Source organism: Cheilinus undulatus, linkage group 20, assembly GCF_018320785.1.
Source record: "Cheilinus undulatus linkage group 20, ASM1832078v1, whole genome shotgun sequence".
Taxonomy (NCBI): Eukaryota; Metazoa; Chordata; class Actinopteri; order Labriformes; family Labridae; genus Cheilinus; species Cheilinus undulatus.
This window is the reverse complement of record NC_054884.1, coordinates 38375792-38447132: the sequence shown is the minus strand read 5'-3', so window position 1 is coordinate 38447132 and position 71341 is coordinate 38375792. Positions and strand designations below refer to the sequence as shown.

The 71341-nt window shown below is 38.6% G+C and overlaps 4 protein-coding genes across 11 annotated transcripts; 3 read left to right on the top strand and 1 right to left on the bottom strand.

The window, feature by feature from the left end:
- Positions 1 to 11276: 11276 nt before the first annotated feature.
- Positions 11277 to 37759, bottom strand: LOC121528638 (zinc finger protein 436-like). Of its 3 annotated transcripts, none has more exons than XM_041816157.1 (5): positions 37543 to 37759; positions 32927 to 33109; positions 29991 to 30173; positions 21311 to 21649; positions 11277 to 12830 (listed from the first exon to the last, which is right to left on the bottom strand). In XM_041816157.1, exons 1-5 carry the CDS (start codon positions 37754 to 37756, stop codon positions 11623 to 11625), a joined length of 2127 nt encoding a protein of 708 aa, XP_041672091.1. In that variant the 5' UTR covers positions 37757 to 37759; the 3' UTR covers positions 11277 to 11622. The 3 variants fall into 3 exon arrangements, with proteins under 3 accessions (XP_041672091.1, XP_041672092.1, XP_041672093.1); XM_041816159.1 differs by lacking the exon at positions 11277 to 12830 and adding an exon at positions 13762 to 13807; XM_041816158.1 differs by lacking the exon at positions 21311 to 21649.
- A 548-nt stretch (positions 37760 to 38307) lies between these two features.
- Positions 38308 to 42412, top strand: LOC121528650 (zinc finger protein OZF-like). Its single transcript, XM_041816184.1, has 3 exons — positions 38308 to 38520; positions 38875 to 39213; positions 40921 to 42412. The coding sequence occupies exons 1-3, from the start codon at positions 38352 to 38354 to the stop codon at positions 41961 to 41963; spliced, it is 1551 nt and encodes a 516-aa protein (XP_041672118.1). The 5' UTR covers positions 38308 to 38351; the 3' UTR covers positions 41964 to 42412.
- A 3267-nt stretch (positions 42413 to 45679) lies between these two features.
- Positions 45680 to 57235, top strand: LOC121528032 (zinc finger protein 135-like). Its single transcript, XM_041815137.1, has 5 exons — positions 45680 to 45870; positions 46331 to 46669; positions 49116 to 50088; positions 53607 to 54298; positions 56307 to 57235. The coding sequence occupies exons 1-5, from the start codon at positions 45714 to 45716 to the stop codon at positions 57104 to 57106; spliced, it is 2961 nt and encodes a 986-aa protein (XP_041671071.1). The 5' UTR covers positions 45680 to 45713; the 3' UTR covers positions 57107 to 57235.
- A 3431-nt stretch (positions 57236 to 60666) lies between these two features.
- LOC121528643 (gastrula zinc finger protein XlCGF8.2DB-like) lies at positions 60667 to 68985 on the top strand. 6 transcript variants are annotated; one of them, XM_041816169.1, is made up of 4 exons: positions 60667 to 61895; positions 63353 to 63541; positions 64505 to 64747; positions 67679 to 68985. In XM_041816169.1, exons 1-4 carry the CDS (start codon positions 61301 to 61303, stop codon positions 68479 to 68481), a joined length of 1830 nt encoding a protein of 609 aa, XP_041672103.1. In that variant the 5' UTR covers positions 60667 to 61300; the 3' UTR covers positions 68482 to 68985. The 6 variants fall into 6 exon arrangements, with proteins under 6 accessions (XP_041672103.1, XP_041672102.1, XP_041672101.1 ...); XM_041816168.1 differs by having other exon boundaries at positions 60667 to 61910; positions 64508 to 64747; XM_041816167.1 differs by having other exon boundaries at positions 60667 to 61910.
- Positions 68986 to 71341: the final 2356 nt, after the last annotated feature.

The following is a 71341-nucleotide window of genomic DNA, read 5'->3' as shown; positions in this document are numbered from 1 at the left end:
ATAAACTATACCACCCAGAAAATGTTACTTATAAATGTTACATCCCTGTAAAGGGCAGAGATGCAGGAGAAAGACAGTCACGTCGTTGCTGGCTCTCATTCACAGTTTAATGAATGAGGCGCAGTCAATCTACTCCGCCTAGCGGTCAAGTCCGGAAGTACACCAAAACAAACAAATTTCAAGATAAAACTAATCGATAGCAGATACGAACTTAAAATGAGTTTAACAAAATACAATAACGTTATTACATGACCATTTCTGATGCGTACTGTTATTTCAACCCACTTTCGTGTCGGTTTTAAGCCCTTTTAAACTTAAAATACCACTTTCAAATGCTTTTTACTTTGGAGTTAGACTTTTTAGCTTCTTGGTCGCTTTATATCCACTACATAAAGACGTTAAAAACGTCTCCACTATGTCTAAACAACGTCTAGATTTAATAGAAAAGTGAAAGGTTTAAAAATGTAATTTTCAGGTCATTGAAAAGACGTCTCTGTTAAGACGTGGCTGTAATATTGTCATATATTTAAACCACTATTACTGGGCTTAATTTGGACCAAATCAGATGGACAAAACATGGCTCAGTTTCCTAGACTATCTTTCGACTAAATTTAGGTTATGACGGGCAGAATGTAGAAATAAACGTCTAAATGATGTCAGTGTTTGGTGGGAAAAGGAAGATTTATTCTGTTGATTTTATGAGCTTTTAACATGTTTTATGTTTGACAGTGAATCAGAAAACCAGTCAAATATTAAACTCCATACTGATTCACTCTTTATTATGGATTCTATCAAATATATTCTCAATATTTCACTATAAATGCTTATTTCAAACATTTTTTTAAAATCCCTGCCTATCAGTATTGAGTCTTTTAAAACTCCTGATGTTTATACTCCCTTGAGAGTCTGTTGAGTCTGTTTATTGTCTGTAATAAACTCCATTTCTCCTCCATTATTTATCTCTGCTGGTGCTGTGAAGTTTCTCTGACATCCACTGTGTAGCAGCGTCCAATCAGAGAGTGATATCCTATAAGGGGGCGTGTCTTTGAGTAAAAAGAGTTCCGGGAAGCCTGCTCTCACGTGTCTTTGCTCATCGGTCTTCAAATCTCAGTCCTCGGTCTTATGGCTTCGGTCTTAAAAAACACTTAGGGGTCTTTGGGACGGTCCTTAAGATGGCGGATGAGAAACTACTTCCGGTTCGAGCAAAGACCGAGGACCAATAAACAAACGACATGAGCCGGATCCCAAGTCTCTTATGGATCGATCCTCGGTCCTACGTTTTTTTTCAACATTTGGTCCGTCATAACCTAAATTTAGTCAAAGAATAGTCGTAGAAAGTCGAGCCATGTTTTGTCTGTCTGATTTGGTCCATATTTAGCCTAATAATAGTCGTTTAGAATATGAACATATTACAGCCACGTCTTTATAGAGATGTCTTTTCAACGACCTGAAAATTACATCTTTTAACCTCACTTTTCAGTTAAATCTAGACGTTGTTTAGACATAGTGGAGACGTTTTTTAACATCTTTACAACTAGTATTTGCTGGGTGGTATAGTCTATTTAGTAGTTATTTCTGTTTATCAGATTCTGAAGAGAATTAAAGTCAGACAGCAGCAGTCTGTCTGTCAGGAAGAAACGCGTTTTAAATCATCGCAGGGTCAATAAAGTTTCTATCAGTCTGATCGTTAGTAAGCATCAGGTTTGATTATTATTAATTAGGATAATAAATAATTTTAGAATATAGCATTTGCTGGTAGAAAGAGTCCGCATGTTTTTTTTTAATATACTGCATGTTTCTCTTCATGTAGGTGTTTTCTGACCCCACACTGAGACCAAACACTGTAAATGTGGATTTTTGTTTAGAATAAATACAGTGCAAATTATGCAGACACAATCAGCTGTTTATGCCTCCTGACAGCTGATTGATGATCAGCTGATTGATGATCAGCCGGCACCGTCATCATAAACTGACGTCGCTTCACGTGACGCCGCAGAGGGAATGACGTCCCATGGACCTTTAATCGTCAGTCTTATGGCTTCAGTCTTCTGCGTTGATTCCTCCAGTCTCTCCATGAGTCTCTGGTGGGCGGGACTGAGATTCAAGGAAAAGTCTCACGCCAAAGACCCAAGCCATACAACAGTAGAAGTGAGACACACCTATGGGATCCACCTCATGTGGCAGCCATCATGCCACAGGTGCTTTGAATAAGCTCAGCCATCTTAGTGGGGTTGGAAAGGGGAGGAGCTGACCTTCTTTTGGAGAGGTTGCATTCAAAGCTTGCATCCTCTAAAACTCAGATCCTCTCTGCTACAAATGCATAGAAATAACCCACTTTTATGTTTTCTTTTTCAAGTCTCTTTTTTCCATCACATATCACATATGCAACATAACAAACCATCTCAGGTCAAGTCTGTCAGTATGGAAGGGGTTTATCCATCTGCGGTCAAACCAGTCACATGTGATTCTTGGACACTTTCTAGGTCTGAGATTATAATGTCCTGTACTGTTTGGAGCTAGTGCCAGGTACTGCATCAGTATCAGCAAGTACTGGGTCAGAGCTCACAGGCATGTCACTGTACCCGTCTGTGGCAGGGAGGTCATTGCTAACGTCACTCTGGGAGTTGAAAAAAACATCATCTAACGTCTCAGGATCGTTCTGCTCCTCAGTCACAGGAACAACGTGCATAGTGGGGGAGGAGGAGTCCCAAGTGTGGAAAGGTTGTAAGTGCACAACATGAAAAACACCGGCATCTGCACCAGTGTCCAGTCGAGCTAGTCTGTGGTTAGTGTCGCTTAGCTTCTGACTAACACGCAGAGGGGCAGTAAACAGGGGTGTAAGTTTAGCTGTAAAGTTAGACTGAGCATCTGACCTTGGATGAGACTTGACTCGAACAAGGTCACCTACAGCAAAGTTGGCTTGATGACGTCTCAGGTCATAATATTGTGTCTGTCTGTCATAACTGTGGTCAAGAGCTGCTCTGGCATGGTCATAATCTTCCTGAAAGGAGGCTTAAAGAGTCTTTGGATAAGGAACGCAGGGCTCATCCACACCAGAGGGAGGAGGTTGGGTTATGAGGTCGAGAGGGGTCTCCAGTTCTCGACCATACAGCATAACTGAAGGGCTGAGTCCTGCGCTCTCATGGGAAGCTGTGAAAAGGGCAAAGCAGATCTGTGGAAGGAAATTATCCCACGACATGTGCTTGTCACCCACATAAGCACGTATTGCAGGTTTTAAAGTGCTGTTCACCCACTCTGTGGCATTCGTCTGGGGGTAGTATGCTGTGGTCAGCCTGTGCATGGTTCCAAGGGTTGACATGACAGTGTTATGTGGGAATTAAGAAAGGGAAACCGCTGGCACAAGAGGAAGATGCAGAAACATCATGGACACAGACTGGTTTACTTGAGCAGCTGTGGTCGCTGACAGATGCACAGGCCAAAGACAAAGAATGCACACACTGACATCAATTTATGCTCTTGACATCTGATCTGTGGAGGCACCCATGTGATCACTTCAATCGTGTCCAAGTACATTTCCCGAAATACTATTTCTAAATACCTGCCCACTCTGAGCCAAATATAACTTTAGCTGTGTGTTACCTGATTCCAACAGAAAACATGATATATTGACACTAACAGATCCCCAGATTTTTTGTTCATGAATTATTTTGGTACTTTTATTTATTTATTTTAATATAGTCCTGTTTTATAGGTGTCACCCATCACCTCAACCTTAACCGTGTGACCTTGACTTTATCATGTGACTTCTAGTAATCGTGACCTGTTGAGAACCTTTTAAAGAAACAGACTGGAAGGCATTTTGTAACTGCCCTGATGAAGGCATGTATGGCTGGCACATATTGGCATGTTTTTATGGTTCTGTAGCCCTCATGAAATAAAGGATTTTTATCAACAATCCCTCTGAGTGCCTCAGATCTCCGCAAAACTTTAAGTTGGATCCTCACACTGAAGAGCACCAGAGAGACACACATTTTTTCAAGCATGTTTTAAACTTTATAAAAACTCATGCAGTACTCAATGTAACTGCTTTCTTTCACATTGGAGAGTAGGCTGGGTTTCCCTTCTGTCAAATTAATTACTTAGCAACACTTTGTACAGGAGTCTGGTTTTACTTGTTTTCAAATTAAACACTTAGAAACACTTCAGACTGTAGTCTGTTTTTTCTTACTCAGAAAACACTTTAGATAGGAGTCATTTTCCTCTCTGTCAGAGGGCTTTGAGGAAAACTATGGACAGGAGTCTGGTGTCCCTTTTATCAAATGGCACAAAAAAAACTTTGGAAAGGATTTTTTTAAACAAAGAACCACATTGGACAAGAGTCTGGTTTCCCTTTTTTAACATGACAATTGGAAACACTTTAGACAGGTGTTGGGCTTTTACTTAGAACTTTTTTAGACAGGTGTCTGGTTTCCCTTTTTTCAAATGACACTTGGAACACTGCACAGGAGACTAGTTTCTCTTTTTGGCATATAATACACCTACAAACAGTTTGGACAAGTGCCTGGTTTCTCTTTTTGTCATATTATACACTTAGAAACACTTTGGACAGGAGTCTTGTTTCTCTTTTTGTCATATTTTACTTCAAGAAAAACTTTCAACAGGACTCTGTCTTTAATATAGAACCACATTGGACAGGTCTCTGATTTCCCTTTATTTAAAAATGACTTTTTGAAAAATTTTGGACAGGAGTCTGGGGTTCCTTTTAATGACAGTTTTGACACGTAACACTACATTGGACAGGAGGCTGGTATCTCTTTGTGTCATATTATATACTTAGAAACACTTTGGACAGAAGTCTGGTTTGTCTTTTGATCCTGTTATACACTGAGAAAGTTTTTGAACAGGAGTTTCTCTATTTGTCATATTAAACTGCTAGAAACACTGGACAGGAGTCTGGTGTCTCTATTTGTAATGTTATACATGTAGACCATGTTGGAAAGGAGTCTGCTTTCTCTTTTTGTTATATCATACTCATAGAAACACTTTGTAAAGAAATTCGGGTTCTCTTTTTATCCTATTATACACTGACAAGCTTTTTGAACCTGAGTCTGGTTTCTCTATTTGTCATATTATACACCGAAACACTTTGGACAGGAGTCTGTTTTCCCTTTTTGTCATAATAAACACTTAGAAACTTTTTGGACAGGAGTCTGGTGTCTCTATTTGTAATGTTATACATGTAGACCATGCCGGAAAGGAGTCAGCTTTCCCTGTTGTCAGGACAGGAGACTGGTTTCTCTTGTTGTCATGTTATACATGTAGAACAAGTTAAAAAAAAAAAAAAAAGTCTGAATTATCTTGTTGTCATATGCTCATAGAAACACTTTGGACAGGGGTCTGGTTTCTCTTTATGTCATGTCATAGACGGAAAATTTTCTGATATGAGTTTGGTTTCTCTATTTTGTCATAGTATACACTTAGAAACACTGGACAAGAGTCAGGGTTCTATTTTTCAGGTTACATACATAAAACACTTTGACCAGAAGTCTGGTTTCTCTTTTTGTCACATTATGCACTGAGACATATTTTAGACAGGAATCTTGTTTCTCTGTGTGTCATAGCTCATATGTTAAAAACTATGGACAGGAGTCTGGTTCCTCTATTTTGTCATATTATACACTTAGAAACACTGGACAGGAGTCTGAACTCTCTTTTTCATGTTATACATGCAGAACACTTTGACCAGAAGTCTGGTGTCTCTTTTTTTATTATCATATTATACACTGGGAAATATTTTGGACAGGAGTCTGGTTTCTCTATTGGTCATATGATACACTAAAAAACTTTTTCGACAAGTGTTTGGTTTCTCTATTTGTCATATTATTCTGTTTGAAAAAACTTTTGACAGGATTCTGGTTTGTCTTTTTGCCATATTACAACCTAAAACCCATTGAACAGGGGTCTGGTTTCTCTTATTATCATGTTATACACTTAGGAACACTTTGGAAAGGAGTCTTGTTTCTCTTTTTGTCATGTTATACACGTCAAACAAGTTGGACAGTAGTCTGGTTTCTCTATTGGTCATATTATACACTTGGAAACTTTTTCGACAGGAGTCTGGTTTTGCCTATTTGTCATAGTATACACTTAGAACACTGGACAAGAGTCTGGTTTATATTTTTATGTTATACACTTAGAACCCTTTGACCAGAAGTCTGGTTTCTCTTTTCAGAATACACTGAGAAATATTTTGGACAGGAGTCTGGTGTCTCTGTTTGTCATGTTATATAAGTCAAAAACCTTGGTCAGGAGTCTGGTTTCTCTACTGGTCATACGATACACTTAAAAAAAATTTCAACATGTGCCTGGTTTCTCTGATTGTTATTTATGTCAAAATCTTTGAAAAGTAGTCTGGTTTCTGTCATGTTATGCATGTCAAACACTATGGACAGGTGTCTAGTTTCCCTTGTTGTCATAGCCTACACTTAGACACACTGTGGACACAAGTCTGGTCTCTCTGTCATGTAATACATGTTGAACACTGGACAGGAGTCTGGTTTCCCTTCTTATGATATTATACTCTTAGAAAAACTTTGGACAGGAGCCTGGTTTCACTGTTTGTCATATCATACACTTAGAAACTTGATTGACAGGATTCTATTTTTCTACTTGTCATGATAAACAATTAGATACACTGGACAGGAGTCTTGTTTCTCCTTTTGTCATATTATACAACTAGAAATGTGATTAACAGGAGTCTGGTTTCTCTTCTTGTCGCATTATACACGTTGAAAACTTTGGACAGGAGTCTGGTTTCTCTGTCATGTTATACACATAGAACCTTTTGGACAGGAGTCTAGGTTCTCAATGTGTCACATTATACACTTAGAAACTTTAAGGACAGGTCTCTGGTTTCCCTGGTTGTAATATGATACATTTAAAAACACTTCTATACTCTTAGAAACACTTTGGACAGGAGTCTTGTTTCTCTTTTGGTCCTAAATTACACTTAGAAACACTGTAGACACAAGTCTGGTCTCTCTTGTTGTCATATTTTACACTTAAAAACACTTTGGACAGAGGTTTGGTTTCTCAATTGGTCAAATAAATCTCTTACAAACTTTTTGACAGGTTTCTGGTTTCTCTCTTTGTCATATTATACCTTAAAACACTTTGGACAGGAGTCCGGGTTTTCTATTTGTCATATTACACACTTAAAATCTTTTGGACAGGAGTCTGGTTTCTCTTCTTGTCGCATTATACACGTTGAAAACTTTGGACAGGAGTCTGGTTTCTCTGTCATGTTATACACATAGAACCTTTTGGACAGGAGTCTAGGTTCTCAATGTGTCACATTATACACTTAGAAACTTTAAGGACAGGTCTCTGGTTTCCCTGGTTGTAATATGATACATTTAAAAACACTTCTATACTCTTAGAAACACTTTGGACAGGAGTCTTGTTTCTCTTTTGGTCCTAAATTACACTTAGAAACACTGTAGACACAAGTCTGGTCTCTCTTGTTGTCATATTTTACACTTAAAAACACTTTGGACAGAGGTTTGGTTTCTCAATTGGTCAAATAAATCTCTTACAAACTTTTTGACAGGTTTCTGGTTTCTCTCTTTGTCATATTATACCTTAAAACACTTTGGACAGGAGTCCGGGTTTTCTATTTGTCATATTACACACTTAAAATCTTTTGGACAGGAGTCTGGTTTCTTTTCCTGTCATGTCATAGACTTAGAACACTTTGGACAGGAGTCTTGTTTCTCCTTTTGTTATATTATACAACTAGAAACACGTTTGGACAGGTGTGTAGTTTCTCCTTTTGTCAGATATACAACTAGAAACACTTTTGACAGGTGTCTGGTTTCTCTTCTTGTCATGTTATACACATAAAACCTTTTGGACAGGAGTCTAGGTTCTCAATTTGTCACATACACTTAGAAACCTTTAGGACAGGTCTCTGGTTTCCCTAGTTGTAATATGATACACTTAAAACACTTTTATACTCTTAGAAACACTTTGGACAGGAGTCTGGTTTCTCTTCTTGTCATGTTAAAGACTAAGAACACTTTGGACAGGAGTTTGGCTTCTCTTTTTCATATTAAACCCATAGGAACAATCTGGACAGGTGTCTGGTTTATCTTTTTGTCATATTATACACTGTGAAACTTGATTGACAGGAGTCTATTTTTCCTACTTATAAAATACAGTTAGTAAAACCCTGGGCAGGAGTCTGGTTTCACTTTTTGTTGTAATATACTCTTAGAATCACTTTTGACAGGAATCTGGTTTCCCTTTTAAACATATTATACTCTTAGAAACACTTTGAACAGGAATCTGGTAGCCCCTTTTGTCATAACATACACTTTTGGCCAGTTGTCTGCTTTCTCTTCTTGTCATGTTATACACATTAAACACTTTGGACAGGAGTCTGGTTTCTCTGTCATGTTATACACATAGAACACTTTGGACAGGAGTCTGGTTTCCCTGTCATGTTATACTCATGGAACACTTTGGACAGGAGTCTGGGTTCTCAATTTGTGATACACTTAAACATTTTTAGGACAGGTCTCTGGTTTCTCTTTTTGTCAAATTTTATACTGATAGACACTGGATGCAAGTTTGGTTTGTCTTTTGTCATGTTATACACCTACCACACTTTAGTCAGGTGGATGGTTTCTCTTTTTATCATATTATTCTCATAGGAACACTTGACAGGAGTCTGGTGTCTGTTTTGTCATATCATGCACTTCGAAACACTTTGGACAGGAGTTCGGTTTCCCTACTTGTCATATCATACACATAGAAACTTGATTGACAGAATTCTGTTTTTCAACCTGTCATGATATACAGTTAGAAACACTGGACGGGAGTCTTGTTTCTCTTTTTTTCTTGTTATACAAGGAACCTGGTTTCTCTTTTTGTCAAACTCACAGGAACATTCTGAACAGGTCTGGTTTCCCTTTTTGTCATACTATACACTGTGAAACTTGATGGACAGGAGTCTGGTTTTCTACTTATAAAATAAAGTTAGTAAAACTCTGGACAGGAGTCTGGTTTCGCTTCTTATCATATACAGTTAGAAACACTAGACGCAAGTGTGGCTTGTCTTCTTCTCATGTAATATACTTAGAAACATTTGGACAGGAGTCTGGTTTCTCTTTTTGTCCTATTATACTCATAAGAATACTTTTGGCCAGGTGTCTGGTTTCCCTTTTTTCATATTGTACACTGAAAATCTTTTTGGACAAGAGTCTGGTTTCTCTATTGGTCACATTATAGTCTTTGAAACACTTTTGACAAGAGCCTGTTTTCTCTTTTGGTCATGTTATACAGATAGAACGTGTGTCATAATATACACTTTAAAACACTATGGACAGGAGTCTGGTTTTGCTTCTCATTTTATCATACACTTAGAAACACCGAACAGGAGTTTTGTCTCTCTTTTTGTCATATTAAACACTTAGACTTTGAACAGGAGTCTGTTTTTTACATAGAACCACATTAGACAGGTGTCTGGTTTCCCTTTATTTAAAAATGACACTGAAAAATTTTGGACAGGAGTCTGGTTTTTCTCACGTGCCTGTTTTGACACTTAACACCACACTGTACAGTTGTCTGATTTCGGACAGGAATCTTTTTTTCTCTTTTCTTCATATTATACACATAGAAACACTTCAGACAGCAGTCTGTTGTCTCTTGCCTAAATATACACTTACAGACACAGGACAGGCATCTATTTTTTTTTTTACATACAACCACATTTGAAAGGAGTCTGGTTTTATCTTTTTTCGAAAATAACACTTAGAAACACTTTAGACTGGAGTCTGGTTTTCCTTTTGTTAAATGCCATTTAGGGCACACTCACACTTGACTATCTGTACCGTGTCATATTAGTATCATGCTAAAGCCCATTGTACCCCCTCCCCTGTCCCCCCTTTGGCTCGCACTCACACTGCTTAACGCATCCAGGCCTGAGCATGGATATGTCACACACTTACATCAACACACAGAATATCCATTGTTGATGAATTTATGTGTTGTTGACTCTATATACATTAGTATCGTTTTTTAGGCTGTAAAATAGCAACAGATTTATAAAGTATCTGATCTGACAACGGGTTATTTCATCTGAGCTGGGATCAGTAGGCTACATCAACTATTCAGAGTCCAGTGAGGAGAAAGAGCGAGAAGTTCATAGCAGAGAGTTAGCCCTCTCTACAGCATATAATCTTGAGCCTGATCAGAGATCCTGTTGAATGAAACCCCAATGGACACCCCAGTGTCCATAAACTGTCTAAATCCCCCTGGCATTTCTTTATGCACCATGAACTGTGCCATCTCTCTGCATAAATTCTGATGCCTTTCAGTGCTGCACCAGCAAGCTCTCATGTCATGGGACAGCCTGTGTCCAGAGCAGAATAAAATGTTCAGTCAAAATACTTTTACTGCAACAAGAGCAATTTTAACCATCTGATGAGAGTTGGAAGTGGCCTAGTGTGAGTGTGCCTTGAAGTTTGGAAATGCCGTTTAAGTGGTATAAGGCTGTTGTGGGAATGGAAGTTATATGATGTTGAAAGTTTAAGTTTGTATCAATGGTAACTACAAAATTTCTGACTCACTTGCTGTACTTAAAAGAGCATGAAAATGAAACTGAAATGAATTCTTGCCTCTGTCTTTGTGGACCAACTATCAAGATTTCTGTTTTATCTGTGTTAAGCTGAAGAAAATTCTGTGACATCCAGTGGTTTACTTCATTGATGCATTTGACCAAATGATTTATGGGATTGAGATTACTAGGGGAGCGTGAGACACAGAGCTGTGAATCATCATCATATGAACGGTAGGAGACATTGTGTTTCTGAATGACTGAACCAAGTGGGAGCATGTAAAGTCTGACCAACAGTGGACTGAGAACTGACCCTTGTGGCACCCCACAGTCCAGACTGAAATTTACTGATGTGAAACTGAGAATGTTCTTTCCTTTAAATATGATTCAAATCAGTGAATGACAGATACTGAGAGCCCTATGTAGTTGTCCTTGACCAGTGCTGTTTCAGTACTGTGATTGGATCTGAAACCTGATAGATATGCATTATACAGATAGTTGTGGGTAAAGTAACTGTGTAGTTGATTGTAGACAACTTTTTCTATGATTTTACTAACACTGGGAAGGTTATAGATGGGCCTAATTTTCATAATTACTGATGGAAGCAGCAACAGCAACACATAAAACAGGGACATTTAGGACATTAATACTGTGAAATGATCCCATCTCAATAAATTACAATCGCACCATGCACCTTTCAGGAACCCCACTTGCACAAGTGTCCTTTCCATCTGCAGTATCTTATTTTGTCAAAAACTCATTTAAAGGTAATTCTTCCCTGTGTTTGTTTAGTTTCTGTATTTATTTTGTCCATGCTGCTCTTAGTTACTCATAACTTCTCAGATGGTACCCATAATATTTCTATGTAATGTAGACTGCTTGTAATTTATGGCAATATTCTATCCTTGTTCATATTTTTATTAATCTGATTCTGATTCTGTAACATTTTTACACATTTACCTCAAGGTATCCTGCTTCTTCTGTTATTTTATTGGCCTAAAAAGGTTACACGTTGTTGTGTAAATTCAAATGTGTCCAGAATATTACAAAACTGTTTTGTGTCCAGATGCACAGGATTGAGTAAGAATGTGATGATTCAACTGTGATTTCTGACCAAATCTTTTTCCACAGGTGCTGCAGGAGAAAGGCTTCTCACCTGTGTGTGTTCTCATGTGGACTGTCAAATTACCTCGTTGTATGAAAGATTTGTTGCACATTGTGCAGGAGTGTGGTTTTTCACCTGTATGGATTTTTAAGTGATTATTCAAATCACATTTCAATGAGAATGATGTCAGACAGGTACCACAGGTGTACGGCTTTGTACCTGTGTGTGTAAGAATGTGATGATTCAAATGTGACTTCTGACTGAATCTTTTTCCACAGGTGCTGCAGGGGAAAGGCTTTTCACCTGTGTGTGTTCTCATGTGGGCTGCCAAATTAGCTTTTTGTATGAAAGATTTGTTGCACATTGTGCAGGTGTGTGGTTTTTCACCTGTATGGACTTTTAAGTGATTATCCAAAGCACATTTCTGTCTGAATGTTGATCCACAGGTACCACAGGTGTACGGCTTCTCACCTGTGTGAGTAAGAATGTGCAGAGTCAAACACTGTTTATGAGTGAATGTTTTTTCACAGGTTCTGCAGGAGAATGGCTTCTCACCAGTGTGTGTTCTCATGTGGACTGTCAAAGAATATTTATGTCTGAAAGATTTGTTGCACACTGTGCAGGTATGTGATTTTTCACCTGTATGGATTCTTAATTGCTGTTCCAGAGTAAATCTCTGTGTAAATGATCTTTTGCAGGTACCACAGGTGTATGGCTTTTTCCCTGTGTGAGTACGAATGTGTTGTTTCAAATTTGGATTATATTTACACCCTTTTCCACATTCTTCACATGAATACAGCCTCTCACCTGTGTGTTTTCTGTCTCTCTCTTGTCTACGTTTTGATTTTACAGTTATCTCTGAGTCTTTCTGCTTGTTCTCTTTGGAATCTTGACTCGTAGCGACATGAGAGTTGTGAGAAAGGAGCTGGTGTTCATGTTGTCCAACTGCTTCTCTGTGCTCACTTTCCTCCTGAGTAGGGATCAACATCAACGTGTCAGTCTCCTCCTGTTTGATCCACTCTTCCTCCTGCTCCTCTTTCATCTGTGGAGGCTCTGACTCCTCCTGGTCCAGACTGGACTTCCTCTCCTGGTGACAGAGCTGCTGCTCATCCTCCTCCTCCTTACACATATGTTGCTGTGGGACGTCTGGAGATACAAAAACAAAACAAAGTGAAGGTAGAGGAAAAACACAGTGCCAGTATGTATCGTACAACTGATTGTTAGAGCCAAAGGGTCTTTAAATCTCCCATACTGTGTATAAAGTAGGTTTAGTTGTTGTCACATAGACTACACTGTTTGTGCTGGACTCTTCAGTGGGTTTGAGCATCTTTAACACTTTTATAGTCGTCCAACTGCTCAGAACCCTTTAACACACCTATCCATTCACACTAGGGCTGGACAATTAATTACAAATTAAAACACAACACAATATGACCTGCTGCACTTTTCAATGTGACAGTGCAATATTTCCTGAACCTGAACTGTGTCAAAATACCAATTTGATACAATTTTATTTTTGCAGCAGGGATTTTATGGTCGACACATTATGCACACATCCAAGTGTCTTTTTCAGAGTAGTTTACAAAATCCTACTTTTCCTGGTTATGTATGATTTTATTAATCAAAACCAGAATAATTTAAAAATTAGCATCCCATTTAGTTTAGCTATTCAGATCAAATTTGCTATATGAGATAAATTCGTCATTAGATATCCTTTTCAAATATTTCATCTCTAGTTTAATGAATCTAATACTGTGTTTGTTATGATATAGATTTATTGCTTGTTTGTTGAACAATACATACGATGAGGAACCTGAAATTAATCACACATCATATTAAAACGCAACATAAGGAAAAAAAAATCCCAATCAGATTATTTTCTCAGCTTGTTCAGCCCTAATTCACATCCATTTACTCCACATTCATGCACTGATAGCAGAGGCTGCTGATCCATCCAAATGCATCCATACACATCTACACTCCACCGTCACAGCAGTGGGGTCAAACTGGTGTTCAGTGGCTGCTGAGGCTCAAACCCACAACCTTCAGATTGTAAGATGCCTGACTGTACCTGCTGAGCCACATTCAGTCCATGGGCATTCCAAGTTTAGGATATTTCTCCACTGTGCAGATGATCAGTAAAAACACAAGCAGAAATGAGGTGAGAGGGCATTCAGGCTACATCAGTGTTTTCTTCAGTAGATTTATAAGTAATAAAAGCCTTAATAGGGCATTAATATGAGTGGTTTACAGTTATGTTCATTTTACACTATGGATAATTAAAATAGTTTGAAGAAAGTAACTAACTTTTTAAAGCAAACTCTGACATGTGAAGATTTTTTAATGACTAAGACCGAACTAAAATATTTTGGGGTTTTCATCGGCTAAAACTAAACTTAAACTACAGAGAAATAAAATTACTAAAAAGTGACTAAAACTAAAAAGACCTTTGTTTTACTGGCAGTAATCTGGTAACATCACAGTTCAATTCATTTCAACTTTATTTGTATAGCACAATTAATACAGATGTAAACCCAATATGCTTTACAGAAGATCAAAAACAAACAAATGAAAGCGATCAACAATTCAAACAAATTTACCCCTCCACCTACACACACTGCATAATATTGTAGTTCAATTTGGTTAATTATCGAGCCGGAGCATGTCTGCATTAATGTACCAGTCCGATATAAGGCAGACGGACAGACAGCGAGGACGGAGAGAGATGAGGAGGACGGTTACAGTTAGGAAGTGAACAATGCATCACACTTCATGGAATGTTACATGTACATTGTGAAAGTAAAGAAAAGTTTAGGAAACAGGTATGCTTTTAACCATTTGACTTAGATGTTACTTTCTAATTTAGTTGCTATCACTCTGTGGAAGGATTTTTTCATTTACACCTCTTAAGCCCTAGCGGGACCAAATTTGGTCCTTCTCGCCTTGATCCACACAAACCTGCTGTCCACTCTATTTTTGCACAAAAATAGTAATGTTACACATCAAATTAAACAGAAGAAGCTCATCTACAAGATCAAATAAACCATTTTTTCCTACCCCACATCCAACTGAAAAAGGACTCAAATCAATGACCACATATCAAAGTGGCTGTAGTGCTACGTAGCCAGACACTTCCACCCCTCAACCTTTTCAGCCCAGGACCCCCAAAATAAAGGTGCAAGAGACCAGGGACCCCCACTGTACCTGAAGGTAGTTGAACACAGCCATGCACAATTTAGAACAGTCATGTGGAGACAAGGTTGTCCAAAAAGGGGATAAAAGGGAGAGCTCTAACCTATAAAAAAAACCACTCTTACCAAATAAGCAAGTATATTTGTTATTCATTTGTGTGGTAGATAGCCTTCTTAAAAATGGGTTTGAATCCCTTTTGTTAGAAACAAAAAATGGCTGGAATAGGTTAATGGCAAAAAATTGTGGTAAAGGTGGTGAAATTAGATTTTAAAAGTAGCAGAAATTGGTAAGAAGTGGCAAAAATCTGATAAAATTGGCAAAGAATAAGCAAAACGTGGCAAAAATTGGTTAAAAGTGGCAAAAAAATGGGCATAGATAGTGGTAATGGGTATTAAAAAGTGGCTGAAATGACTTTAAATTGGCATAAATGGGTGAAAAATTTGGTAAAATGGGATGGAAAATTGATAAAAACCGGCAAACAGGGTTAACGAGAGAGAAATGGGCAGAAATTGGTAGAAATGGGTTAAACTGACAAAAAATGAGCATGTCAAACAGTGAAATGTGGTTGAAATGGGCATAAAATGTGGTTAAAAGTAGTTAACAGAGGCAATAATGGGTCAACAGAGGCAACAATAGGTGTATTTGGTTTAGAAGTGGCTAAAACAGGCAGGAAAAAAAGTGTTGGAAAGGGTTTAAAATTGGAACAAAATGGGTTTTAAGTGGCAAAAATGTTTTAAAATTGGTGGTGAAAAGTGATAAAAATGGGTAAAAAATCTAGCACAAAAGTGGCAACAGTGTAATTTATAATATATTCTTGGCTTTTAGCGCATCTTGCGACCCTCTCTCAGTGTCTCTCGAAACCCATGGGGGTCCTGACCCCAGCGTTGAGAACCACTGCCCTACAGGATGGTGCCTGGTACTGCAGACACAAACATGGTCTCATTTGAAAGCCCAGCCTCTACTAAAAATTCTAGTCATGTTTGTGCAGTTTCCATTTGTTTCAACAGTTTCTTTTAGTTTCCTGCACTTTATTTTGTGTTGTTTTTTGTACCACTGAAAATAAATCTGCTCCTGTTGGTGTCAAACTTTAGTTATTTGTAAGACTTCCTTTGAAAGGGAAATATATGGAGGTCTGGGTGATTTGAGGGGGAAAAAAAATCCCATGATGTAGTGACCACCTATAATGGCAAATGAGTAAATAAAAAAAAAGAGTTTGATACCTGAGATTTTTCAAATGGCAGAGATACTGCCAAATTGGGCCCAAATGTCACAAGGGGGGATTTTGCCTGGATATTTTTTTTTTACTAAACCCTCTCTTATTTTGTTCTAATAACCCTCTAGCACATAAAAGTTGAAAGAGGTGATCTCAAAATGTGGTGGAGATTTTTGGACTTCAACTACATTATTTCTATGGGATATGCTAAAATTAAAAAAAAAAAAAAAAAAAAAAAAAAAAAAAGGTAAAAATGATTTTTTTAATTTGCCAACTTGATTCTCTCTGATCCAGTAACATATATACACATATTTACACTTTTGAATAAATTTCACAAGTGTCCTCTTCAGTATTGTACCTTGATTATTCAGATAGAACTTTTAGTTAGAGAGTTATACTCATTTAAAGATGGGCTGTAAATTTCGAGCAGTAGCCTAATAAAAGAGGCTCGGGCATAACAGGTTAAAAACATCAGTCAGGACCCACTGTAATTATAGAAGTACTTATTATGAGTTTATATCAGGGTTATCCACAAACTGTGGCTTGAGGGCCAACTCGGTCCTTCAATAAACTTAGGCTAATAAATGAAAGGTTGTTTCTAGTTAATTAAAGAACATTTTATTCCTTTACATTAACAGGACACTCTCTCTGATGGTAAAATGAGTGTAAAGGTAAAAAACAGAATTCCAAGAAATCAAAGTGGAAAAAATGGAATTTGGCAAAAAATAAAACGGATTTCATAGATCCCTAATACTAGATCTTGTAATATAACATGTGAGACACACTGAAATAATTTTGTAGGAATGGAGAACAGGTAGAGAACCTGAAGTGCTTGATAACTCCCTCAAGCTCACTGATGTTCACAGGTTTAAGATTGCACATGTTGGTCTGGACATTTAGAGGAACACAGAAGGTCAGAATTGCTGTTTTGTAATTAAAGCGTGTTAAATTTGATAGTGGTCATTTTTTCTTTGAAGTATGTTGCAAATTCATTATACTTGTTTGAAGAGAGAAAGTCAGCAGGGGTTGATCTGGTGGGATTCATTAGTTTGTCCAATGTAGAGAACAGGCAGTGGGTATTATTTTTGGTTTCATTGATAATTTATTATGTTTTAATTTCTTTATTGTAAGTGGTAAGTGTATGTTTGTAGAGTTCATAAAGTGCATGGAGTTTGCTCTTTTGCCATTTTCTATCAGCCTTTCTGCAGGATCTTTTTAGCATCCTCACTCTTTCCCCGTTTCTCCAAGGAGTCTTTCTTTTGGGTACATTAATTTAGTTTTATGGGTGCAATATTGTTAATGACAGGACCCACTGTACAGTTGAAATTATCCATCATGTCATCATGCGGTGACACGATGGCAGATTATGACTTTTATATTGCTGAATGAACACGAGATGTATTTTCATCAATAACCAGAAATCTTTCGTTAACCAAAGATCTAACATCAAGGAGGACCAATTCCAAGCAGCAGGTGAGGGTGGTGGAGTCTGATTTGCTGCAGTTTCAATTAAGACCGGAGCGCTGAACCAGTGTGAGGACCTAATTGTAATTCGAATGATTAAGCATTTGATTGCCAATTTAAGAATCAAAACATGCGTAAAAAGTCCTGAATTTTGGCATGTGCATCAGGCCTTGGTGAAATATGTGATATTTTCTGGAACTCCACTAAAAATTTAGGGAATTGCCTTAACAGCACCCCCTAACAGTTTTCAAAGTTAAAGACCCCCCTCTGACTTTTTCCAATATCTTTGAAATTTCGTATGCTGATGCGGCTTGGGGAGATCAACAAAAAGCCTCTTGCCCCCCCCCATCTCCAACAGAAAAATAGCCATTTTAAAGGAATGAGCAAAATTAGGTAATTTTTGGCCACTGTAAGTGGTCCTTTGAAGATTAACTCCTCCGAGAGTGTTCATCCACCCAAGCTGAATTCTGGTATACTGCTTGAAGAGACTAACCTTGCAAAGCAGATGGATACGCCCTTTTCCGTGTTGCTCACTGGCGAATCCATCTTGCAAAGCTTTCCTCTGAACTGTTTGGGCCCAGTTAGAAAGTGACAGGACCAATCAGCGTCAAGGGGCAGTACTTTAAGGAGCAGCGGAGTCGTGACGTAAGCAAGCAGCAACAAGAGGCTGGCGCATTTATGGCGGAAGAGATTAGCGTGGATGCTGCTAAAGTGTCAGTTTTAAAAGAACTTGACAAAATTTCTTCATTAAAGAAACACAAAAAACAGCAGTGAGTTTTTTTCTTTTCAAAAACAACAAAAGGCGTGTACTGACATGTCTACAGTTGGCATAGTTTGCGTTATTCCTCAGTAGCTGTGCAGGCGCACCGCAGTTGTGGCTACGCCACGTGTTTTGTTGCTCTGATTGGCCCATAGAGATGTGACAGACAGAACGTTCATTCAATCACACTCCAATTGTTTTTTAAATCCTCTGCCCTTTCCCAAACGCTTAGTATTGAAGGTTTTCCAGCATCATTCCAGCATCTTCTTTACCTGGCATGTCAGGTTAAGAAGAGACATAAATGATAAAAAAAAAATGTATTTGAACTTTCTCATTAGTCTAAAGGCGTGGCCATGGTGAGCTCTCAAATTTGCATATTTTTTAAGAAACAGGAAGTTGTGAATACATAGTCCAATCTGACTCAAACTTACTGTGTATAATGAGGGACTGGCCTTGTTCACATTCACATTGTAATGTTTTGTACACATAAAAGCGCCTCTTTGTGATGACAGTAAATGTAATGTTTTATGTTAGGGCTTATTGGTGAACATACATCTCATGTGTTAAATTCAGCAATCTACAAGTCATAATCTGCCCATAATGTCATCATGCAGTGACATGATTGACAATTTCAACTGTACAGAGGGTCACATCATTGACACTGCTGATGCTGCGCCAATCTGCCAGTCAATCTCAAGCTCCCTTTTACCCTCACTTGTGAACTAGACTCCAAGACACTTAAACTCCTTCACTTGGGGCCACCAGACTAAACTATGACTAAAGCTATTTGTCGACAGCATTTTTTTCCATGACAAAAACTAGACTAAGATTAAAAAAAAGGTCTGTGTTGACTAAAACTGACAAAAACTAAGTTTAGTTTCATCAAGATGACTAAAACTACGACTAAAATGTAATTTAGTTTTCGTCGGACATTCACAATGTGTGATATTTCTCCACTGTGGGTAAATCTGTCAAAAAAAAAAAAAAAACGCATCTGTATCTATTCTGCCTCTCAGCCGTAGAAAGCAGGGACCCCAGGTTTGGTAGAGTGCATAAAACACACTACCATGATTTGGTACCAGATTTAGGAAAGAAAATAAATGCTTGGACTAGAAGTAAAGACTAAAATGTGAGGACTTTTTATGGACTAAAACTAGACTAACATGTTTTGAGTTTTCATTGGCTAAACCTAGACTAAAACTAAAAAGGACAGAAATTACTAAAATTTGATGAAAACTAAAATGTATTTCATTTACAGACTAAAACTAAAATTAAAAATAGCTGCAAAAATTAACACTGTTGCCAACAGCCTGTCTACACTTTCCTGTCACTGATTATGATTTGAATCATGGCAGGCAGGATGGGTAGATGTCCAGGAGAGGACACAGTGGGAGTGTTACTATCCTCATTTTCTCTTGATGGCACAGCAGGGCAGTGAGGAATTCGGCTGAAGATGCTTGAGATTGTAAGAGCAGAAGGTTGCCAACGGGGGGGGGGTTTCTATGTGCACAGATGTTGGTAATGACAGTAAAAAGCTGTTTGTGATGTCCCTGTGCTTGGTGTGATTTATGACGCTGACAGGAGAAAGAGTTTCAAGCCTATTCTTTAACCTGACATTTAACCAGCAGATCTCAGATATCAAACTGTGCAGGTTCTCAGAAGTGTCAGTTCTACTCACATGAACCATCAAGTCAGCACCAATTCTGAGAGACCTGACACATGTTTATGTATTGTTGTCTGTATGGATCTTTAAGTGGTAGTTCAAAGACTTATTATGTTTGAATGATCTTCCACAGGTACCACAGGTGTACGACTTTATACCTGTGTGAGAACGAATATGCTGATTCAGATCTGATTTCACACAGAATCTTTTTCCACAGGTGCTGCAGGAGAAAGGCTTCTCACCTGTGTGTCTTCTCATGTGTTGTTTCAAGTTACCTGTATGTCTGAAAGATTTGTTGCAAACTGTGCAGGTATGTGGTTTTTCACCTGTATGGATTTTTAAGTGCTGGTCCAAATCACATTTCTGTCGGTATGATGTCCTACAGGTACCACAGGTGTACGGCTTTGCACCTGTGTGAATAAGCATGTGCCGATTCAAAATGCATGTCTGACTGAATCTTTTATCACAGGTGCTGCAGGAGTAAGGCTTCTCACCTGTGTGTCTTCTCATGTGGACTTTCAAATTACTTGTATGTCTGAAAGATTTGTTGCAAATTGTGCAGGTATGTGATTTTTCACCTGTATGGATTTTTAAATGATTGTTCAAATCATATTTCAGTTTAAATGATAACCCACAGGTACCACAAGTGTACAGCTTTGTACCCGTGTGAGCAAGAATGTGCTGATTCAAACTATGTTTCTGAGAGAATCGTTTTTCACAGGTGCTGCAGGAGAAAGGCTTCTCACCTGTGTGTGTTCTCATGTGTACTTTAAAATTACCTGTATATCTGAAAGATTTGTTGCAAATTGTGCAGGTATGTGGTTTTTCACCTGTATGGATTTTTAAGTGCTGGTCCAAATCACATTTCTGTCGGTATGATGTCCTACAGGTACCACAGGTGTACGGCTTTGCACCTGTGTGAATAAGCATGTGCCGATTCAAAATGCATGTCTGACTGAATCTTTTATCACAGGTGCTGCAGGAGAAAGGCTTCTCACCTGTGTGGCTTCTCATGTGGACTTTCAAATTACTTGTATGTCTGAAAGATTTGTTGCAAATTGTGCAGGTATGTGGTTTTTCACCTGTATGGATTTTTAAATGTTTGTTCAAATCATATTTCAGTTTAAATAATGACCCACAGGTACCACAAGCATACAGCTTTGCACCTGTGTGAGCAAGAATGTGCTGATTCAAACTATGTTTCTGAGAGAATCGTTTTCCACAGGTGCTGCAGGAGTATGGCTTCTCACCTGTGTATGTCATTATGTGTTGTTTCAAACTCTGTTTACACTCAAACTCTTTTCCACATTCTTCATATAAATACAGCCTCTCACCTGTGTGTTTTCTGTCTATCTCTTGTCTTGGATTGTATTTTCCAGTTATCTCTGAGTCTTTCTGCTTGTTCTCTTTGGGATCTTGATTCTTAGCAACATGAGAGTTGTGAGAAAGGAGCCGGTGTTCATGTTGTCCATCTGCTTCTCTGTGCTCACTTTCCTCCTTAGTAGGAGTCATTATCAACATGTCAGTCTCCTCCTGTTTGATCCACTCTTTCTCCTGCTCCTCTTTCATCTGTGGAGGCTCTGGCTCCTCCTGGTCCAGACTGGACTTCCTCTCCTGGTGACAGAACTGCTGCTCATCCTCCTCCTCCTTACACACATGTTGCTGTGGGATGTCTGGAGATAGAAAAACAAAAAAAGTCAGGGGAAGGAAACATGTCTTTATTGCTAATATACAACTGTTTTTTCAGCCAAAATGTTTTATACCTATTCAATACCACATGATAACTACAAAAGCACCCAGAGGGCGCAGTCCTCTGCCATTAGCCCTATCTCCCTATAGTGAAGACTGTGAGAGGACATGAAGACATTAGCTAATGAGACACGTTTGGTTTTTTGAACCAGGTCGTAAACCAGTTTATTTCTTGAGTAAAAACGGCTTTTTAACATGAGTTCAAAGAGGACTTCCGGTGTTCCTGCAACCAGCCTCAAGTGGACACTCTCTGTATTGTAATTTTGTGCACTGCACAGTAGCTTAATTTCTCAGGACTGGAGGTTCTGAACTCCACGTACAACGGTGTTGGCTTCCTCGTGCTTCCATGCCTGGAATAATTCTGGCACAAAGCTGGATGATGTCCACCTGTATGTTTTCTTGTTTTTTTCCAGTAAACCTTTGAGTTTCAGACACCACCGCATCTTGTATCAATTAAATATATATATATATATATATTACAGACTCTAGGTCCAGAGAATAGCTATATAAAAACAATACAAAACAACACATAAAAAGGACAGAACAATACATACATGTTTCTATATAGGCATGATTAAAGTTAATAAATCAGATTCAGTATAAAAAAAAAGCATAAAAAAACAAGATTACACTAAAAACAGGCATCTGTACCAGTGTTTCCATAGTGGTGACATGTATTTAACAGCACTATATTTGATGTCAGTCAAGGCCAAAATGATTTTGTTCCCAGTGGAATCAAGTTGCCACGTAAATTTATACACAAGATTTCTTAATACAGCATGTAAAGTATTAACTCCTGCACTTACAAACATCTCACTTGCACTACACCATTTTGGTCTTTTCAGTAATAATTGTAGTGCATCATTATAGGCTACTTGTAGCCTCTGCATACTTGAGTTCTTATAGTTCGTCCACAAGTGTGCAGTATACAGAAGTGTACAATAAGCTTCAAACAAGGAAAACTTAACAGTATCTGAACAAAAACCAAACCTGCGAGCAAGAATTCTGACTTGTGCATAAATCTTGCAGCATTGTCTGTAGATATCATCATCATCCATCATTAATATTTACATCAGCCATTTTTGTTTATTATTCTTCTTCTTCCGCACCGGCTATCTCCTCTATCATACTTTGTCATATCGACACCGTTGGAACTTAAAAAAAAAAAAAAAAGCCAGTTTCTTCGTCATTCAACTGCTGTGACTTTTCTCATTTCTAACTTTGATCCTTTTTAATATATTTAACTTTGTTTAACAATGTTAAACAGATGGCAAAATTTCACAAATTTGCACTTTCTACAACTCCTCATAACTTTGGCATTCCTTGGGCTATTTTCACTATTCTACTATAGATCTCTTCAGCTTCTTGTGCTCTTTTCAGCTATTTCTAATACTTTTTTTCAATACTATTTATAATTTTTGAACTATTTTTCTTTTTCTAAAATTTAAAAAAAAAAAAAAAAAATTATTTCAGATGGGCCAGCCCTTTAAATCCTCTAAAACTTTTTCAACTTCTAAGGTGTATAACTTCAGGTACTTCCACATACAGACTTCATTTTTGCTTTAAAATGGAGACAAAGTGTTCAGCTATTTAGGAATGATTGTGATTATATTTTCAGCTATTTTAAGGTTACTTCCAGCTATTTTAGGCTATTTTCTGCCTTTGTAGGTTCAGTTATTTTTAAACTTTTTAGCTACTGAATGCCATTTTCAGCTACTTTTATACCATTTAATGCTATTTTCAGCTATTTTTAGCAGTTCTTCTGCAATTCAGCTATCAGCATCCCCATGCAATTTCAGCTGAAAATGCAATTTTGATCTAGTTTTATCTGTGATAAAATGTCCAAGATATCTAACTTGATTGTTCATGCTCCCTTGTTCTTTCTTTGTTCAGGTATTCGTTGGCTTTTTTCAGTTTGTTGATTTTTTTCCTACAGTCTCTGACTTCTTCTGCATCAACCTTATTAGCTTTGGTTAAGCTAACAATCATTTGGAATATCCTGTTATGGGACTAATAAAGGAATATCTTATCTTAGTGTTGCTATTTAGCTTGTTGTTGAAGCTATTCCCGTTGTCCTTCGATTTTTTTTCTCCATACCTTTAATTGCATTCAGAATGACTGCATTAGAAACATCCCCTAACTCCTTAGCTTTACTTTTCTAGACCAGTGGTTCTTGACCTTTTCAGCCTGTGACCCCAAAAATAAAGGTGCCAGAGACCATTGACGCCCACTGTACCTGGAGGTGGTTGAATAGACATGCACATTCAAGAATAGTCATGTGCAGACAAGGCCACCCATAAGTAGGGATAAAGGGAAGAACTTTCTGGGGCCCAGCCAAACTGGAGCCAGCAAAATCATGGTCCATTGCTTGTCAAAGAAACAAATCTCTTTTTAATTCATTTGTGTAGTAAGTAGCCCTCTAAAAATGTAACTTCTTTTGTTAAAACGGAATTAAAATATGTAAAAAAAAAAAAAAAAAAAACAACAGCTAAAATGGGTTAATAATGGCAAAAAAAAAAAAAAAATGCTAAGAAAAGTGGTGAAATTGGATTTCGAAAGTAGCAGAAATGGGTAAGAATGGCCAATAAATTTAACAAAAGGGGTAAATATAACCAAAAACATTTTAAAAATGTGTTAAAGTTGCAAAAACATTCATATTAAGTGGTAAAAGGGGATTCAAAAGTGGCTGAAATTGCCTTAAAAGAGCAAAAGTAAGGGTGGAAATTTGGTGAAATTGGATGAAAAATTGATATAAACTGTCAAAAACATGTTTGCTGAGGCAGAAATTGGAAGAAATTGGTTAAACTGGCAAAAATGGACATATCAATTTGTGAAATGCAGCTTAAAAAGTGCTAAAGAGGGATTAATAATGGCAAAAAAAAGTGCAACAGAGCCAACAATAGGCAGAGTGTCAAGATTTATTTAGAAGTGGCAAAAACAAGCAGAAAAAGTGATGGAAATGGTTTAAAATTGACAAAAAATTGGCAAAAAAATGTTAATAATTAGCAAAAATGGTTTAAAATGGCAACAGTGTAATTTTAAAATGTTCTTAGTTTTTTAAGGCATCTGGAGACCCCATCTCGGTGTCTCACGACCCCCATAGGAGTCCCGACCCCAACGTTGAGAACCTCTGTTCTAGCCAACTGGTATCTTGGTAAGTGCGATAGGAGCACCATCTTTTGTGCTAAGAGCATACGCGTGGTCCCCTGTCCACTCGACGTCTGGGTTGTTCCATTTGTCGCCGTTGTTACTTGCTTTAAAGGTGCAGTGTGTAAAACTGAATATCAAAATCTAGAAGTGGGTTCTAGATTGTATTTCTCTGCTGGAAACTGTGGCAACCAGTTGAATTTAATGTGTATCTGTAATGTGAATACAATACAATACAAAAACTTTATTTATCCTTTTTACCTCTATGTTACCATGGAAACATGTAAAAATCCAAGATGGCGGCCTCCATGGAGGGGACCCTTCCTATGTATGAATTAAAGGTTTATTCTGAGTTGTTTTTTCAAAATAGCTATTTTTGAATTTAGATGACTAAACACTTATTTAGATAAGATAGACCGTGTTATAAATGGTTTGCTTTATTTTACCAAGTTTGTTCAGCTAAATGCTACTAGGCTAAATATTACACACTGCACCTTTAAGACGTTCTCTGAATGAAAAATGTTTAACTCAACGTCTTATTCTATTCTTGGTAATTTGGAGTATTTTAGTGTCAAAAGTTTAACTTTTTCGGGACAAAGTTGACGCAGCACCTGAGAAATGTGGCTGATCAGCACGCCATCTCGCCTGTGCTCCACTAGGAACTGGAGGAGGCGTCTGAAAACATTTTTGTGTTATGCGGTCGAGTCCACTATAAAGTCCACTATATGCTGCTCACTGTATAGTGGTTAGGGGGTAGGGAATTGGTGTGGTTTAAGACACAGCCACTGTATATTTTGATTTCAGGTGTTCCACGTCCTGTACCGTAATGTCTTTCTACACGTGCACCACAAAAAGTTGTGGAGGCTGGTTTGACCAGTTTTGAAAAACTGAGGGTTTGTTCTATTTCATTTTAATTGGTTTTAATATATCACATATGAGACCCATGTTTCGTCTTAATACCAGCATCTCTGAGCACAAATACAAAGCTAAAATCGTATTTCCTCACCTATTCTGTGTAAGAGGATGTGAGGTTTCCAAACGATATCCAGCATTCTGCGCTGACGGTCGATCTCTGCCTCGTTCTCGACGGCAGCTCTTGTAGCATCGTCACATATTTCCGCAGCTACAGCAGTTAGCTGCTCGTTGACGATATCGCTAAACCTATCCAAAGAAAACATTCTTGTTCTTCTGCTGCAAAGTTCGTCGGTGTTATGCACAAAAGAATGGCGCTTGCCTTTCTTCTTCTTTCTCTTTTGAATTTCCGACAGATTAGACGCAACCAAGGCGTGCTGCTGCCCTCTACAGTCGAGATGGGAACTTCGGATCTTTTAGGAAGCCGTAACATATTAAGAGTCGGCTCTTTCGGCTCCCAAACGGCTCTTCATTTAAGTACCAGTTCGGCTTCATTTCACCAGCCAGTTTTAGCAATATTATAACATATAATCAGTGGTGGAAAGTAACTAAATACATTTAATCAAATTACTGTAATTGAGTAGCTTTTTTGTGTGCCTGTACTTTTTATTATGAGTTTTTAAAATCACTTCCTTTACTTTTACTTTAGTAGTTTTGTACTTAATTACATTTTTAAAAGCATCGAGCAATAAGTAACACAAATAAAACCAAAAGTCAGAACAAGGAGGTCCAAGCCAAGGCTATAATAGGTTTGGATTTTTCATTCTTATTTTTATTTCGTTTTTACTTTCTGTGTTTGATTTCAGTTTAGTTTTTATTAGTTTTGACTGCTGGTTTGTTAGTTTAGTTTTTATTTTGCAAAAATGCTTCATTTAAGTTTAGTTTTTATTAGTTTTAGTGTTAGTTTTATACGAATAGATGTCAAGGCTGAATGAGATTCATACATTTTAAAAAACATATTAGAACACTTCACTTATCATTTTATTTATTGATGATGTTTGAATACAACTCCAGACATAAAGCTGCCACTGTATGAAGTCTTAGTCTCAGATCAAGCAATTTTACACCCCCCAGACTCTGGTGTTGGTGCCACTCAGTATGAGTTTATTGTGTCAAAGCCTAAAACTAAGGATATTTTGTCTCCATTTTTTATTTTATTTCATATTGTTTTTTAAGCACACTATACAGTTTTAGTTAGTTTTTTTTTGTAAAGCTTAGTTTTTACTTAGTTTCAGTTAACTAAAATGATTTTTGAATTTTACTTTTAGTAATTTAGTTAGTTTTAGTAAACTATAATAACCTCGGTCGAAGTTTTCTGCCAACAATATGAAAACGACCAGTCATTTGGCTTTCACAACACATGACGGTCAGTACATGCACATAGCAAGAGTGATTCCACATTTCTTCCCAAAACAGCTTTTGCATTGTACTTTAGGTTAGGTCACACCTTATAATGAATAACCTGGTTGGAGGTCCATATTTTCTTCTTATTGCACATTAAGGACAGGTCATATTTCACTGTGAAAGCTCCTTGGGTATCAAAAGTATCTACTCAGTACTTTGAGTACATCTTAAATGTCTTTTTACTTTTACTTGAGTAGATTTATAGAGCAGTACTTTCACTTCGACTCAAGTTAATTTTAACCAGAGTAACTGTACTTTTACTTGAGTACAATAGTCTGGTACTTTTTCCACCTCTGCATATGATTGATATTTGGGCTAGTTCAAAAGCTTGTGTTGTAGCGTTTTTATTCAAACAGCTGTTAAATACTGTATACCTCTAAGTTTGCTGTCATATTATTGAAATGAAGAACTGTATTGTTATTAAACTGCAGAGAATGAGCTGTACATAAGGCCGTACAAAGAAGCACAGAGTAGCAAGTCACAAAAACATTTCAATCTTCAGTAATGCAAAAGTACTCTAAATCCCAGATCAGACCAAAGATTCACAACGAGACAAGCTGAAACTGACAACACCATCAGCTGGTCTGACTGGAGCTGTTCTGTCTGGTTGTGTCATGAATTTTTGGTCTGAACTGGGCTTCTAGTGTTACTTTCCTCTGTAAACGCAGGAAAGTTTTTGATGGTAGTAATCTGGTAACATAATTCATTTCAACTTTATTTGCATAGCACAATTCATATAGATGTAAACTCAATGTGTTTAACAGAAGATGAAAAAAACAGATAGAAGCAATCAACAATTCAAGCAAATTTAAGTAGGGAGAGGACTAATGTTCACAGGTTTAAAGTCATATATGTTGGTCTGGACATTTTTGTTTATTGAGGAACACAGAAGGTCAGAATTGCTGTTTTGTAATTGAAGAGTGTTAGATTTGATGGTGGTCATTTTTTCGTTGAAGTGGTGCAAATTCATTACACTTGTTTTATAGAGAGAAAGTCAGCAGGGGTTGATCTGCAGGGATTCATTAGTTTATCCACTGTAGAGAACAGGCAGTGGGTATTTTTGTTTTCATTTCCATAGATTATGTCATTAACTGGAAATGTTTCATTAGCCAAGGATCTAACATTAAGGAGGGCCAATTCCAAGCAGCAGTTGGGGGTGCTGGAGTCAGATTAGCTAGAGTTTTAATTTACTGCTCAACATGAACACCATGATTGCTCACAGCCTGTTTAAATTTCACAATCCTCCTGTCACTGATTCTGACAAGTGGTGGTAATGACAGCAGAGAGCTGTTTGTGATGTCCCTGTGCCTGCTGGAATTTATGACGCTGACAGCAGAAAGAGTTTCATGGCTGTTCTTTAACCTGGCATTTTATTCTCCACAGGTACCAGAGGAGTAATCTCTCCGGTGTGTTTCCTCATGTGGACTTTCAAAGAACCTTTTTGTGTGAATAATCTCCCACAGGTGTACGCTTTTCTAGGTGTGTGGGTACGAATGTGACGATTCAAATTTGATTTCTGACAGAATCTTTTTCCACAGGTGCTGCAGCAGAAAGGCTTCTCACCTGTGTGTGTTCTCATGTGGACTGTCAATAAATGTTTATCTCTGAAAGATTTGTTACACATTGTGCAGGCATGTGGTTTTTCACCTGTGTGGGTTATTAAGTGACTATTCAAATCAAATGTATGTGTGAATGATCTTCCACAGGTAACACAGGTGTATGGCTTTGTACTTGTGTGAGAAAAAATGTGCTGATTCAAAGATGATTTATGACTGAATCTTTTTCCACAGGTGCTGCAGGAGTAAGGCCTCTCACCTGTGTGTGTTCTCATGTGGACTGTCAAAATACTTTTTAGTCTGAAAGATTTGTTGCACATTGTGCAGGTATGTGGTTTTTCACCTGTATGGATTTTCAAGTGATTATTCAAATCACATTTCAGTGAGAATGATGTCAGACAGGTACCACAGGTGAACAGCTTTGTACCTGTGTGTCTAAGAATGTGAAGATTAAAATTTGATTTCGTACTGAATCTTTTTCCACAGGTGCTGCAGAAGAAAGGCTTCTCACCTGTGTGTGTTCTCATATGGACTGTCAAATCACTTTTTTTTCTGAAAGATTTGTTGCAGATATGTGCTTTTTCACCTGTATGGATTTTTAAGTGCTGGTCCAAATGAGATTTTTGTGTGAATAATGTCCCACAGGTACAACAGGCATACGGCTTTATACCTGTGTGAGTACGAATGTGCCGATTTAAACTATGTTTCTGAGAGAATCTTTTTCCACACTTGCTGCAGGAGTAGGGCTTCTCACCTGCAAGTGTTTTCATGTGGAGTGTCAAATCACCTTTTTGTCTGAAAGATTTGTTGCACATTGTGCAGGCATGTGGTTTTTCACCTGTATGGATTTTTATGTGCCTGTCCAGAGACTTTTTATTTGCTAATGGTCTTCCACAGGTACCACAGGTGTACCGCTTTGTACCTGTATGAGTAAGAATGTGAATATTCAGATCTGATTTCCAATTGAATTTTTTTTCACAGGTGGTGCAGGAGTATGGCTTCTCACCTGTGTGTATTCTCATGTGTTGTTTCAAATTAGGTTTATTTTTAAATCCTTTTCCACATTCTTCACATGAATACAGTCTCTCACCTGTGTGTTTTCTGTCTCTCTCTTGTCTTGGTTTTGATTTTACATTTATCTTTGTGTCTTTTTGCTTGTTCTCTTTGGGATCTTGATTCTCAGCAACATGAGAGTTGTGAGAAAGGAGCTGGAGTTCATGTTGTCCATCTGCTTCTCTGTGCTCACCTTCCTCCTTAGTAGGAGTCATTATCAACGTGTCAGTCTCCTCCTGTTTGAGCTGCTCTTCCTCCTGCTCCTCTTTCATCTGTGGAGGCTCTGGCTCCTCCTGGTCCAGACTGGACTTCCTCTCCTGGTCACAGAGCTGCTGCTCATCCTCCTCCTCCTTACACACATGTTGCTGTGGGACATCTGGAGATACAAAAACAGAACAAAGTGAAAGTAACAACCCTGGGCAACATACCATTCACACTAGGGCAGTGGTACTCAACCCTTTTCTACCGAAAAACCACATTGTCTAAAATATACTTAGAGAGAGCCACAATCCAAACCGGGAATGTAAGGTAAATAATAGATTAGTTAATGTGTAGTTGAAATGAAATAAAACAATGAACTGGTGGATAATTGTGAGGTTAAATGGGTTATGGGTTACTGATATGAACATACAGTGCTTAACAAATTTAGTAGACTACCTGTCATAAAAATGAGAAAACATAAATATTTTGGAATCTTTCAAAAACCTGTTTAAAACTAAAAATGTTATTTTTATTTATTTGGCATATAACAAACTGAAACAACTAAATAGTCCTTTTTCACACATATTAACCAAAAAAACTTCATATTTAGTATGAGTCTTGTTTTTATGTACTTTTTAACAGTCTCTTTTGTTATTGAGTTCCAAATAGTTTCTAGCTGTTCCCACAGACTTGCTTTAGATGAGACTTTTGTGCCATCAATCTTTGAATCTACTAAATCCCAAATTAGTTCAATAGGATTCAAATCCGGTCTTTGACTTGGCCAGTCCATCAGTTCCAGTACTCCAGATTCCTTTTTCTTGCTCAAATAGTCTCTGCACAGCTTTGAAGTATGCTTGGGGTCATTGTCTTGTTGGTATATGAACCCACGACCAATCAGATTCAGTCCAGAAGGGATTCCATGATGCACTAAGATGTTGTGGTAGACATTCTTGTTCATGATACCGTCCATTTTCACTCATTTGCTTACACCGTATCCACAAATGGAACCCCATACCATAATGGAATCTCCACCATGTTTCACTGTGGGGGAATGCATCTGGTATCAAAACGTTCTCCAGCTTTTCTGCGGACATAAACACGACAATGCTGACCGAAGAGTTCAAACTTGGACTGGTCCGTCCAGAGTGCCTTCTTCCAGTCATCAACAATCCAGTGTTTGTGCTCCCTGGCAAATCGGAGGCGTTTCTGGATGTTTGCAAGCCTCAATAATGGCTACTTAGCAGCTATTCTTCCCTTTAAGCCTTGTGCCATCAGTGGTCTGCTTATGGTCATTCTGGAGACTTTCTCAGACTCTGATCTAGAAGCATTCATCTCTGCCTGAAGATCAGCAGTGGTCTTCCTTCTGTCTCTAGTACTCCAAATCTTGAGGTGTTGGACATCTGCTTCAGTTAACTTTGGTTTCCTGCCTCTTCCTCGGCACATTTGGTAAGTACCAGTCTCAGCAATTGACTCCAAAGCATACTCGACCACACTGTAAGAACACTTTATATCTTTCCCTATTTGTCTCAGAGACCATCCAGCATCATGAAGTGCTTTAATGCAGACTCTTTTATTTTCAGTGAGCTCTCCACATTTAACCATTTTGAACAGGAATGAGGAATTTCAAACTGAATTCACCCTTTTATACCCAAATTTGAGCTGGCTTACTGGGCAAGTTCTGACAGAGAAGTCAGAAATTAATCAAGCATAACATTCAGCCACTAAAACTAATTTTTCTGTTCAGGGATGCAAGTAAATAACTATAATTTCACATATTAATCAATACATAATAACATGCTTAACTATTTTTTTCATTTTTGTTGTAAATCACTAAATTTGAAAATTCATGGATAACAACAACAATTAATATATTTAAGCATTAAAATTATCATTTCGGTTCAAGAGCTTCTACATATTGGTGTATTAACCACTGCAGACACATAAAAAATGATTTTGTTAATTACCAATGCTGTTAATTTAGGGCAGCTGTGGCATCAACCTTACTTTAGGTGGTGGTCTAATAAATTTGTTAAGCACTGTCTATTCATTTTATTTATCATTGACACCAGGCTAAAACCTTGTATATCAATTTTTCATGATTTCAATTTGGTTTTTTTTAAGATAGTGCTATTGGTTCCCCTTTACATCTGTCAGTGGGTTTTAACCGATTTTAAAGTAATAAGATATGTCAAGAGATACATTTTTTTCATTCCCTGACAAGTGGTCATTTTGGAGATACCAGTCTTTGGCCCAACACCAGCATTATATGAGTTCCGCCTGGCCTAAAAAAAATTAAGAGATGCTTTTCAAAGAGCTGGTGATTGATGGTTGGCTATTTGGGTATTTATATCTCACATTGGGGCATTTACTGGAGTTCTGTGGCTTTACTAACATACAAGAGATGCTTTCTAGTTTTTTTCCACTCATTATCGATTCTTTAGTTAAAGGGGGAGGGGCCTCATATTGGTCTTTGCTCTGGGCCTCCAAATGACTAAAACCAGCCCTGCCTCACACCTGCAGCTCTTTAGACACATCGTTTCACCCTGCCTTATTTTGGAGCTGTGGTTTTATATTTCTGCTCTTTTGACAATTTTTCTTACAGGTAAGTGGTTTGTCACCTATATGCATCTTTAAGTGCCTATCCAAATTATATTTCTGTGTAAATTATTGTACACAGGTCCTACAGATGTGCAGCTTTGTACCTTTGGTGAGTAAGAATGTAACTTCTGACCGAATCTTCTTCCACAGATGCTGCAAGAGTACGGCTCACCTGTGTGTTTTCTGTCTCTCTCTTGTCTTGGATTTGATTTTACAGTTATCTCTGAGTCTTTCTGCTTGTTCTCTTTGGGATCTTGAGCTTCTCAGCAACATGAGAGTTGTGAGAAAGGAGCTGGTATACATGTTGTCCATCTGCTTCTCTGTGCTCACCTTCCTCCTGAGTAGGAGTCATTATCAACGTGTCAGTCTCCTCCCGTTTGAGCTGCTCTCCCTCCTGCTCCTCTTTCATCTGTGGAGGCTCTGGCTCCTCCTGGTCCAGACTGGACTTCCTCTCCTGGTCACAGAGCTGCTGCTCATCCTCCTCCTCCTTACACACATGTTGCTGTGGGACGTCTGGAGATACAAAAACAAAACAAAGTCAGGGGGAGGAAACATGTCATTAGTGCCAGTATACAACTGTTTGTTCAGCCAAAATGTTTTATACCTATTCAATACCACATGATATCAATGACAAATTCTTTGTTATTCTAAAGAATGATCATGAAAATAGGCAAAGGTTTGCACGTGAGTACACACGTTGATGACTGTTCTATTAAGAAGCACTACAACCATCGGCGGAGTTAAGGGGTGGCTACATGGGCTTTAGCCCTGGATGTTTTCATAAAAGCCCAAAACCTTTTTGGTCTCAGTGCAACTTGCTCCTCTCTTAAGTTATTAATTGTTTGTGAATTGGGGATGAAGTTAGGGGTGGAAAAGTAATCGGAAATTATATTAAATCGCAATACGGCCTGCTGCAATTTTCAAATCACAGAAGGTGCAATATTTTATTTATTCTGAAATTTCTGTCAGAATATCAGTTTAAACTTTTTTTTGCAGCAGAGATGTTATGCATTCCATAATCATGCAATCATTTAAGTGCCATTTTTAAAAATAGTTTAAAAAAAAAAGTCCTGCTTTCTCTCTCTTTTTTTTTGTTTTACTTTTTCTTAGTAAATATGAGAATGGCATAAAAATGTTCACTACCTTCATTACAACAATTTTATATCCAAAAATAAATTGAAATACGAGACAAACAATCACAATTAGATATTTTTTCAAAAATTTTCAGCCCTTGTTTAGTCCTAATATGTGTTGGTTGTAATATAGAAGGATGTATTGCTTGTGTTTGTTGGAAAGTATATAAATTGAAGAACTTAAGGAATAATCACATTTCAAATCGCAATTGCAATATTGGGTAAAAAAAAATCACAGTTAGATTATTTTCCCAAATCGTTCAGCCCTAGATGAAGTGAGCATTCTTGTCACCAGTAAGCAATCTTCGGCGGTGAAGAGGTAAAGCAGCAAGCAAGAAGGGGAGTGGATGGTCAGAATATACATAGGTACGATTTTGAAAGTATTATTTAACAGACAGCCAACATTCAGCATGTTAATTCAGCCTGGGCCCACAGCTGGTTATTGTTGTGTGTATAGCTACGTTCACACCACAGTTAAAAGTGACTTGAAACTGATTTTTTTGCCTACATGTGACTCGTATCTGATTTTTTTTTTCTGACACTGCGAATTGCATTGAATCTGACCTTTTCGAATCAGATTCAGGCCACTTTCATATGTGGTTCTGAATCAGATACATATCAGATGTTCTGGAAGTTGACTGCAGAGTGAAAAGGTAAACAAAAACATCAGATCTGAGAAAAGATCAGAATAAATCATTAAGGACTGCAGTATAAACGTAGCCTATGTTTGAGTCTGCTCAGTGATGATGCTGACCCTGGGCCAGTCTGTCACACATGCACTAAGAATAGCAGTGATGTTAAATACAAACAGAGTCTCACTTGTTTTAGGGGAAAAAAATCTCTCAAAAACAGGAAAAGATAGCCTGGCTCATCTGTCATTTGGAACAAACTTTTGTACTTATACTTTAACACTGGGTTATGGCTGTGTTTAAAACATTTTAGTCACAAATGAATCATGTAGAATAAAAGATGATCTAAGAAGGAGATCAAACTTCGACTCATGATTTAGCCTGAGTAGATGCTTTGTTTCTGTTGTGTTTCTGCTGAAGTGACAGCTGACTGTAGACTAGAGTATTGTATGAGCTCTTCAACTCTTTCAGATAGAAAGCGCTACCTTATCCACTCTTTAAAATTTCAGCAATTATGAACATCTCTCAGGATTTTGTTTCTAATTTCTCTGGGATCTTGTACAGATAAAATATTTGTGGCTTTTAGACTCTAGAAGATGGTTTGTTTTTATCTTAGGGTGATTTAATCTGATCTTATTGACTCTAATCATATGGAAACAGTTAACTGGAGACTTTCCCTAAACTCACATCTAATTGAGCTGCTTTATTTGTAGTCAAAACTAGTGCAAAACACACCACAATATAGGAAATAAAGTTTTTAACGCTTAAAGATTTCTGGGGTAGGACCCACATGAAATCCTTTTGCTTTATTCACTACCTATCCATTTTCTTTAATTCTCTCGTCTCTGTTAATTTTATTAGTCTACTCTGGTTCTGTCTTTCTTTCTGCCCATTACTTGAAAAGCTCTATAAACCGTGTCTCACTTGTATAATTATGATGATGAATATAATAATCCCATTGTGGCAACATGTTAACTTTATCACTTGAATTGGTTGTGATTTATAAACCTTTAATCACAATCATTTTAATATTTCAAAATAGCAAAACAAATGCAAATGTTTGAAATACTGACTTATCAGTTTACTGTTTGAATAAAAATGGAAATGAGAAGTAATTACATTGTTATCATCAGTGGAATGTTCTAGTTTTCATGTGTAATATTCCTCTGTTCATGTCTATTTCCTTCATTTTATCACATGAATTATAAGTTTGACAATAAATTTTGTTGTTTAAATTGGGGTTAGTAAAATTACAGTCAAATTGATCGCCTGTTTTGATAAGTGGTCAACAGGTGCGTTACTTTTTGTTTACACAAAGAATTGTGGGTCATCTTTTCATCTCTCCTTTGGTAAAGGATGGTCCAGTGTTTCCTAGGCTAAAGGACATAATAAAGGAAGTAATGAAGCTCCTTTCCTTATCTGTTAGAGAATTTGAACAGCATTAATCATGGCCGACTCTAAGGGTGCTTTCACATTAGGCCCAGTTGTTCCGAACTGCGCCGCAGCGTGATTCTGGGTTGTTTCACTCAGTTAGGAACCTTCTTAAGCAAAATGGACGATTCAAACGGACCCTCGCACTAAGCCTCTTTTGTTGGCAACACCTAGCTCTGCCCCTGAGTGCAACCTTGTATTAGGTCAAGATTTTGGTATGTGAACCTGGGTTTTTCATTTGATCGCTTATCCTGGATCACCATAACCTGACACACAACACATCCATCTGGAAAACCTTCAATACTAAACGTTTGGGAAAGGGCAGAGGCTTTGAAAAGAAAACCTTGAGTGTGATTGGGTGAACATTCTGTCTGTCACATCTCTATGGGCCAATCAGAGCAACAAAACGTGACGTAGCCACAACCGAGGTGTGTGTGCGCAGCTTCCGAGGAATAACACCACCATGGCGACTATAGCCATGTCAGTACACGACTTCGGTCATTTTTGAAAAGAAAACAACTCACTGCTGTTCTTTGTTCTTCTTTTAACGACAAAATGTAGTCAAGTTCTGATAAAACTGGCACTTTAGCAGCATCCACACTAAGCTCTACCGTCATAATTGCACCAGCCTCTTGCTGCTGCTTGCTTACGTAACGACCATAGACTGTAGAAAAAACTGGACAAACCCCGTGTGACGTCAGCAGTCTGCTTACAATAGGCGGAGTCAAACGGCTTCTGAAGCCCATACGTGGATGCTTCCATATTGAAATTGTGGTCTCAGCCAAACTTTAGATCAACCTAATAGCCCGCCCACTAAGCGTGACTGCCTGTCAGCCTGCTAGCTAGCATTTCGGTTGACAGAAACAGAGCCTCTGCCTGCCGAGGTGTCTGTCAATCAAATGAGACGAGCCAATCACCATGAAGTGAGGTTTATCCTAAATATAATCCAAAAGATAGTGGTACAAAAAAAATTACCCCCGTACAGTGGGAGCACAATAAGACACTAGCTAATGAGACACGTTTGGTGTTTTGAGCCAGGCTGTAAACCAGTTTATTTTGTGTGTCAAAACCGGCTGTTTAACATGTGTGCAGACGTAACTTCCGGTGTTCCTGCAGCCAGCCTCAAGTGGACGCTCGCGGTATAGCAATTTTTTGCACTTCCACATTGGCTTCATTTTTCAGGACCGGAGGGTGCCTCTTGGTCACAACTCCACTGCGCCTGAAAGTACTGCCCCTCGTCGCCGATTGGTCCGATCACTTCCTAACCGGGCCCAAAGGGTTCAGATGGGAGCTATGCAAGATGGATTTGTTGGTGAGAAACAAGGAAACAGGCGGATCCATCTGCTTTGCAAGGTTAGGATCATCAAACAAACTTGAAATTTGATTTATTATTCTATGAGGTACAATAGGCCTCCTGCCATCATTGACTTACATTCATCATCAGCTGCGACTCCCCCTCTTCCATATGGCGGTAGTGTGACAGCAGTCTATTCTGATTTCAGTTGTGTCAAGTCCGGTACCGTAATGTCTTTCTACACGCGCACCACAAAAAGTTGTGGAGGCTGGTTTCGCCAGTTTTGAAAAAAAAAACTGGTTCCATTCCCTTTCAAAAGACTGTATAAGTTAACCGTAGCCCATTACGACTCAATCTAGAAATATATCTTGTTTGTTTATATAACATATGAGACCAGTATGTTGTCTTAATACCAGCATCTCTGAGGACAAATTCAAAGCTAAAATCGTATTCCCTCACCTATTCTGTGTAAGAGGATGTGAGGTTTCCAAACGATATCCAGCATTCTGCGCTGACGGTCGATCTCTGCCTCGTCCTCGACGGCAGCTCTTGTAGCATCGTCACATATTTTCTCAGCTGCAGCACTAAACTGTTCGTTGACATCTCTAAACCGATCCAAAGAAAACATTCCTGTTCTTTCTACAGCAGTACAATTCCTCGGGGTGTTCTCCATCGACTGCACTAACAATGGCGCTTGTCCCTGCTTCTTCCTCGTCTTTTGAATTTCCGGCAGACTAGACGCATCCAGGGCGCACTGCTGCCCTCCACGGTAGTGATGGGAATTACTGATCGTTCAATTCTACGAATCATTTGAAGAGCCGGCTCTTTCGGCTTCCAGAAGACTCTTCATTCAAGGACCAGTATGTCTTCATTTGACCTGAAGTAGATGTGATTTTAAAAACTCCTCAAAAAAGTACAGGTACACGAAAAGCTACTCCATTACATTAATTTGATTGAATTTAGTTACTTTCCACCACTGATCATATGTTATGTTATTGCTAAAATTGGCAGGTCAAATGAAGACAAACTGGTACTTGAAAGAAGAGTCGCTTGGGAGCCGAAAGAGTCGCCTCTTTTTACTGAAATTCAAATCATCTGGACCACTGAAAGAGCCGGAGGTCCGATCGCGACTATAGAGGGCAGCAGTGCGCCTTGGTTGTGTCTAATCTGCCGGAAATTCAGAAGAGAGGAAGAAGCAGGGAACGCTCCAATATTTTTGCAACCTGTAGAGAACACCGTAGAACATTACGTTTGAGTAAAGATCAAGAATGTTTTCTTTGGAAAAGTTTAGAGACGTCAACGAGCGGCCAACTGCTGCAGCTGAGGAAATATGTGACGATGCTACAAGAGCTGCCGTCGAGGACGAGGCAGAGATCGACCGTCAGCGCAGGATGCTGGATATCTACTGGAACCCTCACATCCTCTTACAAATAATAGGTGAGGAAAAACGAGTTTAGCTTTGTATTTGTGCTCAGAGATGCTGGTATTAAGACGACATATGGGCTCATATATTAAATAATAATTACGAATGTAAAACCCAGGTTCTCATACCAAAATCTTGCCCTAATATAAGGTTGCAGTGATTCTCGATTGAACTAACATCAACATGTGTACTCACGTGTAAACGTTTTCCTATGTTCATGATCAGTTTTTAAGATAACAAAGGATGTGTCATTGATATCATGTGGTATTGAATAGGTAAAAAAAAATTTTTGACTGAAAAAACAGTTGCATACTGGCACTAATGACATGTTTCCTCCCCCTGACTTTGTTTTGTTTGTGTATCTCCAGACGTCCCACAGCAACATGTGTGTAAGGAGGAGGAGGATGAACAGCAGCTCTGTGACCAGGAGAGGAAGTCCAGTCTGGACCAGGAGGAGCCAGAGCCTCCACAGATGAAAGAGGAGCAGGAGGGAGAGTGGATCAAACAGGAGGAGACTGACACCTTGATGTTGACTCTTAAGGAAGAGGAAAGTGAAAACAGAGAAGCAGATGGACAACATGAACACCAGCTCCTTTCTCACAACTCTCATGTTGCTGGGAAACAAGATCCCAAAGAGAACAAGCAGAAAGACTCAGAGATAACTGGAAAATCAAAATCAAGACAAGAGAGAGACAGAAAACACACAGGTGAGAGACTGTATGCATGTGAAGAATGTGGAAAAGAGTTTAAATATAATCAGAATAGGAAACAACACATGACGACACACAGAAGTGAGCTATCACTCCTGTAACACCTATGGGAAAGGATTCATATAAAGACTTAATCAGGTGAGAAGCATTACCCTGAAAATTTACCAGATAGTTTCCACTCCATCTCTGCTCCAGCAGGCAAAGTAGCAGATAGGTTTTAGTTTTAGTCAATGAGAGTGGTTTTAGCACTTGAGTAGTTTCTACTCTCATGGTCAGGTGTGTTTCAGTAACTACTGTGAAACTCCACGATCTGTCAGGTTAAGCATTGCTGCTCCGTGCACTGCAAACGTGGTCAGTGGGTGTACTGCCATTTAAATATTCCTGCGTTACACAGTGGGAAAAGTAAGACGTGAAGCCCAGTTCAGACTAAAGATTCATGACACAACCAGACAGAACAGCTCCAGTCAGACCAGCTGATGGTGTTGTCAGTTTCAGCTTGTCTGGTTGTAAATCTTTGGTCTGATTTTGCATTAATGAAGATTGAAATGTCTTTGTGACTTGCTGCACTGTGCATCTTCATGCAGCTTTATGTACAGCTCATTCTCTGCAGTTTAATAACAATATTGTTCTTCATTTCAATAATATGACAGCAAACTTAGAAGAGAGGTATATAGTATTAAACACAGCTATCTTTCAGTTCAGTTATCAGTATTGTATATGAACATAACTGTAAACCACTCATATTAATGCTGTATTAAAGCTTTTATTACTTTAAAATCTACTGAAGAAAACACTGGTGTAGCCTGAATTCCCTCTCACCTAATTTCTGCATTTGTTTTTACTGATCATCTGAACAGTGGAGAAATATCCTAAACTTGTAATGCCTATGGACTATGGTTCAGCAGGTACAGTCAGACATCTTGCAATCTGAAAGTTGTGGGTTTGAGCCTCAGCAGCCACTGAACCCCAGTTTGACCCCACTGCTGTGACAATGGAGTGTAGATGTGTATGGATGCATTTGGATGGATCAGCAGCCTCTGCTATCAGTGTATGAATGTGGAGTGAATGGGTGTGAATTAGGGCTGAACAAACTGAGAAAATAATCTGATTGGGATTTTTTTCTGTCATATTGTGATTTGATTTGCAATTATTTCAGGTTCATCATCGTATGTATTGTTCAAGTAATAAAACAATAAATCTGTATTATAACCAACACAATATTAGATACATTAAACCAGAGATAATATATTTTAAAAAGAGATCTAATAGTGATTTCTCTCATATAGCAAGTTTGATCTAAATTGTTACACTGAATGGGATGCTAATTTTTATATTATTCTGTATCAAACTGGTATTTTGACACAGTTCAGGTTCAGGAAATATTGCACTGTCTGCACTTTGAAAATTGCAGCAGGCCATATTGTGATTTTATCTAATTTGCTATTACTTGCCTAGCCCTGTTGTGAATGGGTAGGTGTGTTAAATTGTTTTGAGCAATCAGACGACTATAAAATTGTTATACAAGCTCAAGCCCATTTAAGAGTTCAGCATAAAAAGTGTAGTCTATGTGACAACATTCACACTTACTTTTATACACTGTATGGGAGATTTCAAGACCCTTAGGCTCTAATAATCAGTTGTACGATACATACTGGCACTGTGTTTTTCCTCTACCTTCACTTTGTTTTGTTTTTGTATCTCCAGATGTCCCACAGCAACATGTGTGTAAGGAGGAGGAGGATGAGCAGCAGCTCTGTGACCAGGAGAGGAAGTCCAGTCTGGACCAGGAGGATCCAGAGCCTCCACAGATGAAAGAGGAGCAGGAGGGAGAGCAGCTCAAACAGGAGGAGACTGACACATCATCTTTGAATTTACACATTCTTACTCACACAAGTACGAAGCCGTACACCTGTGATACCTGTGGAAGATCATTCACATATAAATTTAATTTAGATAGGCACTTAAAAATCCATACAGGTGAAAAACCACATACCTGCACAATGTGCAACAAATGTTTCAGACATAAAAATTCATTGATAATCCACATGAGAAGACACACGGGGGAGAAGCCTTTCTTCTGCAGCACCTGTGGAAAAAGATTCAGTCAGAAATCAGTTCTGAATTATCACATTCTTACCCACACAAGTACAAAGCCGTTCAACTGTGGTACCTGTGGGACATCGTTCAAATATAAATATACTCTGAACAAGCACGTAAGGATCCATACAGGGGAAAAACCACATACCTGCACAATGTGCAACAAATCTTTCAGACATAAAGGTTATTTGACAGTCCACATGAGAAGACACACAGGTGAGAAGCCTCACTCCTGCAGCACATGTGGAAAAAGATTCTGTCAGAAATCAGAAATGAAGCATCACGTCCGTTCTCACACAGGTACAAAGCCGTACACCTGTGGTACCTGCTGGACATCATTCACACAGAAATGTCATCTGGACCTTCACTTAAAAATCCATACAGGTGAAAAACCACATACCTGTACAACATGCAACAAATCTTTCAGTCGTAAAAGTGATTTGATACCCCACATGAGAACACACACAGGTGAGAAGCCTTTCTGCTGCAGCACCTGTGGAAGAAGATTCTGTCAGAAATCAGCTTTGAATCGGCACATTCAAACTCACACAGGTACAAAGCCGTACACCTGTGGTACCTGTGGAACATCATTTACCAGGAAAAGTTATTTGGACAAGCACTTTAAGATCCATTCAGACAATAATGGTTAAACTTCCTAAACATGTGGCAGGTCTCTCAGAATTGGTGCTGACTTGATGATTCATGAGAGAAGAACTGACACTGCTGAGAAGCTGTACCTTTGATATCTGAGATCTGCTAGAAAAGAGACTTTGACTCCTCTACTTTGTCATGACTAATGTTAGGTGATGTTACTGTTAAAGTTACTTGTTATGTTACCATATTACTGCCATTAAAAACATTCCTGTGTTACATAATGAGAAAAGTAACACGTGAAGTCCAGCTCAGACCAAAGATTCATGACACAACCAGACAGAACAGTGGTATGAGGCAGACCTTATTTTTGATTATTCTTCAAGTTGTAATTAGTTATGTAATTTAGGAAGTTCTTGTGTAATGCTACAGATTTAGAAGTTCCCTCAAACTTCAAAGTATTCCATTTTGAATTGTATCAAGCATCATGTAACATCTTTTATTGCCTAGTTTTAACTCTCTGTACACTGCCACGTATTAAACCTTTGTCACACTATATAAGCTCATGTCATCCTGTAATAAATCGAAGAGAATTGTTGAAACATGCACTTGTTTGCCGAATCATTCTTCTCTTCCCTCTGATAGTTATCTAGTTAGTTTTCAGTTAAAGCACTGGTGTCAGAAGAGGGATCAGAGCGGTGGTGTCAGACCATGGGCAGAACAATGAACTCGAAGCTCCACCTTGCACGCAGATAGTCAATACTTCTAGCAGCACAGATTGTAAGGCAGTAGCTATGAAGAAGAGGTGCGAGTCAAGACTTCCTTTCCAGTCATCGTGGCCCAAGTCACAGCTCCTGGAGTCCCTGGAGACCGAACCACAGCCTTTCTTTTCTTTCCTGGTGAGTGCCAGTTTTTTTTTTTTTTTTTTTTTTTTTGAGAAACTAAAATGGGTTCAGGCAGGTCTAAACATAAAACTAAAACTGATTTAGTTCCTACAATCTGTAGTCTTATGGGGAAAAGTATCCAGGCAGCAATAAAAGGGTTCATGTGTGGGAGACTAAACCAGGATTCCCAGAAGTAGTTGGTAGTCGAAGTGCACAGCAGCTACAAAAACTCTGGAAAAATATGGACGATCTGTGCACAGGCATATGGCCTAAAAACAAAATGAAACCAAGAAAAACATAAAAACAATCGTGCAAGACTTCATCTGACTAAAACAGTAGCAGCAGGAAGCTTATCTTAGGTTAACTAAAACTAAAAAGAGTGGCTTAAAAACAGAGTCACTGCAGATTCAAAAAGTAGAAGGACCAAAACAAACTCAAAGTGATGAGCAAGAAACTCAGCCAAAACAGGACCACAAACTTTATCCTGACCTACCTAGTACTAAAACTGAAGAAACACAAGTAGGTGCAGCAGGCATTTTGTTTTTAAACCACACATGATCAGATTCGGGGTATACAGCTCTACCACCAAACAGACTGGTAGAAACTATGGTAGTGCAGTCACCAATAGGACAATTTCCAGTGTACCAACTAGCAGGGGGAGATGATACCCTACAAGTTTTTAGGCCGTGGGGCAGGTCAATGCCAGACCCTAGCAACGGAATACATGCATTTGAAAGAAATTGGTCTTCCCTGTGCAAATAGTGGAGGCCAGCAGGTGAGGAATGCAGGAAGTTGTTGGCTATGAAGACTAAGGAGGAAGGCTATACCATTCTTTCTTTATGTACTGTCTGTGCATCTTCATGCAGCTCTATGTACAGCCCATTCTCTGCAGTTTAATAACAATAATAATCTTAACAGTTCTTCATTTCAATAATATGACTGCAAACGTAGATCAGAGGTATACAGTATTAAACAGCTGTTTGAATGAAAACACTACAACACAAGCCTTTGAACTTTTATTTCATGTTGATGTTTTTCTTGTCCTTTTTGTTCAGAATTGAACATGAACAGATTTTTCCACACAGTAAATGTTGTGTCTGAAATCTCACTAGTTAAATCAGCTGGCTGCTCATGCACATTGACACAGGTGTATGTTTACCATTGACTGGTACACAGCTATGTGCTGACAAGTTGGAGAGAAACAGAAACTGTCCACATGCATTTAGGATTTGTATTTTTAATGACAGTGAAAATGAAAAGAACAAGTATTTTTACACTAATGTATTACTTTTATTTAGAATAGTTGGATTACTTGAATATCAGAACAAGCATCTTAACTACTTGTTGTAACAAAGTATTGTGAGTTCTCTAATGGCTTCACTTGAGGTGAGTTATTCTGCTGTCTGTTCTTTATAAAGTCTTTGAGGGCGCTTCGACCAAGTGGTCTAGTTCAGATCAGTTCAGTACTGTACTACTGATTTAATAATAACCTGATTTTCAAGAGAGGCACATAGTTAAAGATGTGTGTTTTTATTACATTACATTTCATTTCATTTCATTACATGTTAAAAATGTTGTACCACTCAAGGATTTGTCATTCTGTTTTTTCATATCATAGATTCCCATTCTGTATTGTTGTGGTTTTATCACATTAAAACAGTCAAACAATAAACAGACATGGATTCATTATTATACTATTTTTAGTAATAAGCAAATGAAGTGAAAGTTTGTCTTCATAGATTTATTACTAACACTTCCTTGCCTGCAGGGGTGTCCAAACTTTTTCCACTGAGGGCCACATACAGAAATGTATAAGAATGGTGGGGCAACTTTCATATTCCTCACCTTGAGGATATTTAAGTAGGTAAGACCAATCCAGTGTGAGTTTATACAAGCTTAGCGATTAAATACACCTCAATGGCTTGTTAATGGCTGACAAGGCAAATAGACAGTTATTTTCAGGATTTGGGGGAGCCAATCAGATTTCAGGGGGCCATGGATACCACTGGCTACGGCCTGAAATGCTATTGGTGCTGCCATTTGCTGCAGTAATCTATCAGGACATTATTAATCAACATATCCTCCTGTCAAAATGTTTGTCTACAGAATCAACAAGGTAGCATGGCCTAGTTCTAAAACTAAAAAGTACAGTACAGTTGAGCACAAGCTTCATCATCTCATGTGGGCCATATTTCATTTTATCTCTAGAATTTGCTGCAGGCCAATCAAAAATGGACTGTGAGCTGCAGTTGGCCCCGGGGCTGGAAACAACCCGGAAACAAAAGCTGTTTAAGGATTTCTCCATCGGACTGGACTGACTGTGAGAATCTGAGGCACCTGAGTAGCGACAGAGACCTGTGGAGTAGAGACTGGTGGTTCATGAACAATAAGTGTCACATCGAGTTTGAGAGCCATTTCATATCATTATTTCTATAACCAATTCTATTATTATATAGACTGTGTGTGTTGGTGTTATTTGATTAAACAGTAAGGATGGCATTTTATCCTCTATCACAAGCACACCATTTGCTAAGGACTCGTGTTTTCTGGTGTATCATGAATGTTTTATTTCAGGTGTCATACAAACCAGCCAATGAGAAGATTTCATCTAACCAGCAAGGCGTTTTGGGGAGACAGTACATTTAGAAAAATGTGTCCATGGTATTTTGAGCCATTTTTAAAATTGAACATAGATGGAGTAAAATACCTGCCCATAAGTCAGTCTTATGTTATGATATTGCTAAAATTGGTATGAAGCCAACTGATCTGCGCCAAATGATCTGGACCATTCACTAAATCCGTAATTCCCATCACTACCGTGGAGGGCAGCAGTGCGCCTTGGTGGCGTCTAGTCTGCCTGAAATTCAAAAGACGAGGAAGAAGCAGGGACAGTGGCATTCTTATAACAGTCGATGGAGAACACCGATGAACTTTACAGCTGAAGAAAGAACAGGAATGTTTTCTTTGGAGAGGTTTAGAGATGTCAGCGAGCAGTTTACTGCTGCAGCTGAGGAAATATGTGACGATGCTACAAGAGCTGCCGTCGAGGACGAGGCAGAGATCGACCGTCAGCGCAGAATAGGTGAGGAAATACGATTTAGCTTTGTAGTTGTGCTCAGAGATGTTTTTATAAACTACGTATGGGGATTTTATGTTTAATAAACAAACAATAACTCATATTTGTAGACTGAGTCGTAATGGGCTGAGGTTAGCTTATGGCCTATATTCAACTGAAAGGGAATGGAACCAGTTTTTCCAAACTGTGGCAAAGCCAGCCTCCATAACTTTTTGTGGTGCACGTGTAGAAACATATTACGGTAACGGACGTGAAACAACTGAAATCAAAATAGAAAATATCATAGGCATCAATACTTTTATGCCGCCTGCGCTGCTGGCTTTCATTGGGGAGTTTGCGCCGCGCGACCGCCATATCCAAGAGGGGGAGTCACAGCTGATGTCAGTGATGGTAGGAGGTCTACTGTACCTCACAGAGGAATGAATCAAGTTTCAAGCCGTTTGACTTTTTGTTTTTGTATTTCCAGACATCCCACAGCAACATGTGTGTAAGGAGGAGGAGGATGAGCAGCAGCTCTGTCACCAGGAGAGGAAGTCCAGTCTGGACCAGGAGGAGCCAGAGCCTCCACAGATAAAGGAGGAGCAGGAGGGAGAGTGGATCAAACGGGAGGAGACTGACATGTTGATGCTGACTCCTAAGGAGGAGGAAAGTGAGCACAGAGAAGCAGATGGACAACTTGAACACCAGCTCCTTTCTCACAACTCTCATGTTGCTGAGAGTCAAGATTCCAAAGAGAACAAGCAGAAAGACTCAGAGATAACTGGAAAATCAAAAGCAAGACAAGAGAGAGATGCAAAACACACAGGTGAGAGTCTGCATTCATGTGAAGTAAAAGGGTGTAAGTATAAACAGAGTTTGAAACAACACAGGATGACATACAGCAGTGAGAAGCCTGACTCTCTCTTGGTGTGCAGTCATGGGTCAGTAAGGTGAAGAGCAGGGGGCTGAGCACACATCCTTGGGGGGGCCCTGTGTTCACTGTGATGGTTCTGGATATGTTGCTGCCGACCCGAACTGCCTGTGGTCTCAGTGTCATAAAGTCCAATAGCCAGTTACACAGTGAGGTGTTAACCCCTAGTCCATCTAGTTTCTAGACCAGCTGCTGAGGAATGATAGTGTTAAATGCTAAATTAAAGTCTGTGAACAACATCCCCATGTGTGAGTCTTTGGTGTCCAGATGAGTGAGGGCTGAGTGGAGGGCAGTGGAGATTGCATCATTGGTGGACCGGTTAATCCGCTATGCAAACTGGAAGGGGTCCAGAGAAGGAGGGAGGATGGATCTGATGTGCTGCATGACTAGCTGTTTGAAGCACTTCATGATGGGAGTTAGTGCTACTGGGGGGTAGTCATTGAAGCAGGTTGGCGAAGCCTTCTTTGGGACTGGGATGATGGTGGTGGTTTTGAAGCATGTGGGGACAAGTACCTGGCTCAAGGAGATGTTCAAGATGACTGTGAGGACACCAGTGAGCTCTTCTGCACATTCCTTCAGCACACGACCAGGTATGTTGTCTTGGCCCCAAGCTTTCCGAACATTTATCCTGGAGAGGGATTTTTTCACCCTGGCTGGAGACAGGGACAGCACCTGGTCATCTGGAGGGGGCAGTGACTTTTGTGCATGAGCGCGGTTGTGGGCTTCAAAGCGTGCGAAGAAATTGTTTAGATTGCTCAGCAAAGTAACGTCACTGTCACAGGTCCGTGGTCTGGGTTTATTGTCTGTGATGGTCTGAATCCCCTGCCACAGGCTCCTTGTGTCTCTGCTGTCACTGAAATGATGGGCTATTCTTCCGGTGTATTGCTGCTTTGCCTCTTTGATGCCACGAGATAGGTTGGTCGTTGCTGTTCTCAGGTCAGCTTCATCACTAGCTCTGAAGGCGATGTTCCGGGCCATCAGTAACCTGCGGACGTCCCCTGTCAGCCATGGTTTCTGATTTGGCCTTACTGTGATGGTCTTGGTCTCTGTGACATCGTTGATGCATTTGCTGATTTAGGCAGTGACAGTTTCTATGTATTCCTGGATGTTGATGTGCTGACTGTGGGTGACTGCCTGCTTAAATATATGGGGCTTGTACGCTCCTCTGTGTGTTGTGTAAACCAGGTCCAATGTGTTGTTTCCTGGTGTGGGAAAGTTGATGTGCTGGTGTAACTGTAGAAACACGGACTTGAGGTCTGCATGTTTGAAATTCCCTGCCACAATGAGAAATCCATCTGGATGGGCAGTCTGTTGTTCATTGATGCTGTTGTGTTGTTCACTCAGTGCCCTGTTCCTATTGTTGTTGTTAGAGCCAGGGGGATGTAAACAGCGACTAAAACAAGATGGCTGTGAGCTCCCTTGGTAGGTAGAAAGGTGATAGTGGTAAAAGGGAGTTAAAATGTGGCTGAAATGGCTTTAAATTGGCAAAAATGGGTGAAAATTTGGTGAGATGGGATAGAAATTTGATATAAACTGGCAAAAAAGGGTTAACTGGGAGAGAAAAAAAAGGCAGATAATGGCAGAAATTAGTTAAACTACCAAAATTGGGCACATCAAATGATGTGGTCAAAATGGTTAAAATTTGTTGTCAAAAGGTGTTAATACTGGCAATAATGGGTCAACAGAGACAATATTAAGCTTAAGTGGCAAGAATTTGTTTAGAAGTGGCAGAAAAAAAGTGGTGGAAACAGTTTAAAACTGGCAAAAATAGGTGTTAAATGGCAAAAATGTGTTAAAATTGGTGGGAAAATCTGATGAAAAGGCGTAAAAAATGTGACAAAATTGGTGTAAAGTGGCAACAGTGTAATTTATTACATATTCTGAGTTTTTTTAGGGCATCTGGGGACCCCCTCTCAGTGTCTAACGACCTCCAAGGGGGTCCCGACCCCAAGGTTGAGAACTACTGATTTAACCTAGCCAAGAGTTGTCATTGAGATTGAGTTCTTCTTTTTCACCTTTTTTGGGATTTTCTTGATGGAAATTTCCATTTTTTTTCTCTCAAAGATGTCCTGGACCATCCATCTTCTTTGTTTTCATAGGTTTCAACATATGTTGTCAACTTAGTTGTGAAAAAACACTACAAGTCCAAGATATAGCTCAAGAGTGCATCTTTCTTGCTGCCAAATGCTCTTGTTGCTGCAAAAGACCAATCTTGCATTTTGTTCAGAATAAACACAGTATGGGAGATTTTAAGACCCTTAGGCTCTAACAATCAGTTATGTATACATACTGGCACTGTATTTTCCTGTACCCTCACTTTGTTTTGTTTTTATATCTCCAGACGCCCCACAGCAACATGTGTGGAAGGAGGAGGAGGATGTTGAGCAGCAGCTCTGTCACCAGGAGAGGAAGTCCGGTCTGGACCAGGAGGAGCCAGAGCCTCCACAGATTAAAGAGGAGCAGGAGGAAGATCAGCTCAAACAGGAGGAGACTGACACATCAGCTTTAAATCGGCACGTTCATATTCACACAAGTACAAAGCCATACACCTGTGGTACCTGTGGAAGATCATTCAAGCAAAAACGTTATTTGGTTAGTCACTTAAAGATCCATACTGATGAAAAACCACATACCTGCACAATGTGCAACAATTCTTTCAGACATAAACATATATTGGTAATCCACATGAGAACACACACAGGTGAGAAACCTTACTCCTGCAGCACCTGTGAAAAAAGATTCAGCCAGACATCAGCTTTAAATCGGCACATTAAAACTCACACAGATAGAAAGCCATACACCTGTGGTACCTGTCGAACATCATTTAAAAAGAAATATGATTGGAATAGGCACTTAAAGATCCATACAGATGAAAAACAACATACCTGCACAATGTGCAACAAATCTTTCAGACAAAAAAATTCATTAATAATCCACATGAGAACACACACAGGTGAGAAACCTTACTCCTGCATCAGCTGTGGAAAAAGATTCTGTAGGAAATCAGATTTGAATCGGCACATTAAAACTCACACAGGTACAAAGCCGTACACCTGTAGTACCTGTGGAAAATCATTTACACATAAATTTAATTTGGACCAGCACGTAAGGATCCATACAGGTGAAAAACCACATACCTGCACAATGTGCAACAAATCTTTCAGACATAGAAGTAAGTTGACACTCCACATGAGAACACACAAAGGTGAGAAACCTTACCTGTGCAGCACCCGAGGAAAAAGATTCAATCAGAAATTATTTTTAAATCGGCGCATTAAAACTCACATAGGTACAAAGCCTTACAATAAAGTATCGTGAGTTCTCTAATGGTTTCACTTGAGGTGAGTTATTCTGCTGTCTGTTCTTTGAGGGAATTTTGACCAAGTGGTCTGGTCCGGATCATTTCAGTACTGTACTAGTTATTTGATAATAATCTGATTTTCAAGAAGGGTCAGTTTTCTTTGAAGCGCTAAGTTAAAGGTGTGTGTTTTATTTACATTTTAAAAATGGTACACCACTTAATATTTGTCATGTCTTGTTTCGTATCATATATTCCCATTCTGTATTGTTGTGTTGTTTATCACATTAAAATAGTCAAACAATAAACAGACATGAATGCATTATTATACTATTATACTACCACAATACTACTATTGAGTATAATAGGTGTTTTCTGGGTAATGTCCTGGGGGTGAAATTCCCCTGGGTGGTGTTGTCGGACAAACTTAAAACTAATTCTCAGGTAAAAAAATTTCTAGATAAAACCACTTCAAAAATAAAACAAATCCCAAAAATAAGACTTACTTAAAATATAAAGTAATTATACAATAAAACTATATTTAAAATAAAATTAAACATGTACAGAAGCCCACCCCGCCACATTTATAAATAACAGTAGTTATTACAAGTGAATTATACATTTTAGTCTTATTGCTAATTATTTTGGACTACTGTGGCAGTGGATCATTAAAAATTCAACTGCGTTAGTTGCAGTCTCCCTCTTTGCCGCATTTATTAGAATATTTATTGTGACAACAGTTTGCTTATTTGAATAATCCTGCCTCCATTCCTACAACTGAGTTAGGTTTTTGATATAGTACTTTGTTTTATTCAAAGGAACCATATACCACAAACAGGACTAAGTGTAATGTAAGCTTTGCTATATATAACATTTGTTTAGACCAGTGGTTTTCAAAGTGTGAGGCGGGCCACCCCTGGGGGGGCGCCACAGAGCTTCAGGGGAGGCGCAGAACCGTAAAACTGAAAAAAGGTGATGTGCTTTGCGAACATCTGCTGTGCATTGAGCAAAATGGATAGACTTATAGTTAGTATAGGAACTATGCTATAGAGCAGTGTTCCTCAACCAAAGAGCCAAATTGTTGAAAAATACCTTTGCAAGAGCCACAATCTAAGAGGTGAAATGTGGCAAAAACAGCTTGGAGTAGCAATAAAAATAGGTAAAAGGTGGAAAAATGGTCAAAAAGCAGCAAAAAATGGGTGAAAGGGGCAAAAATGGGTGAGAAAAAGTGGACAAATGGTCAGAAAGTAGCAGAAATGGGTGACAAAAAATGAGTGGAAAGTGACTTAAATGGGCAAAAAGCAGTCAAGAGTGGCAAAAATGGGCAACAAAAGAGGAAACAAGTGGTATGTAATGGGAAAAGTAGCTTAAATGGGCAAAAGTGGCCAAAAAAAAAAAAGGCAAAAAGAAGAGGCAAAAATTGGGAAAAGGACACAAGGGGTATTTAATGGCAAAAGGTAGCTTAAATGGACAAAAGTGGCAAGAAATGGTAAAAAGACAAGGGCAAAAATGGATACAAGTGGCAAAAAGACATCACAAAAATGAGCAAAAAAATTGGGGGAAAAAGGGATATTTAATGATGAAGGGTAGCTTAAATGGGCAAAAAGGTGAAAAAGGGCTAAAACGGGATAAAAGTGGAAAAATGGGGAAAAGTGGTAAAAAGAATTTGAAAAATGGCCAAAAAAAATATGAAAAGGGGGTATTTAATGGCATTATAACTGAATAAGAGGGAAACGCAGATGTTTAAGGACATTTGCAAACCAAAATATCCAAAATATATTAATGTTAAAAATGTTTAAAGATTAGACATAAATGTTTGAAATGTTGTTGTTTGTTCTTTTTTCCAATTTGAACCCTTTTTGTGGGTGGGGGTCCACCGAACTAATAATTTCTTCTTAGGGGAGGCTCACTCTCCGACACTTTGAAAACCCCTGGTTTAGACCATAAATGATTTAATATGAGAGATTATCATGACTGTAGCCTTTTTTGCATGTTAAGAGTAATAGTTTGTAGTATGCTCGTGGATCACTGAATGAATTAGGAATCTCTCCATCATAAGATAGCAGACTAGGGCCCCCCCAAACACCATCTTGCATCTTGCAACAAACGGCCCTGCTCCCTCACTACTGTAAAGGGCAGCAGTGCGCCTTGGTTGCATCTACCGTGTCGGAAAAGTAACCAAGTAACCTTCCCAACACAACACTAATATATGTCAATACAGGGTGGGCTATCAGTCTCCATACATAGGAAAATGTATAAAGTATATTTTTTATGTGCAGTGGCCTCCCAGATCCCCAGATCTCTCCCCTCTTGATTTCTCTTTGGGGGCACTTGAAGGCCATGGTGTATGAGGTGAAGATACGAGACATAAATTATCTCAAGGAACGCATCACCAACGCCATTACAAGCATAACTTCAACTGTGCTAATGCAAGATTATCAACAGTGGAAAACACATATTAATGTGTTTTCGAAACAATGGTAATCATATAGAGCACATTATATAAATAAAAACGTCTGTCCAACATGAATGATTATTTTTCCTATGTATGGAAACTTATGGCCCACCCTGTATACAACCTCACCCTACATATATCTGAGCTCATCCCTTTTAGCACCAATCTCTGTTTCAAGGGTTTTGACTTGGGCAAGTTTTTCTTTGGATGCCCTTCTCAGGGCATTTGACTTGGAGAGCAGCTGAGCCATCTTGGAGCCAGCTTTGCCCTCGGCTTCTTCTGCAAGTGTATCTGCCTCCCTGGCGGGACAGGCGGACACCTCTTCCAAACTTGTCTTCCTTTTCTTGAGGTCCTCCAGAGACTGCTCAGCCAGCTTTCTTTTCTGGCTCTGGGATTCATTTTCTTTCCTGGTGCGCTCCTGATCCAGAAAGTCTGTATTTTGACTGGGCAGCACCAACAGATGCCATGAGTTCCTTGGTGAGGGGAACCTGAGACAGAAGCGGGGAAAGCGCCGTTTTTCCACAGTCAATGGAAGTTCTGAAGAACTTTACAGCTGAGTAAAGTACAATAACGATTTCAGTGGACAGATTTAGGGATGTCAAAAAGCGGTTAACTGCTGCAGCTGAGGAAATATGTGACGATGCTACAAGAGCTGCCGTCGAGGACGAGGCAGAGATCAACCGTCAGCGCAGAATGAGTGAAGAAATACGATTTTAGCTTTGTCTTTGTGCTCAGAGATGCTGTTATTAAGACGAGATATGGGACCCATATGTTAAATTAAAAAACAGTAACTGATATTTCTAGACTGAGTCGTAACGGGCTGAGGTTAGCTTATATTCCGTTGAAAGAGAAAGGAACCAACCGCCAGTTTTTCCAAACTGTTGTAACAATCGGAACTGTTGTTTCGATCTGGGAGGCAACACGGGCGTTTTATGGTGTAACACGGACAGAGAGAGCTGCATGTCCGGTTGAATGTATCTGTGTGAAGAGTGTGATTATAACGTGAACACCTGGTTGGATAGAAACAGATATTCTCTTGTCTCCGAGTACATTAAGAGCTGAATATAACACGGCGGCAGCGGTGGCGGACTTCGCCAGAGTGGAGGAGTTTTCACAGCAGTGAGACGTGACGTGCAGCCGAGCATCCTCACCGCCTTCAGTATGGACGGATTGAAACCACCCCAAACATTGTGCCTGGACTCCAGGGATCTTTCGAGGACATGGAAGACCTGGAGGGAAGAGTTCATGCTTTATGTGGACTTGACGGTGCCTGCCGATGATGAGGAGAAGAAGGTGAAACTTTTCAGGTATCTGGTTGGCGAGAGCGGGCGGGAGCTACTCGACACGTTAATGGGCGATGTAGCAGGGGATGCATGGAGGTTGGATGACATTATCGAAAAATTCGACCTTCATTGCAACCCTAGCATTAATGAGACTGTGGAACGCTATCGTTTCTTCACGAGACAGCAAGGTTCAAGTGAGAACATTGACAGCTACGTCACAGAGCTGAAGTTGCTTACAAAAACGTGCAACTTTGGGACCTTCAGAGACTCACTTATTCGAGATAGGATCGTGTGTGGACTTCACGACGCGGGGATGAGAGAGCGACTGTTGAGGGAGAAGAATCTGACGTTGGACACATGCATACAGCTTTGCAGGGCAGCAGAGTTGTCCCGGGAGAACAGTGAGGCCATCACGGGACCCAAGGTGGTGGAAGTATATACATTACAAGGAGCATTGCACCAGGGACAAAAGCGTGAGTCAACAGAATGTAAGTTTTGTGCAAAAACACATAAAAAGTAAACAGAAATGCCCAGCCTATCGGTAAAGGTGCAAAAATGTGGCAGAGAGAAGCACTTTGCAGCCAAATGTAGAGCACACACAGAAAGAAAGAGGAAATCTACATAATGTAGCAGAATGTGAGAGTGACTAATATGAGGACATCTTTTGCGTTACTACAGCATTGTGTTATGCTAAGTTTCTGCATTTCTTGCAATGTTATCAGATTAATGCACTAAAGTTTTAAAAATTTCGATAGGGTTGACCCAGTGTTAATTTTGGCAGCTATTTTTAGTTAAGTCTTAGTTTAAGTCTTTAAATGAAATGCATTTTAGTTTTAGTCACATTTTAGTCATTTCTACCCTGTTTAGTTTTAGATGATGAAAACTCAAAACATTTTAGTCTAGTTTTTAGTCCATAAAAAGTCCTCACATTTTAGTCTTTACTATTAGTCCAAGCGTTTGTTTATTTATTTATTTATTTATTTTTTGCCTAAATCTGGTACCAAATCATGGCAGTGTGTTTTATGCACTCTGCCAAACCTGGGGTCCCTGCTTTCTACAGCTGAGAGACAGAATAGATACAGCTGCATTGTTTTTTTGACAGATGGAAAAATATCGCAGATCTTGAATGTTTGACGAAAACTAAATTATATTTCGTCCAGTTTTAGCCATTTGACAGAAACTAAACTTAGTTTTTGTCAGTTTTAGTCATCACAGATCTCTTTTTGTTTGTTTTAGTCTAGTTTTAGTCATGAAAAAAAGGCTGTTGACAGATAGTTTTAGTGAAGGAAATTAACGCTGGTTTGGACAAGGAAAAGCTTAAAACAAATATGCGTTATGTTCAGAAAATAGGTGATAATCCGTACGATACCTTAGTTTAGAAAACATACTTTAGATTCATGTATGTTAACTTGCAAGAGGCAACTTTACTTCAGTACCTATAAAATAGGTACTGAAAATTTAAATTAAATTTAAACAGTTAAAAGCTGAACGGTTGAGTTGATATACAATATGTGTAAAATCCAGCTTTTCAGAGGAGAAAGGATGTAACAATAGTAACTATTGTTCTGATCTGGGAGGCAACGCGGACATTGTATGGTGTGACACAGACAGAGAGAGCTGCATGTCATAGCCCAGTTGAATGTTCTTGTGTGAAGAGTTGGATTAAAACTAGAATACCCAGTTGGGTAGAAACAGATAATCTGTTGTCTTTGAGTACATTAAGAGCAGAATATAACAAAGGTTGGCTTAGATATTCTGTTGAAAGGGAATGGATCCAACTTCCAGTTTTTCAAAACTGTGGTCAAACCAGCCTCCACAACTTATTGTGGTGCATGTGTCCAAATATTATGGTAAAGAAACAACTGAAATCAAAATAGACAATGTAATAGATATCAATACTTTTATGCCTCCTGGACTGCTGGCTTTCATTGGGGAGGTTGTGCCACGCGACCACCATATGCAAGAGGGGGAGTCGCAGCTGATGATGAATGTAAGTCAATGATGGCAGGAGGCCTATTGTACCTCACAGAAGAATAAATAAATTTTCAAGCCTCTTGTTTTTTGACGATCCATGCTAACTGATCCGATGAAAACTCAGGTTCTCATACCAAAGTCTTTACCTAATATAAGGTTGCAGGTATTCTCGTAAAAACAAACAGCAACATGTGTACTCACATGTAAACTTTTGCCTATTTTCATGATCAGTCTTTAAAATACCACACTTGATTGCCCTTGAAACTTCCCCAAGGAGGGAACGCCTGGTCAGACATTATTTTCATTACTCTCAAGATGAGGCAAAGGTTTAGGTTGGGTAAATAGAAGCTTAGAAGGGTAAGACACAATTTTCCATTACAGTCTTTAAAGTAACAAAGAATGTGTCACTGATATCATGTGGTATTGAATAGGTATAAAACATTTTGGCTAAACAAACAGCTGTATACTGGCACTAATGACATGTTTCCTCCCCCTGACTTTGTTTTGTTTGTGTATCTCCAGACGTCCCACAGCAACATGTGTGTAAGGAGGAGGAGGATGAGCAGCAGCTCTGTGACCAGGAGAGGGAGTCCAGTCTGGACCAGCAGGAGCCAGAGCCTCCACAGATGAAAGAGGAGCAGGAGGAAGATCAGCTCAAACAGGAGGAGACTGACACATCAGCTTTGAATCAGCCAATTCGTACTCTCACGGGTACAAAGCCGTACACCTGTAGTACCTGTGGAAGATCATTCAACCATAAATGTCATTTGGGTAGACACATAAAAATCCATACAGGTGAAAAATCACATACATGTACAATGTGCAGTAAATCATTCACTCATAAAAGTAATTTGACAGTCCACATGAGAAGACACACAGGTGAGAAGCCTTACTTCTGCAGCACCTGTGGAAAGAGATTTTTTCAGAAATCAGATTTGAATCATCACAATCTTACTCACACAGGTATAAAAGTGTACACTTGTGATACCTGTGGAAAATCTTTCTCGCAAAAATGGCATTTGCAAAGTCACTTAAATATCCATACAGGTGAAAAACCACATACCTGCACAATGTGCAACAAATCATTCAGTCTTAAAAGTAATTTGACAACCCATATGAGAACTCACACAGGTGAGAAGCCTCACCCTTGCAGCACCTGTGGGAAAAGATTTGGTCAGAGATCAGATTTGAATCTGCACATTCGTACTCACACGGGTGAAAAGCCATACATGTGTGGTACCTGTGGGACATCATTCACACAGAAAGGTTCTTTGGACAGACACTCAAAGGTCCATGCAGACAATAATGCACAAACTTCCTAAACATGTGTCAGCTCTGTCAGAATTCTCTTTCTTAGACTTAAAGAAGCCAAACTTGACCATACTGATCCAAGACAGTTTGGCACATTGAGTTTACGTTTGTATGAAATGTGCTATATAAATAAAATTGAATTGAATTGAACCACACGTCTCCACGACCTCCTTTATGTCCTTATGCCCAAATACTTTCTAGACTTAGAGGAGCCAAACTTGACCGTACTGATTCAAGATAAATCTCAAGAGCAGACCTGCCAACCTGTACACATTTTGCATAGAAGGTACACAACTTGACATTTAATATGCTGGTACGACTCGCCTCTCTGGACTACGCAAAAAGCTGTGGACATGTAAGTTCTGTGGGAAATGTGCATGTGCCATATTCATGTCTGACAGCATGATGCATCAGCTTGGTGAAGCAGTTTCAACCAATTATTCAGAGTAGCGGAGAATAACGAGTGTGCCGAACCTATAGCATTATATCCCTGCTCCCCCTCCTTCCTGCCTCCTGCCCTCTGCCTCCCTCCCAGTTCCCCTTCTCGTTGCAGCATGCCAGGTGCAAAGATTTAGCTGTTACCACAAAAACTTCACTTTGATTCAAGATTTAAAATTCATTCAAGCGGAATGTTATTTCCTCTCATCAGTTGGATTTCTTGAATTTCAGAGCTAGCATGTCAACTACATGTTGTAACAATAAAGTAATGGCTTCACTTGAGGTGAGTTATTCTGCTGTCTGTTCTTTATAAAGTCTTTGAGGGCAGTTTGACCAAGTGGTCTGGTCAGGATCAGCTCAGTTCTGTACTAATTATTTGATAATAACCTGATTTTCAAGAAGGGTCAGTTTTCTTTGAAGCGCTAAGTTAAAGGTGTTTGTTATGTTAACACTAAAAATAGTAAACCACTTAATATTTTTCATGTCTTGTTTTGTATCATATATTCCCATTCTATATATTGTTGTGGTTTTATCACATTAAAACAGTCAAACAATAAACAGACATGAATGCATTATTATACTATTTTTAGTAATAAGCAAAGGAAGTGAAAGTTTGTCTTCATAGATTTATTACTAACACTTCCTTGCCTGCAGGGGTGTCCAAACTTTTTCCCCTGAGGGCCACATACAGAAATGTATAAGAATGGTGGGGCCACTTTCATATTCCTCACCTTGAGTATATTTATGTAAGACCAATCCAGTGATTTTCCACATACATGCTTAGGGGCTGAATACACCTCAGTGGCTTGTTAATGGCTGACAAGGCAAAGGGACAGTCAATTTCAAGATTTGGGGGAGCCAATCAGATTTCAGGGGGCCCTGTTTGACCCTGGGTACCACTGGCACCGTCCCTGAAATGCTATTGGTGCTGCCATTTGCTGCAGTAATCTATCAGGACATTATTAATCAAGATATCTTCTTGTCAAAATGTTTGTCTGCAGAGTCAACATGGTAGCACAGCCTAGTGCTGAAACTGATAAGAACAATACAGTTGAGCACAAGCTTCATCAGCTCATGTGGGCCATATTTGATTTAATTCTAGAATTTGCTACAGGCCAGTCAAAAATGGACTATGAGCCACATTTAGCCCCCAGGACATAGTTTGGACACCCCTGCCCCCTTTCCTGTTTTTATCTAAACACCCAGTTCTTGACTTTGGCCACATGAGGGCAGGAAACATTCAGCTGTCTTTGTGGATACTTTATTTTAGATTGTGAGGATCACATATTGAAAGATATTTCCCTTATTGTTTTACAATTAAAGTTTTTCTGTGTTTTTTTTTAGTTGTGTTGCTGATGTTTACTCACTGAAGTTTTGACAAAACTGTGACACACATGTACATACATGCAGGGTAACAAAATAACTAATTACAGACATGCAACCTGTATTATTACCTGTATGTAATTGCCATGCAATTTGACATGTCAATACATTGGTCTAAATAGTCTAAATAATAAGCTAAAAAGTCATAATTATAAGAAAAAGTAAAAACTATGAGACAAAGTCAAACTTGAAGGTTAAGAATTCCCAACTATGAGATAAAAGTATAAGAAAAAGTCATAATTGACTAAATGACATTATTTTTTTTTACTTTGTCTTATAATCATTAATTTTTCTTATAGTTTTTGCTTTTTATCTCATAATTTGCCTTTTTAACCCGTAATTATGACTTTTATCTTACATGACCTTTTAACTTATTATTTTGGCATTTTGTCTCATAATTATGACTTTTCATCTCATAATTTTTGACTTTTATATCGAAATTATGACTTTTTATCTGAAATATTGACATTTTGTGTCATAATTTTTACTTTTTGTCTCACAATTTTGAATTTTTACCTCATAATTTACCTCATTTTACCTCAACTATTATCTTACAATTATGACTTTTTAATGTATCTCTTTTACTTTTTGTCTCATAATTATGACTTTTCTTCTCATAATTTTTGACTTTTTACCTTATAATTATATAATTATGACTTTTAATTATGACTTATTATTTTGACTTTTATCTTATACTTTTGTCTTTTTATCACGTAGTTTTGACTTTTAATGTTATGATTAAGACTTTTTAACTCATAACTTTGACTTTTGTCTCATGATTTTTTTTTCTTTTTCTCTCATTATTTTGACTTTTTAACTTATAATTTCAACTTCTATGTCATAACTTTAAATTTTTATCACATAATATTGACTCAGGATTTTTTGGGTCAGGAATTTATGTACTTTAACATTTAAAAAGTAATAATTATGAGATAAAAATTCATAATTGACTGAGTGACTCTTTATCTCATAACTCTGGGTTTTTAATCTGGTAATTCTGACTTTTTATCGTAAAAGTATGAATTAAGATTCTTTTTTTTTAAAGTCCCAACTTCCACATTTTTCTTTTTCACGTGGTGGAAATGGGCTTCCATATGCCTGCAATGAAAAGTGTTTTTTTAATTTGATTTTTCTTAGTAATTAGTGTTGTTATTAAATCAAAAGTGACTTAAAGAATCAGTCAACAGACTGAAATTTGTATCAAATAGTCAATTACGGGGTGCGCCGGTGGTTGAGTGGTTAAGACGGGTGGCCCGGGTTCAAATCCAGCATGTGGCACTATTTCCCGCATGTCTCTCCCCGCTTTCTTCCTTGTTTCCGAGTCTATCCACTGTCCTCCTCTATCGAATAAAGGCACAAAAAGGCCCAAAAAGAAAAAAAAAAGAAAGAAAAAAAGAAAGAAAAACTAGAGTCAAATACAAGTTCTGGGGGGCTCCTTCCTTTAAAAAAAAAGTCCAAATAGTGTGGTCCAGCACTACAAAATAATGCAAGAAAATATAGTTTAACCACAGTAAAAAAAATGCTTGGAAATTAGGAGATTATGGATAAAAAAATAATCACAATGCATAGATACTGGTAAAAATAATAATAATAATAAGGCTAAGGGGACCCCTGCGTAATATTCTTCCCGGGGGGCCATAAATCCCTAGCTACGCCCCTGCCTCACCCTGCTCCCTCACTACTGTAGAGGGCAGCAGTGCGCCTTTGTTGCGTCTAGTCTGCCAGAAAATAAAAAAAGAGGAAGAAGCTGGTAAAACGCCATTTGTACAGTCGATGGACAACACCGAAGAACTTAACAGCTGAATAAAGAACGAGAATGTTTTCAGTGGAGAAGTTTAAAGATGTCAAAGAGCGGTTAACTGCTGCAGCTGAGGAAATATGTGACGACGCTACAAGAGCTGCCGTCGAGGACGAGGCAGAGATCGACCGTCAGCGCAGAATGAGTGAAGAAATACGATTTAGCTTTGTCTTTGTGCTCAGAGATGCTGTTATTGAGACGAAATATGGGACCCATATGTTAAATTAAAAAGCAATAACCGATGTTTCTGAGGTTAGCTTATATTCCGTTGAAAGAAAAAGGAACCAACCTCCAGTTTTTCAAAATTGTTAGAACAATCGGAACTGTTGTTTCGATCTGGGAGGCAACACGGGCGTTTTATGGTGTAACACGGACAGAGAGAGCTGCATGTCCGGTTGAATGTATCTGTGAAGAGTGTGATTATAACGTGAACACCTGGTTGGATAGAAACAGATATTCTCTTGTCTTCGAGTACATTAAGAGCTGAATATAACACGGCGGCAGCGGTAGCGGACTTCGCCAGAGTGGAGGAGTTTTCACAGCAGTGAGACGTGACGTGCAGCCGAGCATCCTCACCGCCTTCAGTATGGACGGATTGAAACCACCCCAAACATTGTGCCTGGACTCCAGGGATCTTTCGAGGACATGGAAGACCTGGAGGGAAGAGTTCATGCTTTATGTGGACTTGACGGTGCCTGCCGATGATGAGGAGAAGAAGGTGAAACTTTTCAGGTATCTGGTTGGCGAGAGCGGGCGGGAGCTACTCGACACGTTAATGGGCGATGTAGCAGGGGATGCATGGAGGTTGGATGACATTATCGAAAAATTCGACCTTCATTGCAACCCTAGCATTAATGAGACTGTGGAACGCTATCGTTTCTTCACGAGACAGCAAGGTTCAAGTGAGAACATTGACAGCTACGTCACAGAGCTGAAGTTGCTTACAAAAACGTGCAATTTTGGGACCTTCAGAGACTCACTCGTTCGAGATAGGATCGTGTGTGGACTTCACGACGCGGGGATGAGAGAGCGACTGTTGAGGGAGAAGAATCTGACGTTGGACACATGCATACAGCTTTGCAGGGCAGCAGAGTTGTCCCGGGAGAACAGTGAGGCCATCACGGGACCCAAGGTGGTGGAAGTATATACATTACAAGGAGCATTGCACCAGGGACAAAAGCGTGAGTCAACAGAATGTAAGTTTTGTGCAAAAACACATAAAAAGTAAACAGAAATGCCCAGCCTATTGGTAAAGGTGCAAAAATGTGGCAGAGAGAAGCACTTTGCAGCCAAATGTAGAGCACACTCAGAAAGAAAGAGGAAATCTACATAATGTAGCAGAATGTGAGAGTGACTAATATGAGGACATTCTTTGTGTTACTACAGCATTGTGTTATGCTAAGTTTCTGCATTTCTTGCAATGATATGAGATTAATGCACTAAAGCAGGGGTGTCAAACTCAATCACAGCAGGGGCCAGATTCTGAATTCAGGACTAACCTGAGAGCCTAACAGGGTCCCTTTTTTTGACCAGAAATTGTCAACTTTGTTTCACCGCTGATGAAAAAAAAAAACAAAAAAAACCTCAGCACTGATGATCAACGATTGTGACATTTAAAAAGTTTAAAAGATAAGTTAAAAGGCTCACAATCTGAGAAAAGTAAATTTATTAGTTCAAAAAGGTCAAAACATGGAATTGAAAAATGTTTTTAAATGACATATATTAGAAAGAAGTCAAAATCATGAGTTTAAAAGGTCAAAATATGAAATAAAATTTGTAATCATGTAATTAAAAGTAAAAATATGATTCAAAATTTTAAATTGCGAGTCTTAAAGGTCAATCCATGGGATTATGAAGTCCAAGTTTGGAATTGAAAATATGATAGAAAATACAAAAGACTTGGTTAAAAATGTCAAAATATCACTTAAAAATAGAACTATGAATCTTAAATCTCAAAATATTATATGAGAAGTCAAAATTGTGAGTTTAAATGCTCAAAATATGAAATAAAAAGTCATAAGCTTGAGCCCTAATTGTGAGATGCTAAATTGAAAATGTGAAATTAAAACACAAATCAATTTTATTTCCCACATCCCTGACTTCTTATCTAAATACTTTCTTACTTTTTCAGATTTTGTGACTTAACAAGGATATCTTAAATCATGAAGGATAATTTCATATTTTTATACTTGAGGAAATCTGCAGGCCTCAGAATATAACAAAGGTTAGCTTAGATATTCTTTTGTAAGGGAATGGATCCAACCATCAGTTTTTCAAAACTGTGGTCAAGCCAGCCTCCCCAACTTTTTGTGGTGCACGTGTCAAAACAGTAGGGTAAGAAGAATAAATCAGTTTTCAAGCCATTTGTTTTTGACGATCCATGCTAACTGATCCAATGAAAAACCCAGGTTCTCATACCAAAGTCTTTACCTAATATAAGGTTGCAGGTATTCTCGATAGAACAAACAGCAACATGTGTACTCACATGTAAACTTTTACCTATTTTAAAGTAACAATGTGTCATTGATATCATGTGATATTGAATAGGTATAAAACATTTTGGCTGAACAAAGAGTGGTATACTGGCACTAATGACATGTTTCCCCCCCCTGACTTTGTCTTGTTTTTGTATCTCCAGACGTCCCACAGCAACATGTGTGTAAGGAGGAGGAGGATGAGCAGCAGCTCTGTCACCAGGAGAGGAAGTCCAGTCTGGACCAGGAGGAGCCAGAACCTCAACAGATGAAAGAGGAGCAGGAGGGAGAGTGGATCAAACAGGAGGAGACGGACACATCAGCTTTGAATCTTTACATTCTTACTCTCACAGGTACAAAGCTGTACACCTGTGGTACCTATGGAAGATCATACAACCGTAAATGTAATTTGGGTAGCCACTTAAAAATCTATACAGGGGGAAAAACACATACCTGTACAATGTGCAACAAATCTTTCAGACATAGACAGTCCACATGAGAAGACACTGCTGAGTAGCCTTACTTCTGCAGCACCTGTGGAAAAAGATTTGGTCAAGAATCACATTTGAATCTGCATTTTATTACACAAACGGATGCAAAGCCGTACACCTGTGGAAGATCATTCAGACATAAAAGTTCTTGGACAAGCACGTAAAGATCCATGCAGACAATAATGCATAAACTTCCTAAACATGTGTCAGGTCTCTCAGAATTCTCTTTCTCAGATTTAGAGCCAGACTTGACACTCCTGATTCAAGACAGATCTCAAGAGACAGTTTCACACTCCAACAATGATGTGCTGTAAATAATTTTTATATTTTTCTGGTTTTGAATAATAAAATCATATATGAACAGGAAAAGTGAGACTTTTGTAAATGACTCTGAAAAAAGACACTTGCTGTATGCATCAGGTGTTGAGCATAAAATCTCTGCTGCAAAAATAAAATTGTATCAAACTGGTATTTTGACACAGTTCAGGTTCAGGAAATATTGCACTGTCTGCAATTTGAAAATTGCGGGAGCCATATTGTGATTTAATCTAATTTGTGATTAATTTCCCAGCCCTAGTGTGAATAGGTAGGTGTGTTAAAGCATTCTGAGCAGTCAGACGACTATAAAAGTGTTATCGAAGCTCAAGCCCATTTAAGAGTCCAGCGTGGTGTAATCTATGTGACTATCTAAACCTACTTTATACACAGTGTGGGAGATTTAAAGACCCTGAGGCTCTAACAATCAGTTGTAATATACATACTGGCACTGTGTTTTTCCTGTACCTTCACTTTGTTTTGTTTTTGTTGTTTTTGTTTTTGTATCAGTAGACCTCCCACAGCAACATGTGTGGAAGGAGGGGGTTGAGCAGCAGCTCTGTCACCAGGAGAGGAAGTCCAGTCTGGACCAGGAGGAGCCAGAGCCTCCACAGATGAAAGAGGAGCAGGAGGGAGAGTGGATCAAACAGGAGGAGACTGACACGTTGATGTTGACTCCTACTAAAGAGGAACCAGATCAATCTCTTAAACTCCAGCTCTTTTCTCAACCTCACGTCTACTTACACAGAATAAGTGAGGAACAAAGTAGCTTCTTTAAATTCTGCCTGTCTTGGCCAGGACACTCTTGTAAATGAGATTATTGATCGCAAGGAGGCTTTCCTGGTTAAGTAAAATCAAATAAATGAATATTCTGATGAAAGAAGAGCAGCAGGGAGAGTGGATCAAAGAGGCAGAGACTGACACATCAGCTTTGAATCTCTACATTTGTACTTTCACAGGTACAATGCCGTACACCTGTGGTACCCATGGAAGACCATTCAACCAAAAATGTCAGATCATAACAGAAAGGAAAATCCAAGGCACTCTCTTTAAGCTTTAAAATTCCTTTATTTTCTTGGCATGGTCATGTGTAGACCTTAAAAAACACACTTTAGCACATTTCAGCATCAAACCTTCATCAGGAAGTCTGCTTTTAATTGGGAGATATATGAAAAAAGAAAGTAGAATCATATTTAAAGGCCAAAATATGGCTAAAATTGAAAATGGTGCACCTAAAGTTCAAGATATGATATCAAGGTTGACATGATAAATTGAAAAGGTAAAAATATTAAATAAAGAGTCAAAATAATCATTTGAAAAGGTCAAAATGTGAGGTAAAAAGTGAAAATATTAAATTGACAGTTTAAAATATGAGATAGTCACAATCATAAATTGAAAATGTCAAAATATTCAATAAAGTCAAAATGATAAGGTTTAAAGGTCAAAATATGAGACAAAAAAATGAAAATGATAATTGAAAATGGTCAAAATTTGAAATACAAGTCCAAATAATAGATTGAAGTCATAATTGTGCAATGCAAAATTGAAAATATGAAATGAAAACGCAAATGAATTTGTTTTCCCACATTTCTTTTGATCTAGTTATTTTTACTCTTTTTTCCACATTTTTTAAAGGATTTTTAACATCATAAAGGTTAAGTTTACTTTTTTATACTGCAGGAAATCTGCAGACCTCATATTTTAGGGCCAGTTATAATAAGAATATGATATGATCTTGAGGGCCAGGTGTAACTGTACCACGGTCTGGATTTGTCCCCAGAGCCTAGACTTTGACACCCCTGGTCTATTTGATACACATTTCAGTCTGTTGACTGATTCATTTAGTCACTTTTGATTCAATAATGACACTAATTACGAAGAAAAACTAGATAAAAACATTCTTTAATTGCAGGCTCCTCAAAGGCCCCTTCCTATGGTGGGCCCAGGTAATCAGTACCCTTTTTCCCTCCTGTGCTACACCCCTGCCTCAGTGGGATTGTATGCCACTAATTGATAGAACTTACTGTTGTACAGCTGTCTTTGAGCTTCTTTGACATACAAGTCCCTTTCCCAGACCACAATAGCACCCCCTTTGTCTGCTTTCTTAATGACTACCTCATCATCATCGCCTCTGCCAAGGAAGTCATGTGATCGGCAGGGTTTGTTAATTTGTTTGTTAGCAACATAACTCACAAAGTTATGGACGGATTTTGATGAAATTTCCAGGAAATGTCAGAAATGGCATAAGGAAGAACTGATTGGATTTTGGGAGTGATCTGGATCACTGTCTGGATCCAGGAATTTTTTTTTAAAGGATTCCTTACTGTTGGGAGATAGGGCTAATGGCGGAGGTCTGCGCACTCCAAGTGCTTTTCTAGTTACTTAATGCTTCTAGAGCTCTCCTCTCTTTGTGTGTAAGGTTGCAATGTTTATAAGGCTTTTTTTTTTATAAATTCTCAATGTAAAAGTTAACTTTCTGTGCAAACGTGTTTAATGTAGTACTTTGACCCAAAAGACTAAAGGTAGATTTAGGTTTAAACTGTGGTCTGAGGTTGGAATAGGCAGTCTGACCTGGGTCTGTGTAGTTTTTGGATGCTGGAGGGTTAAGCTGGTACCAAGCCTTGAGGTGTAGATTCCTGTAGAACCGAAACAGGTCAATTTTGATGTCAAATTCTTTTGCAGAGTGGTAGGGGAAAAGGTGAGTCCTTTAGAGAGAACATGGACGCTTTCTTCAGACAGGATTTTGTTTGATATATTGATCACGAGCCGTATCTGGTTCTGCCCCGTGTGTATCTTGATTGTTGGTTTCTTTCTCTCCCTTCTCGCCCTCCTCTTCCTCTGCCTCGGCTCGGTCCATACTGCCCCTCTTTTCTCTCTGCTGGAGGTTTCCTGAAACTCTAAAAAATCCTGTGAGGCTGGGATGTTGTCTGTCTAGTGTTGTCCAATGGCGAGTTGTCCTATTCCTCACTGTCCCGTCCTGGGTCTCATTTTTACTGTGGGGGCTCCGTCTGGTTCTTTAGATGTTTTATTACTCCAGTTGTAGACATTGCCCTCCTTGTAGTCAGCAGCATCTTTTTGGAATTTTCTGATCTTCTCCTTTTTAACACTGTGTGTATTTCACAAGCTCAGCATTTAGTTTTTCTTCAAGTTGTGTAATGTTGACATGAGTTGTGTTCATCAGTTGTCTTCCTTACCACAGATATTTCTTTTTGTGTTGCTTGTCTGTCTTTGTTGGAGTCTTCTATCAATGGAGGCATCAGATCAGATGAGCATTTATTAAGAATAGCTTCTCACCTGTCTCTCTCTGCTGCAAAAATAAATTTGTATCAAACTGGTATTTTTACACAGTTCAGGTTCAGGAAATATTGCACTGTCTGCACTTTGAAAATTGCAGCAGGCCATATTGTGGTTTAATCTAAATTGTGATAAATTGCGCAGCCCTAGTGTGAATGGGTAGGTGTGTTAAATAGTTTTGAGCCGTCAGACAACTATAAAAGTGTTGTACAAACTCATGTCCATTCAAGAGTCCAGCACAAAGTGTAGTCTATGTGACAACAACTAAACCTACTTTATACACAGTGTGGGAGATTTAAAGACCCTGAGGCTCTAACAATCAGTTGCACGATACATACTGGCACTGTGTTTTTCCTGTACCTTCACTTTGTTTTGTTTTTGTATCTCCAGACGTCCCACAGCAACATGTGTGTAAGGAGGAGGAGGTTGAGCTGCAGCTCTGTCACCAGGAGAGGAAGTCCAGTCTGGACCAGGAGGAGCCAGAGCCTCCACAGATGAAAGAGGAGCAGGAGGGAGAGTGGATCAAACAGGAGGAGACTGACACATCAGCTTTGAATCGGCAAATTCGTACTCTCACGGGTACAAAGCTGTACTCCTGTAGGACCTGTGGAAAATCATTCAACCATAAACATCATTTGGGTAGACACATAATAGTCCATACAGGTAAAAAAAAAACACATACATGTACAATTTGCAGCAAATTATTCAATCAGAAAAGTAATTGGACAGCCCACATGAGAACACACACAGGTGAGAAGCCTTACTCCTGCAGCGCCTGTGGAAAAAGATTCACTCGGAAAACAGATTTGAATCATCACAATCTTACTCACACAGGTATAAAGCCGCACATTTGTGATACCTGTGGAAAATCTTTCTCACTAAAATGGGATTTGCAAAGGCACTTAAAGATCCATACAGGTGAAAAACCATATAGCTGCGCAATTTGCAGTAAATCATTTGGTCATAAAAGTGATGTGACAGTCCACATGAGAACACACACAGGTGAGAAGCCTTACTCCTGCAGTGCCTGTGGAAAAAAATTCGGTTGGAAATCAGCCATGAATCTGCACTTTCGCATTCACACGGGTGAAAAGCCGTACATCTGTGGTACCTGTGGGAGATCATTCTCACTGAAAAATTCTTTGGACAGACACTCAAAGGTCCATGCAGACAATAATGCACAGACTTCCTAAACATGTGTCAGCTCTGTCAGAATTCTCTTTCTTAGACTTAGAGAAGCCAAACTTGACAGTACTGATTCAAGACAGTAAGGCACATTGAGTTTACGTTTGTATGAAATGTGCTATATAAATAAAATTGAATTGGATTGAACCACACGTCTGCTTCTTGTGAATAATTTGATGAAGCGGTCTTTGATCTCCTTGGGTTTTGGGGAGGCTCAGAAGAACCCACTCCTCCCGCCTCAGTTTAAGATGAAGTGTTTTAAGGCACATGCAGTCTCTTCTCATTAAGTCTTCTCTTATTCTCTCTTCTTCTAGTTATTTTTCTTCACCTTAGGACTTCTTCACCCTGGAACACATTTCTTTTTCTGTGTTCCTTCCAAGTCTGAACCTTTTTTGGGACTGTAAATCTTCGTTAACTTTTTTTTTGTTATTTATTTATTTTATTTTTCCAGCTATTATAGCGTTCATGCTATTTGTTACAGCGGACTGAGTTTTTGTAATGTATTTTTACTGACCCCGTGATTCAGATGAGCGACGTGATATATACGTCGTAATCCTGTCATTTGTAATAAATCTACAATATGTAAATCATTTGTCCAGACATTTTTTTTTTGGAAAGTTGTCACTGAAATGAGAATTCATGACTTGAGGTGTGAGATTGATTTATAATTAATTGCATAAGTTAATGATAAAAATTAGTAATTAATTCATAATTACATTTTTATTGGTTTTCCATGATTAATTTCCCAGAATAACCTGGGTGGTGCCCCTATAACTATTATCATTACGAGGTTTATTGAAATATTGATTTATGATATTTCATATCGTTGCATGGTGCTGACTTGATGGTTCATGAGAGAAGAACTGACACTGCTGAGAAGCTGTACCTTTGATATCTGAGATCTGCTAGAAAAGAAACTCTGACTCCTCTACTTTTTCATGACTAGTGTTAGGTCATGTTACTGTTAAAGTTACTTGTTATGTTACCAGATTACTGCCATTTAAAAAATTCCTGTGTTACACACTAAGAAAAGTAACACGTGAAGTCCAGTTCAGACCAGAGTTTAATTTTTGACACTCTTTAACCCTTTTACTACTTTATTTTTCCATTTCTGTAACATTGTATGCAACTCTTAGCCCATTCTTGACACTTTAAACCAATTTTTGTGACTTTTCACCCATGTTGCCACTCTTTAACCCCATTCAATACTTTGCCAGGCTATTCTTTTGCTATATTTTACCACTTTTCACCCATTTCTGATACATTTTGCCCCTCTTTTCCCCCTTTTTTTTACCCACTTTTTGCCATTCTTTAACTCTTTTTTCACAATTTTCCTGCATGTTTTTTTCCCTTTGTGCCACTCAATTACCCATTTTTGCCACTTTCCCTTAATTTTTGCCTCTTTGTAACCCCTTTTCACCACTTTATTTGACAATTCTTTGCAACATTGTTGCCAGTCTTAACACATTTTAAAAAAAAAACACATTTCTAAAATATTTACTAATAATGGCAGACTTGTAAATTTCTGTAAAAACAGATCAATTGATATATATTTTTAAAACTAATTCAATATTCATGGTTTGTGGGGTGGATTTAACAGCTGCAGACATTCAAAGTTAAAAGATATCCTTAAAACCACATCTTCTTTTCCTCCTCTGAGTGTAATGATCTTCTGGGGGCCAGATAGGAGGCTTTGGGGGGTCTGATGTGGCCCTCGGGCTGCCAGTTGATGATCAGTGCTGTAAACCATGCCCTGACAGCATGCACCAACAGAGAGAATCCTCATGTTAGCAGAAATGACAGAAACAGGTAACAAAAGCCATTTGAGAATTTCTCCATTGGACTGGACTGACTGTGAGAATCTGAGGCTCCTAAATAGCAGTAGAGACCAATTATAACTGCTGGTCAGTAAAGAATCCACTATTCAAACTGATGTCCACAACAAAGTTTAATCTTCACAGATGAGTTTGTACACCATGGAGTACCATGAAACTGAAATAAACAAGACAATTTAAGGTTTTAAAAAATAATAAATTATATTAAGTGTGACATACATCTTAAAATAACATTTAACAACTCACAAGCAATGAAATAAACAGTATTAACCATGTTCACCTGATGACCAAAAGAAGGGAACAAAAAAGACAGCAGGTGTATTTGTTCTTTGTGCTGGATCTGCCATTTTCTCTCTCTGAGTCCTTGATGAGCTTCCTGGTCACACAATCACATCATCCTCAATAAACTTTATTGACAGGACAAACTTTACAGACAAAATAAGAAAAAGAATACTAACATTTGACAAACATTACCAAACCAGACATTTTATGACTGCATTTAAAAATGTAACAACCTGGGAATCATATAAATTAAGATTTTGTATTCTAACCTTTTAAGTTGTCATGGCAACTTGAACTCTGACAGCATCAGCTACTCCCATGGAGTAGTGATTGGTGGTTTGTGAACGAGCCAGATCTTTTACGCGAACAATGAGTCTGATCCTGTTTGAGAGCCATTTATATCATTATAACTATGACCAATTTTACTTTTATATAGACTGTGTGTGTGTGTGTGTTATTTGATTGATTAGGAGGGATGGTATTTTATCCTCTACAGCAGGGGTCATCAACTACATTTGCATAAGACCAACTTTTTCATAAACAGGCACTTTGGGGGCCAAACAAAAAATAATGAAAAATCAGATAACAAATACAAATAAACTAACAAAGTCTTTTAAAAAAGTCTAATGAACATATTTTTGTACACGTTTTAACTTCTTTTCAAATGTATGCAAGTTTTAGGCTCCAACAGTAAGATCAGTCCCTATATCACAGCCAGCCACAAGGGGGCGACTGAGATATTTTAGCTAAA

What these genes read in the sequence shown, in the direction of transcription:
- LOC121528638 (XM_041816157.1), bottom strand. Translation starts at nt 37,756, where the DNA reads ATGGAGAACACCCCGAGGAATTGTACTGCTGTAGAAAGAACAGGAATG. An exon ending in GACTCCTACTCAGGAGGAAG is followed by an intron (nt 30,174 to 32,926) that starts GTGAGCACAGAG and finishes TTGTATCTCCAG; the next exon opens with ATGTCCCACAGCAACATGTG. An exon ending in GACTCCTACTAAGGAGGAAG is followed by an intron (nt 21,650 to 29,990) that starts GTGAGCACAGAG and finishes TTCTATCTCCAG; the next exon opens with ACATCCCACAGCAACATGTG.
- LOC121528650 (XM_041816184.1), top strand. Translation starts at nt 38,352, where the DNA reads ATGTTTTCTTTGGAAAAGTTTAGAGACGTCAACGAGCGGCCAACTGCT. An exon ending in CATCCTCTTACAAATAATAG is followed by an intron (nt 38,521 to 38,874) that starts GTGAGGAAAAAC and finishes GTGTATCTCCAG; the next exon opens with ACGTCCCACAGCAACATGTG. An exon ending in GAGAGACAGAAAACACACAG is followed by an intron (nt 39,214 to 40,920) that starts GTGAGAGACTGT and finishes TTGTATCTCCAG; the next exon opens with ATGTCCCACAGCAACATGTG.
- LOC121528032 (XM_041815137.1), top strand. Translation starts at nt 45,714, where the DNA reads ATGAACTTTACAGCTGAAGAAAGAACAGGAATGTTTTCTTTGGAGAGG. An exon ending in CGACCGTCAGCGCAGAATAG is followed by an intron (nt 45,871 to 46,330) that starts GTGAGGAAATAC and finishes TTGTATTTCCAG; the next exon opens with ACATCCCACAGCAACATGTG. An exon ending in AAAGCGTGAGTCAACAGAAT is followed by an intron (nt 54,299 to 56,306) that starts GTAAGTTTTGTG and finishes GTGTATCTCCAG; the next exon opens with ACGTCCCACAGCAACATGTG.
- LOC121528643 (XM_041816167.1), top strand. Translation starts at nt 61,301, where the DNA reads ATGGACGGATTGAAACCACCCCAAACATTGTGCCTGGACTCCAGGGAT. An exon ending in AAAGCGTGAGTCAACAGAAT is followed by an intron (nt 61,911 to 63,352) that starts GTAAGTTTTGTG and finishes TTGTATCTCCAG; the next exon opens with ACGTCCCACAGCAACATGTG. An exon ending in TTACATTCTTACTCTCACAG is followed by an intron (nt 63,542 to 64,504) that starts GTACAAAGCTGT and finishes TTTTTGTATCAG; the next exon opens with TAGACCTCCCACAGCAACAT.